Here is a 72089-nt window from a genome sequence, read left to right on the forward strand (position 1 = left end):
ACAATAAAAATTATACCTTACTTGATAATTAACAATTCCTCATATTCATTCATCACATAATCAACTATTCATATCATCTCATCCATCTAACTTGTTGATAGGGGGAACACAGTGTTAGCTAAACCCTATCCCTTTGATGTTTGTTTTTTATGATGACAACACATTGATAATAAAACCTCATGTATGTGTATTGTGTTATGTGTTGTATGTGTTAATGCTTACTGTGAAATATGCACATATTGTGTTTTTCATATTTGTTGACATATTATGTTGATTGTTGCATACTATTGTGTTTGTGAAATGATCATACTGTGTATGCACAATATATGTTTTGGTGATATAAAAACAAATGCACAAAAGCATATTTGAATGACTAAATCGATTATAGTGGTGTGATAATCAATTAAGGTCATCAAACAGCTTGAGTTTTAAACTGAGGCAAAACAACTAGTTTTCAATCAATTACATTAGTTGGTGAATCAATTAAAATTCGTGTGTTTGCACATATCTTTTTGAAATGACCTGTGATGTGTTTTGAGAAATAAAAGTTTTCAAAAATCTTCTAAGTGTTAAAGATTAATCGATTACATGGTTTATGTATTCAATTAAGTTCGTTATGATTTGAAAACATACTTATGCTTGTCATAACTGCTATAACGGTCATATTTTTAAATATGTTTGACCAAGCATTTAATGAGAATCAATTGCATTAATTTTATATTCAATTAGGAGCTTAATTGGTTGTAATTTTGTTACATGTGTTTAACATAACCGATTACATTAATATGTAAATCGATTTGATTTGCGTCAGAACTGATATAAATTATGTATTTCTGCATTGTTTGATTTTTTGCAGAACAATTGATAATTACACTTTCATATTTGATTGATTTTCCTCTAAGAAGTTTTACAGATTGATCAAAGGCTCCAAGAATCAAGAATGAGAAGTGGTTTACAAATCTTGAAGCATTCTTGAGAAGCACACATGACTGAACTAAAAAGGTTGAGCGGTTATGCACAACTGAAGGTGCATTTTGTTTAATCAGGTGAAGAAGACTTGTAATCTTTGATTTGTTGATCCCTGTACGTGTGGCATCAAAAAGAAGAGTGGTGTACTCTTGAGTTTGAGAGTGGATATCTCAAAGGGGTTGTTGCGGCAAGAGCGGGGTAGTTTTGTGTTGGCAAGTTTTGTTGTTGTATATTTGATTGAGAGTTTGAGGTGTTTACATTTGAGAGTTGCTCTGTAAAGCATGGGTTGTAATACTCTGATCATTATAATGAATTACTCTCCGATCTAAGGTTGATTGGGAGGGTGATTGGATGTAGGCACTGAGGCCGAACCTGTATAAAAATAAGTTTGATTTTCTTCTCCCTATCTCTTTACATTTGCGCATACATTATATAATTGTTTTACACGCATACTGTTTTCATAACACACCATTGCTTAAGACACAAGAAAGGTTTCAAGAACCATACCATTTGCGAAAAAGATTTGAAAAGTTCTATTTTTTATAAAACATCAATTCACCCCCCTCCTTCTTCTTGGTGTTGAAAAACAAAGCTCATCAATTCTAACAATTGGTATCAGAGCTGGTTTTCAAGAATTTTAACATTTTGGTATAATCGATTGTTGGATCCTGAAATTACTTTTGTTTCTCAAACCTTTGGTGAAGGTGCATCCACAAATAGACCACCTCTATTTGCTGGCAAAAGTTATGCTTTTTGGAAAAATAAAAATGCAAATATTTCTTGAGTCAGTAGACAAAGGTGTTTGGGATGCTACTCTCAATGGACCTTTCGAACCCACTCATGTGATTAATGGAAAAATTGTTTATAAGGGGAGCCTAGTGTTAGCTAAACCCAATCCCTTTTATGTTTTTTTTGATGATGACAACACATTGATAATAAAAACACATGTATGTGCATTGTGTTATGTGTTGTATGTGTTAATTCTTACTGTGAAATATGTGATGGACAAATTTATGAACACCAAATTATGATGTCACAAACTTGTTTTTCAATCGGCAAGTATGACCGAATCGTTCAAGTAATAAACTTGGTAAGACCAAGTATCGTTCTTCCCAAAGGACTCACGGCCTAGTTTAGTTGTGTGGGTTACTGATTAGTTAAGACTTAAAGCCAAAATATTTGGATTTTTATATATGCAAAAGACGAAAATTAAATATGTATGCATGAAGTTTTTTATCAATGGCAAAAAGCAAAAGATAAACACTTTCAATGAAATAGATGTATGAATATGTTGTTGGGGGTCAATTTCATCTTATCCACTCTCATATATTTTAGGAATTCAACATTCAAATCATCATTGTTAATGCCACTCTCTAAAGTACCTTTCTAGAAGGCTTCTCCCTAATCACGAGTTCATACAATTCCTAGCATTCCTAATGATCAGTTCATAAGTGCAGGAGCTTAACGACAACCAATATCATATTGGGAGAAATTCCCCGGATCTAGACTTCCCCGTACATGCCCGTATCGACAAAACCAATAATCATGCATCGAATGAGTTAAACAATGCAAGCATTAAGCAAAGAGGAAAAACCCTAACTAATGATGAAAGAAAGCATAAGTCTTAATTAAAAGATGTAAAAACAGATTCCATATATGAGAGCTTCAAAAGATTACATTGATTCCCCAACAAACATACAGAGTTTAGTTCACCATATTCATGGTGAACCTAGATGAATTACAATGAAAGAATGAAAGATAAAACCCTAAAAAGGTGAAGAGGAAGCCTCAGCATCCAAGATCCTCCTTCAAAGGGGTGGAAGAGAGAGTGTTTGCTTCGTTCCAGCCAAAGATACCTAACCCTAGGAAACCCTAAAGCTTAAATACCATTCGTAAATTACAAAAACTTAGGTCCAAGCCCATTAAAGTGCCGCTCAGCGGTAAAATACCGCTCAGCGGTAAGTGCATGTCTTGCTTTCTCCCCTCAGCGGCCATTTTGCCCCTCAGCGGATCTCCCGTGAGTGCCTGGGTGCCGCTCAGCGGTAAACTGCCGCTGAGCGGTGACTTCGGCTTCTCCTTTTGCACTTTTTGATGTCTTTTCTGATTTCATCTCTCTCCTTCTTCACTTCTTTCACCAAATTCACCTTAAAACCTGCACAATAACACTGAAATCAAGCATAAACCTGTCCAACTCTCTTATTTCTAAAAATATGAAGAAAAGCATGATTTCAAGCTAGTTTCTAAGTATAAAGGTTGCTTTTAGTATCAATTTTAAGCATGAAAATAACAGTTTTTCAACTGTTATCAATATGCACATATTGTGTTTGTCATATTTGTTGACATATTGTGTTGATTGTTGCATACTATTGTTGAATTACTTGTCTTGAAAGAAAGAGTTTTTGAATGTGTTGAACCATTGTATCGATTGGTGAAGACTGAGATACATATTGTTTGCTTGAGGACAAGCAAAGTTTTAAGTTTGGGGTTGTGATAACAGTTGAAAAACTGTTATTTTTATACTTAATTTTGACATCAAAAACACCCTTTATGACTTAGAATCTAGCTTGAAATCATGCTTTTGCTTAAGTTGTGGAAATAAGAGAGTTGGATGGGTTTTATGCTTGGTTTTCCTTGTTTTGGCAGGAATTTAGAAGATTTGGATGAAAGAAGTTGAAGTAATAAAAGGCTGAAAGAAGGCCCGTAGGAAGCCTGGTTTCCCTTTTCTGAGGCCCTAGGCACTGGTTGTCACGTAGCCATGCTTGGTTACCCTCTTTAGGAGCCCTCAACGTCAAAAGTCTCGCAAGGGCGCCTGATTGACCCTATTTTGGGCACTGAGATCCACTCACCTCGTAAGCACGCTTGGACGCCCTTTCCAAGGGCGCTGAGCACCAGTTGGTTATCACGTAGGATGCCTGGTTGCCCTCAGCCAGGGCGCTAAGGGCCAGTCTCTTCGCAGTCACGCCTGGTTGACCTTAGTTGGGGCTTTGAGTGCCAACGACGTTGGCCCATTGTTAAGACCTTGGCAAGTGTACCGAATCGTATCAAGTAATAATAATTGGTAAGACCAAGTATCATTTTCCAAGAGACTCACGACACTAAACAGTCATGTGATTACTTAACTAATTAAGACTTTTAAGAACAATATAGGGTTTTCAATGCAAAAACAATAAATTAAATATGAATGCACTTTTGATCAATTGAAGAAAAACACAAAGGTGAATGAATGATATTGTAATTATGAGATGAGTATGTTGTTGGGGTTTAGATTTCACCTAGTTTACTCTCAATATAAGAATTCATCTTCTTCTGTCAATTGTTAACGTCACTTTCTAAACTACTTAAAACCCGACCCCTCAGCGAAGAATGTATATTCTTAATTACTAAACCACAATCCCTTGCATCCCTAATAATTAATTATGCATTATGATTAGAAGCTTAAGACGACAAACCTTGTATCCCCATCCCCGGGCAATATTGCTTTTGGGAGAAATTCTCCAGATCGTGGTTTCTAGGTATTTTCCAATAACAAAGAAGACCATAAAATCATGTCATGAATGATCAAAACATAACAAGCATAGAGAAAAGGAGAAAATCCCTAACAATCTATGAAATAAGCATATATCAATTAAACCAATTCAAATACATGAGAGTTCACAAGGTTACATCATGCCCCAACAACTAATTGAATTTAGTTCTCCCTTGTCATGGAGAAACTAGATGAACAATGGAATGAGAATGAAAGATAAACACTAAAAACCGAAGAGGAGAGCTTTTGCATCCACTTCTACCTCTAGAGAGTTGGAAAAGTCTGAATTTGTGTCACTTATATCAAAAGATACTCTCTCTAGGACGTCCAAGTCCTTATATACAGCTGAATTGGATCATGGGCCAACATCGTCAGCGCTCAGCGCCCCTACATAGGACGCTCGGGCGAGCTTACGAAAGAATGGCGCTCAGCACCCAAGAAGGGCGCCCAGGCGTGAAACAGTTAAGGCTAGCGCTCAGCGTCCCTTAAAGGACGCTCAAGCGTGAATGCGAGACTCCTGCGTTAAGGGCCCAGAAAAGGGCGCCCAAGCGTCTTGCGACCTTCAACAACCTTCTCTTCTGGTGCTCTTTCTGTCCTTTCTGGGTTCCAACTTCTTAACATTTTAACTCCTATTTCAATTCATCCCAATTTCCTACAAAATCAAGAGAATTCAGTGATAAAATTCTCAAGTATAACCTCAACTCTCTTATTTTCCAAAATAAGCTAAAAACAAGAGAATAAGCAAGTTTCTAAATCAAAAAGGCTTCATTTATTATCAAAATTTAATCCCAAATAATGACGAAATCAATCGTTATCACCCATGATTCAATTTTGATCCATTTAAAGGCTTCTACACACTAAGATTCACATCTTTGGATGGCTGAAGCAAGGAAACATTATTTTCGACCCTCTGGGGGGAGATTGGGCATGCGGGAGCTTTCCTTCTCACTCTCTAGGGATTTCATTCTTTCATTCTTCCATTGTAAGCCAAGGTTCTCCATGACAATAGAGAATTAAACTCATTTGTTGTTGGGGATGACGCAACCTCTAAACTTTCATGTATTTGAATATGATTTAGACATTTTATGCTTCTTTCATTGAATGTTAGTGATCTTCTCTTATTCTTAATGTTTGTTATGTTTTTGCCATTCATGACTTGATGTTTGATTTATTTGAGTATTGGGAAATATCTTATGAATCATGATCTAGAGGATTTCACCAAAAGGAAATATTGCCTAGGGATAGGGATAGGAAGTTTGGTTGTCTTAAGCTTCTTTTCTTAATGTGGAATTGATTATTAGTGATTCAAGGAAATGAGGTCTAATAATTAAGACTAGGCTTTTTACGTCGAGGGATCGGGTTCTAAGTAATTTCGTAAGTGACATTAACATTCCAATGAAGAAGATGAATTCTAATATGCATGAAAATGAAGTAGGTGAAATCTAACCCCAACAACATCATTATCTCATATTATAAACTTCATCCATTCATTCTTGTGTCAAGCCTCAATTGATCAATTTGCATTCATATTTACTTTTGTTGCATTTGCATTTAAACACCAACAAAATAGCTTTTAAGTCTTAATTAATTAAGGTATTACATAACTGTTAATTAACACGAGTCTCTTGGGAAACGGTACTTGGTCTTATCATTATATATTACTTGATACGATTTGGTACACTTGCCAATGAGTTGACACTTGTGCTTATTCTGCACTCCCTCCTCTAGCTTCCTTCCCTCTTGGAAGACCTTTTGACCTTGAGAAACCTTACACAGTCACCAAACCTTCACTGAACCTTACATCAAACACTTGGTGTGCACCATCAAATTCACTCATCCTTTCATTCCGCTGCTCGATTTTGCTGTGCATGACTGCTCTGGCATGAAGTGTGGAGCTTCTTCCATCACCACACTTATATCTCTTACACATAACAGGTTTATTACAAATCAAACTAGTTAAAACATTGATATTTTTGTCAATTCCTATAGATAAACACTTGTTTACTACAACAACCCAATACACTTATTGGTATAATTCGGGTTATAACACAATCGCAAGCAAAGCCCACAAAGACCTTAGGGATCCATGCCAATTGTGTATAGGTGGTAGTTGGAGACAAGGTACAAAATTTGGAAAGAGCTTGTAAGTGTTGTGAATGAGGGAAAAACACCAAACGCGGAGGTTCACAAACAAATAGATGTTAAAAACTAGGTTTAATGTATTCGGAAGTCCCTATTTCTGCGGATTCGTATCAATTGGGTCCTCGTATTCTGAAAGTTCTCAATTGGGTCCCTATTTTGGTAAATTTAAGTCAATAATGCCCTTGTCGTTAATTGTTGTGGACGGCGTTAACTTTCTTGTGATGTGGCATGCTGAGGTGTCCTTTAATTATGACGTGGCACAGGTTAACCAACCAGAACATACCACCTCACGCCTCCTGCCACGTCATCTATATCTTCTCCACAGAAACCTTAATTTCCAAACCCTAGCTACTGTGCGCCGCCACTGCCATCTCGTCGGCAGTTGTCCCCTCAACCTTCGCCGTGAACCTCCATGGTCGTTGCAATTCCTCTGTCACTCTCCTCCTTCGTCAATTACAAGCAACCTACAGAAGATCAAACCACAGAACCCAGAATCACGCATCTACTTCTCGTGCGAGAATCTACTCCATCATCTTCTCCATGGTAGCCACGCGAATCACACATCAACTCCATTGAAGCCGCCACCACGAAATCGCCACCGAACCTGCATACCAGAAATCGCCACCAAGCGCCGCTGTGAAAGTGCCAATCGCGAGTTTTTTCGTTCGCCAGACCTGCAAATCCAAAACCACAGCAGAAACCCAAATTGAAAATCCAATGCCACAACCATGGTTTCTCAATTGCGGCTCTAGCGAACCTGAAACGCAAATCAGAATTTGTGGCACGACACTGCTTCAGCACCATTAACTCACACCTTCCATAGAAAACATAGAGACCCAAATTAGAGAAAATGCAACAGCAATTGAGCGCGAGGTCGTCGTTCAGAGTCGCTTCTTCCTCATCATTTTCAGGCAAGCACATCCATGGAAATTCGCCTTCGTGGAGCAAGCAGGTGCGAACAGAACCCAAAAAAAAAATCCCCAAACTCAATACCTTAACATTCTCAGTCTGAACCCTAACCCCAATATCGCAACAATGAAACTTCAAAACGCATTTGTAGAAAAGAAGCACAACAACCATCCCAGTTCGCAAAAATCAGATACCAATAACCCCTAAAACCCAATCAAAATCAGAAAAGGAAGAGGGGAAGGAAGCTTCCTCCTTGCCCCGCGAATCAGAACGGAGGGATGAAGAAGAAACACGCCCTTGTCGCGTCCCGTCGCGCCTTCGCCGGGCTCTCGTCGCCTCTACCGTCAACCACCGACTACGCTCTTCCAGCGTATTTTAAAATTTAAAATTATATAAATATCCACGTAATAACCTTATACTGTGCCACGTCGTAATTAAAGGACACCTCAGCATGCCACATCACAAGAAAGTTAACGCCCTCCACAGCAATTAACGACAAGGGCATTATTGACTCAATTTTACCAAAATAGGGACCCAATTGAGAACTTTCAGAATACGAGGACCCAATTGATACGAATCCGCAGAAATAGGGACTTCCGAATACATTAAACCTAAAAAATATAAGTGAATCTGCACAATCTAAAATTTGTGAAGACTTGCATTGATGTTTTCTAAAAAAGTGTTGAAGGGTTCATGTTTATCCTAACTTGCAATGCCTAAATAGAAAGGAAGAATTGCATTTATTCCTTTAGCCAACCTTTAATTACAAATATGTTATAAATCTTTTTAGATTTTATTCTTGTTTGAAGACAAACAAATTCTAAAGTTAGGGTGTTTTATAAGTTAATTTTGAGATCAATTTGGCACTTATCTTATTTTGATTCACTCAAATACTTGTAAAAATCACCCCAATTTAACTTGTTTTGCATATTTTGATTATTACACATAGTCAAAGGGAAAAAATAAAGGAAATAGAGGAAATCCAAGCAATTTTGGGAAACCTCTATAGAGCTATACTTTTACTACTAAAGCCACATCTTAGCAAGGTTTTAGAAAAATAGTTGCTCCTCTGTTTTAAAAGACTTTTAGACAAACTTTAGGAAGAGACTTTTAGATAGTTTCTAAACATTTTTCTTTGTAAATGACACTTGTAACTTTTACTTCATATATTTTTAATATTGTTAGCTTACTTAAATATTACAAGTGTGAATTTATGTTTATATTTTTAATATTTAAAAAATATAACATTAAAATAAATATTTTTTATTAAATTAAAATGTAAAGTTAAAATTAATTTATATATTTAGGTGTAGTTATTTGATGTATGTATTTAGAAAAATAAATAATTTAACATGTATAATAAGTTATAATTATTAATTTGGTCCTATTTTTGAAAAAAACCCCGTTACTTCATTTAAAAAAAATAGAATTCAATTAAGTCAAAATTTTAAATATAAAAATTAAATTAAATATAACACACTTCTATTAAAATATTACAAAATAACACCTCATATTACTATGTTAACATTAATATAAGAGAATTATGTAATTAAATTATTTTAAAAAATTAAAAAAAATATTAATTAAATTTTTCAAATGAATTAGAGAGAAAAAAATTAACCTAAAATAAAAGTTTAATATTTATTTTATTCTCTGTTTTGGTGAGTTTTGACTACAGTGATCCTCTATTTTTTGTAGTGTGGTCCAATTTTGTTATTATTGAATAAATTATTAATTTTTGTATTGTATCAATTAATTTTTCAAATAAATGTCAATTAATAAAATTAAACTGAAGATCAAATAATAAATTTTTAATTTTTGTACTGTATCACTTAATTTTCGAAATAAATATCAATTAATGAAATTAAACTATTATTTAATGCAAACTGGCATGTAGCAAAACGACCGTTTTCTCTCATATACTAAGCTTTAACTTTTCTTTTTATTGATTCGAGATCCAAGAAAAATAAAAATAAAACATTCCAACTCACAGATTCTTTTCTCTTTCACACACCACAAGAAAAACCACCACACCCTTATAAATGGCATCACATCACTCTTTGTATGAGCAAACTGCCATCATCGTTCTTCTTCTCCCCATCCCCAAACAAACATGCTTCTCTCACCCTTCCTCACTCTCACTTTCCTTCTTTTCTTCTCTTCTTCTCTCCCTGCGATCTTTTCAACGCCGACATGTTCCAACCTAGTGCCGTTAAGAAATCGCACCGACAGAATCTCCATAACCGACTTCGGAGGCGTTGGCGACGGCCGCACTCTGAACACGAAAGCCTTCCGAGAGGCTGTGTACCGCATTGAGCACCTGAGAAGGCCCGGCGGCACGGTGCTGTACGTGCCTCGAGGTGTGTACTTGACGGAGAGCTTCAACCTCACTAGCCACATGACGCTTTTTCTCGCTGCTGGTGCCGTTATCAAAGCGACACAGGTGAGGTTAACTCTTCAATTTGGATTATCTGTTTGCTCTTTAGTCTTCCCCAGGTCAGGTTAATTCTTGAATTTGGATTCTCTCCCCTATTTTCAGTTTTGTTTTTTTATCTTTAAAAATGTACTAATTTTAATATTTTTAATATTTTAAAAATCATTTTAATATATTAAAATAAATGTATTTTGAAAAAACTAACACAGATTGAAACCTTATACGTTTGAATTGAGTTACTACATTTAATTTTCTTGTCTTTTTTTTTGCGTAAAATGACATTTTCAAATTTCTTACGCAATTTTACATGGAAAATCAGATTAACTTAGTTTTAAATTTCTCATAAATTAAATCATAGTATTTTTAACCACTTGTTAATAAATTTTCATAAGTTTGAGTATCGTAGATTTTATATATTTTTAATTAAACGCCTGTTCTTAATTAGGGTGATGTGACCGTTTGCTTTTGCTGTCTTTAATAAAATATTATAAATTTTTTTAATAAAAAATGAAAATTTGATTATCTTTATAAATAATTTTATTTTATTATAAATCAAATACTAAAATGAAATCAATACAATCTTATCAAAATGTGACATGCTTTTGTGATAAAAGATAATTAGATTTTTATAACTTTACTTTTACAATCTAATTTCATAATTAATATTTTAATTGAGATAGCAAAACCAGACGATCACATCACCCCAAATTGACAACAGAGATTAAAAATATTTAAAAAGTTTGAATACTCAATAAAACGAAATTTTTTAACAAGAATTTGGTTAAAACTACTTAATTTATGAGTAACTTAAACTTTAATTGAATTATTATTTTTTATTTTTTATGTAAAATCATATGAATGATGACTATGCAAAATAACATCATACCGTTTCACTAAAAAAATTAAAAAATTAGTTATTTTAATTAAAATTAATTAAAATTATTCAAATTTAGAGATTTATTATTTAATTACGTTTCTTCTTTCCTTAATTTTATTACATTTGCATGAGGAATTTTGAGAGAATATGTGATTTATTGTGTGGACTAGTTTTTTTTTTAATTTGGGTTTTGTCTACTAAATTAGGATTATGAGAATTAGATAATGTAAAGTAATTTTGTAAGGAATTGTTGAGGATATATTATTTTTAGAAACGTTCGAATGTATTGTTTTTCTTTGATTGAAATTTATTAGATATTCTAAAATTTAGTAGACTTTTGTGAACATATTTTTTTATTTAAATTTTTCTAAAATGTAGTAGGTTTCATAGTTTTTTTTTAAAGATTCTTTTGTAATTTTCGAATTTTACCTATACAAATTTATTTGGAAAAGGTACTTTGTTCTTAGCATTGCTCAACTTTATAATATCATTTAGTTATATTATACAAATATATTTTAAAATTATTGATTATTTGGTAATATGTTTCCTTTTTGTTTAGATTAATTATGTCTAATTTGCTACTATGTTTTCTTTTTGTAAATTATTAAATCATTAATGTGTATTTTTTTTTTTTCTGAAGACTGATTTAATAAATAATTCTTTTAGAAATTCTGACTATAAACACAATAACGGTCTGCTTGGTTAAAATTTAATTTTAAGAAATAACATCATTAGTGCTTTAATTTGTTTAAAAGTTAATAATAAATGTGGTATTAATTATTTCTAAAGCAACTAAACTCGTCCATGTATTAAAACTGTTTGTCTGTGGAGGAGAACGACGCAGTCTAATAAAACAACAATTAATTATTTGATAATATAACTCATTTACGAATTAATTTATTATTTAAACCAGAAGAAATCTCGCATTTTTAATTATATCATCTTATTTTAATTATTTAAAGGTTAAAATTTATATTTATTTTATTTTATTTCTTTAAAAATAAATATACTGTTATTATTATTATTATCATTATTATTTATATTTTATATGTAATTTAGTAATATAGATCATAGATTTGCATGAAAGAGAGGAAAAGAATGTAATTATATTATGTAGTAATGTGTTTGATTATTTTAAGTAGTTGACAACATTTACTATTTTTAAAATTAAAAATATTAAAATTTTAAAATATAATTAAAGATAAAATATAAATATAAATATAAATATAAATATAAAAAACAATATTCCATTACATACGGTTATAAATTAGATGGAATCCCTCAATCGTTTTAAACTTTTCTTCAACGTGCGCTGTTTTCCATATTGCAATTCGTGTGTAAATTTCAGTTGTCTTTTTTTGCTTGGTTGTCTCCCATTTCAGAAAGAGATGCCAGTTATGAACAGATCAGATAACGCTAACCTAGAGACAAATTTAGTCTTGTATAAAAAATTTAAATCAAACCTAAATTCCAAATTAGGATCCGCTATATTACAATAAAAATCTTATTGTTATTATTATATTTATGAAATCTTGATATATTATCTTATTGAGATTAACTATGTCGGTGTATATGTTGGAAGCAGATAAAAACACATTTACACTACTGAAAAGAAGAAAACGATTACACTATTATTTATTAGATATAAATAGTGCGAACAATTTGTGGTACATTATGATACTTGTAGATCAAAACGTGGAGTCTCTAGAGCCCACTTATCACTACAATCAAAGTGATAAAGATCTATATAGTTCTGCAAGCCATCAAATGCCAGCATATTTCACGGAAGCCCCAAAAATTGAATGGTAGAATGTGATACACCATAGAAGTCACTTCCCATTCATGAGAAAAAAAAGATCAGATCAAGGGTTTGAGATTATCTTCTTGTCTGAAATATGTAAGTATGAAAATATAAGAGTATTTAGATAGAAAATAGGTTGCCTAAAACTAGGAATTCACATGAATATAAATTATGGTGGGCCTAATGCTGAATGGATGAAAAATATTGATGGGTCCCTTGTCTGCATAGATGCATGTGCATGATATTTAAAGCATTTACAAGTGACAATGGTTTTGTTGGACAGCTGGTTCTTTCGCATTAGTCATTACTGTTGTTGTCTGTTCTGGATTATTTAGTGAACAATTCAAGCATGATTTATTTGTTTAAAAACTAAAATGTGAAATAAGAGGTATCATGTAAATTGATGTATGTTCTTCGGTCATTACAAGGCTAAATGGAAAGGACCATGTTATCAGATATATGAGAATAATACTTTTTTGCTGACAGGCATAGTTTGCTATACAGTCCCCCTCCCTCTTTATTAGCTAGGAATGTTTTTGTGATTATTATGAAACTTTAATGTTGCATAATATAAATTTTATATTTATTGTTATATTTCTATTTTTACTTTTTTTTAGTTAATTTGTTATTATTTCTTATTTGTATTTTAGATTTAGTTTATATTTCTTTTATTATAAATAGAGTATTATTATATGTGTACATTCAATATAAAGGAAATTAATCTCATACATAGTTTTTACTATATTTAACATAGTGTAAGGTTTTTTTGGAGAAAAAGATTTTTGTTGTCTCTACCACTACATTCGCCACTGTCAGTGGTGACACTGTCTATTGCTGCTGGCGACACTGTCGTCTATCGCCGTTGTCAGTGCTACGTCGTTTAATGTTGTCATAGTCAGAGTTCTAGTTTTGATTAGTGACAACATGGTTTTGATCGTCTTGGTCGTTCGTCCTAAAAATTTTGTCTTTCAACACCTGTGTCTGAGTATTGTTGCTTTTATCCACCGATGTTCCCTATGGGGGAGTCGGTTTCTAGGAGCTTTGATGAATAAAGCACTCCATTCTCTTGAAGAGATAATCTTTCACCTTCACTGTCTATCATCGGTGCACCATCATTTCTATCATTCGTCGTGATAGGCGATATGTTTTCATGTGATCCAATCTAGTTTGATGTCATCCATTATAGGCCACCACCCGATAATGGTAATTTAGTCCCTGCTCTTCGTCGTTGTCTGTTATTGTAGTTCTCATCAGTTACTAAGGGCAATCTAGTCCATGTTGTTTGTTATCTGTCATTATCGGTCATCGTCCACTATTGGTGGTAATCTCCTTTGTCAAAGTCATCTTAGTTGAAGTTTCATGGTTGTCCACCAATGTCCAATATTATTCTCCATAATTTTTAGGATTTCTTCCCCTATTCGTCTATGGCTTCTTTCGTTGCAGTCTCATCTGACCTCCTTTCTATCACCATTGTGTTTGTTAATTGTTCGTCGACCTCTGTTTGCTTATCAACAGAGATTTGCAAAAAAAGATTTATATAGAGCAACTTTTCAGATATGTGGCCTTCGCAAATCATTAATAATTTTGTGTCACCCGAGTGCAAAAGCAGGTATTTTCACTAATATTTTCACTAATTTATTGATTATATTAGTAACAAGCTTGGTACATACAATCTGTATGTACTAGCTTGAGGGGAATTGTTAGTTATATTATCTTTATTTTATATTTTATTTTTAGTTAATTTATTATTATTTTTATTTGTATTTTAGGCTTAGCCCATATGTTTTCTATTATAAATATAACATCCTACGTGTATATTCAACACAGAAGATATTAATCTCATATATAGTTTTCATTTCTTAATAAATATAAACTTGAATGGAAAGAATGTGTCCTGAATTAAGTAGTGGAATGGTAATTAATACTGTAATCGTTGAGAATTAGGAGAGAGAGAAGAGAAAATTAGTAGTAAAAGGAGAAATTGTTTTGTATAATTTGAGATTTAGCATTTGCTACGTGTAAAAGGAGAAATTGTTTTTGAAGGGTTTCCAAACATGCTAAAAGTACCTGACTGATGGTATCAGTTCCAAAGCTTTGTGACTGTTTCAACATTCACTATTAATGCATGGTGTAAATCTATGTAGCTGAACTGTAGCTATCAAGCTCATTTGGCATGTGTATGTAGTAAGGTAATAAATTCATCTGTTTTGCTTCTAGAAAATGATTGGAGTGAATACTTAAAGTCGAGTGGAAATCAAAACTCATCTATTATTCTTTCTAACATGATTTATTGTTTTCTTGATAGGAAAGGAAACATGATAGATAGGAAATCTCTCCTTTTTCTTCCCTAGCACACTCTTTAATGCTCTTCCTCTTTTAGGAAACGGGGCATTGGCCTTTAATTGCACCCTTACCATCTTATGGAAGAGGGAGGGAGCTCCCTGGAGCAAGGTATATCAGTTTTCTCCATGGAGATGGACTTACTGATGTGGTGATCACAGGTGAGTATCAAATCTTTAATATTTTCTGCAAAAGTAAATTAAGGGGGAATGCTCCCTTTCTTGTGCACTTTATAGACAAACTAACATTAAGTGAGCCTTACCCAATCTTTTCATAGGTGAGAATGGGACAATTGATGGGCAAGGAGATGTGTGGTGGAACATGTGGAGGAAGAAAACACTTAAATATACAAGACCACACCTTGTTGAATTTATAAATTCTCAAGATATTCTTATCTCAGATGTCATTTTCAAGAATTCTCCCTTCTGGAATATACATCCAGTTTATTGCAAGTATGATTGAGCTTACAGAAGGAATTTCTTTTTATAGTATTTTCATTTTGTTCATTACAAGTTGCTTGAAACAGAGACTAGAAAGGAAATCAAGAGGTATAGATGTTTTCATGGACTATAATCTCAAACTCTGTTCCTTCTTTGCAGCAATGTTGTGGTTCGATATGTCACAATCTTGGCTCCTCCTGACTCTCCTAACACTGATGGAATTGATCCAGGTAAGTTCCCTCTAAATAACCCACATCTTATGCAAATAGTGAAGTAAAAACTTGTAATAAATAGTCAAATCCTAACGCAACCGATTTTACTCGTTGGTATTGAACTCTTCCTTTACCAGAGAATTCTACCTCGTCTCTTGTTAAACTATTAGATGGAAGGGAAGTATTGAAATTACTAATGTGGTTTATCCTGTTCAGATATATGATTTTATACGTTTTCATGGTGCATGAAATAACAATTCAGCAGCATCAAGTGTCATGTTGTGATTGCCATGAGGTGTTTTATATAATCTGCATAATTTATTTATGCAGATTCAAGTTCAAATGTCTGCATAGAGGACTCATACATATCCACAGGAGATGATCTTGTGGCAGTGAAGAGTGGATGGGATGAGTATGGCATTGCCTACGGTCGCCCTAGCTCCGGCATCACCATCCGGCGGCTGACCGGATCGTCGCCATTCGCCGGCATTGCAGTTGGCAGTGAAACCTCTGGTGGGGTGGAGAATGTGCTAGCTGAACACATCAACCTCTTCAACATGGGAGTAGGTATCCACATCAAGACCACCAAAGGCAGGGGTGGGTTTATCAAGAACATCACAGTGGCTCATGTGTATGTGGAGAATGCAAGGCAAGGAATTAAGATTTCAGGTGGGGTAGGAGGGCATCCAGATGACAAGTATAATCCTAATGCTCTCCCAGTTGTGAAGGGCATCACAATAAGGAATGTTTGGGGAGTGAAAGTTAAGCAAGCAGGTCTGATAAATGGACTCAAAAGTTCCCCTTTCACTGATGTTTGTTTGTCTGTTATAAACTTCCATGGTATGAAAGGACCAAGAGCTCCTCCCAATTGGCAGTGTTCTGATGTCTCTGGATCTGCTTATCAGGTTAACCCTTGGCCATGTTCTCAGTTGAGCAACCAAGAACATGGATCATGTGCCATTTAGAGATTTTCAATCTCTTATAGTTTTGTAATAATTGAGTGTTTCTTTCATTGAATTTTTATACCTATAATCCTATTGTATCACCATGTTTCCAACTAACTGTATGATATCACATGAAAGAATAATCCCTACCTAGTTCAATATTAATAATATTTACCCAAATTCCATGATGAGAATTTGACTTCTGGGTATCTAAACTATGCTTTGGTCTATCATTTTGAATTGATTTTCCAAAAATGAACTTTTCAATTATCTTAAAACTATTTGTTTGGTAAATTTTATATAAACTATTAAACTAAATTAATTAAATAATTAATAGATGTTTTTATTATTAATAATAAATTATGAATTTATCAATCTATTTTGCACTTGTTATTCACTCTGCTTGTTAAATTGAATTTATGGATTATGTACCTATCATCTGGTATTTTTAATATTTATTTCAAAATTTCATTTTAGTAACTTCAATATTAGAAAAATAATTGGTAATATATTAAAAAGATTAAATACATATTTACAATATTAACTTCAACTATTAATTTGAATTGAAAATTAAACTTTCAGGTTTCGTTATTACATAATTTTTCTCACAATTGAACAACTTTAAATATGTTATATAATCAACTTAATAATTTTGTTGAAATCATTAAAATGTTAATAATTATTTTTTAAATTAATTTATAAATTATTCGTAAAATACTTAATATGTCAATTTACAAATTTAGTTATATTTTGTTGTCCAGTCATATTATATGGTCAAGTCATCAATAACTTACTTTGAATTTATGAAATTTTAAAGCTTTATTAGAGTATAAGATAAAAACACATTTGATGGTTTAGAGTCCACCATTGTTCACTTTAGTAAAGATTTATTTGCAAAACAACCATAACAATAGAATATTTCCCTTCAATTATATTTGTTTTATGTTCACATTAGTAAAGATTTACTTACAAAACAACCACAACAATTATATATTTCCCTTCAATGATATTTGTTTTAGGAAGATTGTTGTTCTTTACTTTATGTTTGAATTAAGGTGCATGATCATGTGTCGTTTTATAGACAAAACAAATTCCCTTTTTCTTGAATATGAAGTTAGATATATTAGATAGAGAATATAAAAATATATTTTTCTTCCATGATCAAGTTATTTAATATCCATAAATAGATTGTGGTTTTGTATGGATTTTGATGTCTTTGTCTTCTATGATCTTCCAACAGTAATAATTTCTGATAATGAATATTTGTCTAAGACATCTTTAACAATGTATTTGAGAATTAGAAAATCTCAAATATTATTCACTTCCTTACAGGAGTACCACATATGCAAAGTGCCTTACTGACATGAATCCAATTTTCAATTGTCAAAAGTTTTGTAAAATGAAAACTAATTTTTGAAATGTTAAAAAAAAGTTTTACAAAAATAGTTTGTACTGCAAAAACACAGTTAAACTTCTATTGTGTAGAGTCGTTGTTGATTTCTATGCCTATTTAAGTCTTTAAAATTGGTGTAAGAACTTATTTGGAGTGTATTGCACAAGCTTCTAAAACTCCTAGAACACACATGAACTTTTAGGAGATTTTCGAGATACTCAGAGCTAGCCAAAAAACTTTTAAAGACCAAAAATTAAAACTTATGAGTTCTATTAGTATTAGCAAGTAACATTTCTTACTCATTCTTCATCATCCACCACACCACAAGTGTTACAAACAACCTATTATTCTATCAAAACTCATAAATATCATAACAATATCAAACTTAGTAGATCATAGTATGATACATCATCATACATCTTTTCCACACCTCTATAACAGATGCAAACTTATTTACATACATACATATATTTGTATATGACTACCATATAGCGTCATTATAATCACTCACACAGATTCAGTTACGTCGTGACAATCAGAATAGGTTCAGGAACTTGCGAATCTTCTTGGCGAACGAATTCTCCTCGCGGTGCTGGTGGTGGTGCTGATTCTCGCCGCGGTGATGGTGTTCGCGAAAGGAATCGACGCGCTCCTCGGTCGCCAGAACCCGCGGCTCGGAGTCGGCGTGGACCGTGACCCAGCGCGGATGGATCCGGCGAGCGGCGGCGTTATCAAGGACGATCGCGTCGTTGCCGTAAGGGATCTGGAGGCGGTGGCCGTGGTGGAAGCGGCGGCGGCCGGAGCGGAGTGATATCGGCAGCGCCGAAGCTCGGAAATGGTTGAAGTGGCGGTTGATCGGACGGAAGCGGAGAAATGTAAGGGGAACGGGATCGATGGTCTCAACGGTGAAGGCAACGGTGCCGTGCTCGGTTTTAGGTTGGGGAAGGTTGACAGGTTCGGAGTGAGGTTGGGTTTCGGAAAATGGGTTTTGGAGATCGCGGGCAAGTGTGAGGGTGAGGAGGAAGAGAAAGGAGAAGAAAACGGAAAGGGAAGGAGCTATTGTTGCCATGGTGAAGGACGTGTTTGGCTGTAAATGTGAAACGGCAGAGATAAAAGGGGTTGGGGAAGGAGAATTTTCTTGCTTATGTCGTAAGAATCACGTTGCAGCACCACTTGACTTTCTTCCAGGTAAATTCATCGTCACTGTAATACTTTATTTTATTTTTATATATTTTTAGTTGGTTTTATGGGTGTTGATGTAGATAGGTCCATAAAATAATGAGCCGTATGAGAGAAGGTTATGTAGTTTAATATATTTTTTACTATTAATTAATCATTTTTAACAAATAAAAAACAGTATTAATTTAGGAAGCGTGGGTTGCTGACCTCTAAAAATATGTATTTTATAAGCAATGAAATATTTGAAAACGAAGTAAAAGATAAATAATTGTAGGTGAATAATAACTCAATTGAAATTACTAAGGTTATCATCGAGTGTAATAGTTAATTAGCATTGACTTCCTCAATTTAATTACTGATCACAAATTATTTTTTTACACTAAAAAAGTTGGTTAAAAAATTACATTGTAAGTGTAATAGAGATTTCTAATATTATAATTTTAACAAATAAAAATTCATTTTCATCTTGAGATAATTATACCATCATATTCGTACGAGCTTCTAAATATTGAGTTGGAATTATTTAAGGCTTTCATGTGCATTGTCATGTTCTCACAAAACCCCCAAATATCGTATTAAGATTATTCAAGGGTTTTATACAAAGTAGTCTCACCTATATATCATTCTTATAAAATTTGGACATTTCTCATTCCACCTTCAACCATTTTTTTTCCTTTACCTTTAAATTTTTTAAAATTTCAAACTTATCCTTTATAAAAAAATAATTTAAAATAACTTGTAGCAACTAAATTCAACACTCAAAAACCTCAACAACAACAACTATTAATCACGATCATCATCATCGCGAATCACAGCCCAGGAAATAAAAACTTACATACCAAAAACCCAATCGCAAATTCTAATCGCGAGTCTATCCATCATTGCATAAGATCGAACCACTCGCAACAATCATAGCGAATCTTAGAGTCCAAAACTCAGGCTATCGTGATGCAACCGTGAGAGCAAGCACATTCGCGAGCCTCATCCATTCTCCATTGTGAGCAACTCGCACTTCATCGGACGCACATCAGCAAGCAAAGCACACCGAAAGCGAAACCATGAAACCTAATTATGTTCTCTAATTCGCACATTCAAATCACAAACTCTATGAAAACCCAAATACCTTCACATTCTTCGCGAACTTGCAAAGAGAAAGTTCATAAACATAAAAAGCCCCAAATCGCAACAACCAGAATCGCAAAATCACCGTCAACAAACACCCTAGTGCAACCTTCAACCTGTAAATAAAATACTTGCAGAGGAAAACGAATCAGAAATCTCGTTCCCAATTTGGTTTTCAAAAACCCTAATTTCGTCATTCCTAAATTGAATTTTTAGACATATTAAGGTTGAAGATAATGACGTGGTAGAATGTGGTGACAACTCAACATAATGTGTCACCTCAATTAATTTTAACCATGTTAATCCAATTTAATGACAAGGACCCAATTGCACTAGTTTTTCATATTTAAGGACCCAATTAAGACAAAAAAAAAAGACCTTGAGAAAATCCAACATAAATAGAGACTATCAGAATGATTAAACCATTTCAAAAATTATTTTGTAAAAAAATTTGAAATTCGATAAAAAAATTTTCGAAGGCTTTAATGGATTTTAAAACTTGTTGTTGGATTTTTTGAATGTTTCAACAAATTTTAAAATTTGTTAAAAGATTTTTCAAAAATTTCAACAAAGAAATTCGTTGAAATTTTTTTGAAGGTTTCAATAGATTTTGTAATTCATTGAAGACCTAAACAAATTTCGAAATTTGTCTAGATTTTTAGTGAATTTGAAAATCCGTTTAAGTTTTTAACAAATTTTAAAACTGTCAAGATCTTTAACGTATTTTAAATTTGTTGAAAGCTGCAAATTGGATATAAGTTTCATGCATGCATATGTTTTCCATGAAGAGAAACGTAACTTCTTTTTGTTTGTAATTTCATGGCCTAATACAATAAAAATATCTTCCAAAACATTTAATCCAAAATATTTTGTTTTAATTTATATTACAAAATGTATAATTTAGATAGTATTTTTGAATCTGAATATAATTCAAAATAAACATTTCAAAAAATGTTTTAAATATATAATTCAAAATGTGCTTCTCAATAAGAAAATATATACCGAATTGCATAATTCAAAATTCGTTAAAAGAAAGTGCAAGAAGAGAGGTAATTTGGGACTAGTGTATTTTATGGTAGTACAGGAAGGAGAAGGAAGTGTCGAGAAAACATTACAATAAGATACGATACGTCAGTTAAATGTATACTTTTCTTTATTTACAAAAATCACATGTAGAGTAATCAATTGCAACTTTCCACATTGTAGGTTTAATATATCATTTGGTCTCTACTTTTAAGGATTTGGTTCAAAGTAATCATACCTTTTAAAACATATTTGTTCAAAAATATTCAATCCGGTCCTTTCCACTCATGTCGTTAAAAACATAACGGTGCAAATGTCACTGTGGCATCTTATAAGCACATGGCACACATTAATAGGTGGACTTAAATGATTTTTTAATTTAAAAAAAGTCTCTGTCACATCATCATCACCATCTCCAAACAAACCTTAATTTCTCTCTAAAAAACCCTAGCCACCGCACCATCTAGCGTCGTCACCGCCATCCTTGCCGACAATCATCCTCTCTAACACATCACACACCACCACCAAAGCAACGACTAAGGTTTCTTGGAAATGGTGATGATGACATGGCATTTACACTGTTATGTTTTTAACAGCGTGAACGAAAAAGACTGGATTGAATATTTTTTAACGAAATATGAGATCTTATTGAACTTTTTAAAAAAATAAGATTACTTTAAACCAAACCCCTAAAAGTAGAGACCAAATGATATATTAAACCTTATTTGTATTATATCTATTTCGATCTAGATGACTTTTCTTCAAACATGTAACTTCTTCAAACAAGAGACTCTTCTCATAATTTATACAATTTTACAAGTAAAAGTATTGCCCTTCTCCTTCTCCAAGCATATACTATCTTTCTGTCTCGACGCAAATACAATGTCTTCGTAGAACATAAAACCTTGGTAACTTTCAAACCTACCATCGACTTCATTACCTCCTCAACTTCAAATTTTATCCATTTTATCCACCACAGACAACATAATGATAAAAATAGCTCTAAAATAATAAGTTTAAGACGCAAATGGAAAACGGCAAGAAATAGTACGTAACTACCAATAAGTTATAGGCATTTGTTGAGCATCAAATTGGATCACCCATTTAGCAACAGAGTTCCTTATAATTCAATGAAGTTCAGCAATTTTTGTGCCTAATGCAATAAATCACTTTTTTGGGTGCTCTGTAATCAAACATGATGCTGTTGAATAATACTTCATACATTCCGGTAAGTAGCCCACAATGCAACTAAAAGCAGACTGATTGTTGATAATATATTAATGTATTAATATTACAATAGTTATAATGAGTTACAATATGAGAAATTCATTGTATCAAAACATTGAGATGATATAAACAGGAGACCACCTACCTGTTTCGAAAATTTTCTATCTTTGACCATTATGAATTTTGAAGAACGCATTACACAAAATTGGAGCAGCTGCTACAAAACTTCCAAGGCCTTCGCTATGATAGGCAGAAGCTGGAACATGGAGATGATAAAGGTTTTTGCTATGGCGGGAGGGACTAAATAGAGCTGAGTTTTACCTGAAGACTAGTCACGAGAGAAAATACTGAAATGCCTCCCAAAATAGAATGTATTATTTATTCTTATTCCATATTACATTTTCCATCTCTAAGATACGGGGAAATTGACAAGATAACATTTAGATAAAGACAGTAAACTAACTTTACAAGAGGCAAAAACTAAACAAGAAATGAAGATGGATCTACTTACCAAGTTGATGAAGTTAAAAAGCCTTTCCTCTATTGTAACTATTACTATTTAGGCTATCCCCAAAAGCACCGAAACCACGCCATGTGCTATTCTGGCTTCACTTCCTATCACCAAAACCACCAGATTGAGCCCATCCAAAACCACCAGATCGATTTGAGCTACCAAATCCACCAGATCGATCTGAGCTACCAAATCCACCAGATCGATCAAAGCTACCACCCAAACCCCCTCCTGATAGACTTGAACCAGGGCTGCCAAAATGGCTAGACTTTGGTCCTCCAAACCTTCCTGTTTCACTGGAATTTCCATGGCTAGATCGGCCAAACCCGGAGTTACTATAACTGCCAGAACTGGAATTTCCATAGCTAGATCGGCCAAATCCAGGACTGCGACCAAAACCTGTACCTCCAGATTGACGATCCCTCATACCTCCTGAAGAACCAAATCGACCACCACTCCATCCACCAAACATGTCTGCTGATCCACTCTGAACATTAATCTTTGCTAGCTGATAAACAAGAATATTGGAATAAGATATGAGCAGTTAATCATTATACAACATAAATGTAACCTATAATATAAAATCGTATGAAGGGTTAAAGAATTTCAAGGGCAAGATAAATAATTATAGCCGAAGGATTTGGCCTTTCACGTTTTGAAGATCAAATATGTGCACAGGTAGAATACATGGTAACACGACAGTTAAAAAAAAAACAAAAAAAACATCCAAGCACTATCAGTCTCACAATAACTCAATTTTCTATTCATCCGATTTAGTTAAAATGAAAATCCGTAAAAAAAAAATTCCTGCCACTCCGTTATTAGTTACTAAGAATATGCCGACAAAAACTTTTAAAGATGTACATAAAGCGAGGACAGTTATTTCCACTACCAAAATTGACACAACAGATTCACCTTCCTCTTACTCATTATTCAATAAACAAAGAACTGTAGGCTTTCTCATCAGATATTTCCCATGAACTCAGTTTTAGATCAGAATTCATGTTGTCACATTTACTTTCGCTTAACATTTTACCCTTCATGAACCAAGAACATAAAACTAACAGGTTAAAAACAAGCTTTAACTTATATTTCAATATTAGTTTCTAATTAAACCAAAGCTAGAGCCACGGATGTATATCCATAATTGAGAATGAAATTTGATAGAATTTAGTGATTAGGAAATGTGAGTCAGCATTCCAGTATCAAATACCAAAACTTAATGTCTTATCCATTTGCCATCACCCTTTAATGATTTGAGGTATTTTAGTCTGAATTTGCAGCTTTCTCCCCTCCCTGCTCGATCTCATCAAAGGTCAAATAGACCCTCTTGATAGTTGAACATGGATTCACATTTACATATATTGATAGGAAATGGATAGTTTATGAAAGAAAGAGAAACGGGAATAAAACGGGGGAGAAGCGTTAGGTAGTTATAACTGTATTAGTTTTTGGGCAGGAAATAAAGCTCCTATAAAAGAGCTATTGTATTATGATATTGGACACCTTTTGAATTGTATTCGTGTATAGACCGGATTATTCCTATCTTGTGGAGAGAGAAACCTGGCTCTCATGGTGGTTGTGGCTGTGCAGTTATACAAAAATATACAGTTCATACTCTTTTTCTGTTTGTTTTGTGTGTGATAGTGCGAATTAGATAGGTTTCCAATTCAGGACAGTGACCATTAATTGGGGAGAATTAAAGATGGTTTACAAACAGGGGGAAAAAGTGGTAACAATAAACGGGGACCCCACCTTGGCACGAAAAATAGTGGCACCGAAAGCATTGATGAAAACGAAAGCAGTGAAGGTGGCGACTTTGGTTTGGACTTTGGGAAAGGCAGAGATAAACCCGGTGGAGGTGGTGACTTTGGTTTGGACTTTGGGAAAGGCAGAGATAAACCCAGAGACCGCAGAAAATAGTCCAGACTTAACAGGGGTCCAAACAGAGAAGTTGCAGCAGTTGTTGTCGGTTTTGGGAGAAGTTTTTAATGAGCCAGGGACCTACCTCCAGTCCAAAATATAATCCACCGAATCATGTTCACAATAGATGGATATAATCAAGCCTCTTCAAGGAAATCGATGAGGATCAATGGAACCCCAAAAGCTCCTGTCATGAATTTTACTGCCGAGACATCACTTGGGGTGGTTACTATAAGAGCATTGAACATGGTGAACAGATTTTTCAACAACTACCTAAAGCTTGTGGACATGGATGCAGCAGTGTTCTTTCACGCCAATGTGGCCACGAAATGGTCAATTTTAAGGATTGAAATATTTCAAAACGTGGCAGTATTCACAGCAGCTGCATTACTTATTCTACTTCCCAGGGAATTTGTATCATCGGGTCTTGTGGGATTGTCTCTTTCTTATGCGTTGACATTGAAAGAATCCCAAGTATTCTGGAGTAGGATGTATAGCATGTTGTCTGACCATATCATCTCTGCTGAAAGAATCAAGCAATTCATTCACATTCCATCAGAGCCTCCTGCCCTTGTGGAGGATCACAGACCTTCATCTTCATGGCCTTCCAAGGGTAGGATCGATCTTCGAGCCCTAGAGATTAGATATCGTCCAAATGCTCAATTAGTTCTCAAGGGTATAAACTGTACGTTTCTAGAAGGGAGTAGAGTGGGAGTTGTTGGGAGGACTGGAAGTGGCAAAAATACACTTATCAGTGCTTTGTTTTGCTTAGTTGAACCTTCAAGAGGTGATATTCTAATAGATGGGATAACATATGCTTGATGGGGTTAAGGGATTTGAGAACGAAACTAAGCATCACCCCTCAAGAACCAACTCTTTTCAAGGGCAGCATTAGGACCAACGTGGACCCACTGGGCTTCTATGAAGATGATGAAATATAGAAGGTTATAGAGAAATGTCGGCTAAAGGACACAGTCTGGCAAGCTACCAGGTCTCTTGGACTCTTCTGGGAGGGACGAAGGGGGAAATTGGAGTTTGGGACAGTGCCAACTGTTTTACCTTGGTAGAGTACTACTTAAGAGAAACAGAATACTTGTCCTAGATGAAATTACTGCGTCTATTGACTCTGCAACAGATGCCATTTTACAACAAGTGATAAGACAAGAATTTGCACAATGCACAGTCATAACTGTGGCTCACAAAGTTCCAACTATAATAGATAGTAAGGCAGCAACATGAGAGGAGCAACATGAGAGGATGTGCTAACTATCTAGGAACAATTCCCAGACTTCAACCTTGAGGACAAGGTTGCACATCAGGCTGTGGGTAATGATAGGAAATGGATAGTTTATGAAAGAAAGAGAAAAGGGAAAGGAAATGGATAGTTTATGAAAGAAAGAGAAAAGGGAATAAAGCGGGTGTTAGGGAGTTAATTGTATATAGGAGAAGAGGTAAAGGCAATGAGCCTAACTGCCAAGGCAGTTAGGAAATGGGGAAATGGGTTTCTGTTAATTCTGTTAATAGTTGGTATAAAAGGGGGGAAGCGAGTGTATGTCAGTAGTTTTGGAGTCTTATTGATTGTGCAAGAACTCTTGTAGTTCTTTGGGGAGAGGTTAAGCTCTCTGAGTATCTTGTATTCACCATTCTTCTTGATTCTTTGGCAATAAAAGGAGGCTGTATAATTCAGAGAACATGTCCTGTGTGGTGTTTCTAGCGTTATTCTTAGGTTCTTGATTAAAAGAACCTATCATTTGGTCCGACCTGCCGGATCCGATAGGAGGAGAACCAGTGATGGGTAGCGAGACGGAGGGAAGACTGGATAACTTGGAGATCACAGTGGAGGGAATTAAAGAGGAGACCGCGGCAATCAGACGCGATTTGCAACAAATGATGAGATTGATGAGTGGGGGTGCAAACCATCAAGGGGGTGGTTCTGAGGGAAGCAGCAGTTCAGTGAATGATAATCAGGGGAGAGGTGATACTGGGGGAATATCGCACAATTGGAGGAAGAAAGTGGAATTGCCATCCTTTGAAGGCAGAGACCCATACATCTGGATTAATCGAGCCGAAAGATTTTTCAAAATCCAGAAAGTGGCTGAGGAGGACAAAGTGGAACTCGCTTACATTAGCATGGAGGGGAGCGCGAGTTATTGGTTCAAGTATTGGCGGGAGAAAACCAAGAACCGGACATGGATGGGTTTGAAGATGGGGTTGATTAATCGCTTCGGTGGTGGGTCCAGGGGGACGGTCTACGAACAAATGGCCACTATGAGACAGGAGGGAACGCTTGAAGAGTTTGTAAGGAGTTTCGAGATGTTACTGGGTCAGACCCAGGGCCTGTCGGAGGAGTTGATTCTGGGTTTCTTCTTGGCGGGGTTGCGGGAAGACATTAAGGGCCAGGTCAGAATCCAGGGTCCCCCAGACTTGATGGTTGCGATTAGGGTGGCGAGAGACGTGGAGGACGCCATAAACCGTGGAGGCGGAGGAGCGTGGAATGGGATCAAGGCGACTCACGCGGGTACGCGAACCTCGGCGTCGATCGTAAGGGCTGAGGGAGATCGCAGTTTCGCGACAAGGATCGACGGGACAGACGGAGTGGGCCCGGCCAGAAGAGACGGTTCGGCAGTGGCGAATAGCACCAATGCGAAGGGTAATAACACGACCGGAGGAGAAAACAAGAATCGGATGGTTAGAAACTTGCCCTACCCAGAGTTTCTAAAGAGGCAGGAAGAGGGGAGATGTTTCCGATGCGGAGGTCCGTTTGCACCGGGTCACCGATGTGCGGAAAGGGGGTTACGAGTACTGTTACTCGCGGAAGATGAGGAAGGGAGTTGGATGGAGGAAAGCGCTAACCTGGAGGTGAAACCCATGGAGCTCTCAGCATGTTCAGCGGAGGGTCTGACACCTCCCAAGACCATGAAGTTGACCGGGCTGATAGGAGGAAGACGCGTGGTAGTCTTGATTGACAGCGGAGCCAGCCTAACTTCATTAGCAGAAAACTGGTGGAGGAACTGGGACTTCCGATGGTAGAAACACCCTCCTACGCCGTGAGTCTGGGTGACGGGTGTAAGAGATGGACGAGCGGAAGGTGTGAGAAGGTGGAATTGAAGCTGGGAAAGGTGACGGTGGAGGAAGCCATGCATGTGTTTGAACTAGGAGGAGTCGATTTGATATTGGGTATTGCGTGGTTGGCAAAATTGGGGGAAGTGGTTGTTAACTGGAGGGAGATGTCCATGCAATATGTAGTGGATGGCGAGAAGATGAAGATTATCGGCGATCCAGCCCTGGCTCGACAGCTGGTAGAGCCAGGCGCACTAGCAAGGATCACAGATGCTGAGTCATGGTTCTTGGTTTGGGAAATGTGCATAGTGGAACCCAGGGTAGACGGTGACGGGATGGATGATTTGACGGAGCAGCAGCAGGCAGAAATCAGAGCAGTTCTGCATGCCCATTACAAGGTGTTTCAGGAGGGAGGTGGATTACCACCTTCACGTGATGCGCAGCACCGAATAGTGCTTAAGGAGGGCACAAACCCTATAAACGTAAGACCTTATAGGTATCCTTTTTCATGAAAGAAGAGCTGGAGAAACAGGTAGCGGATATGCTGCGAGCGGGCATCATTCGGCCGAGTCAGAGTCCGTTTTCCAGCCCGGTAATTTTGGTGAAAAAAAAAGATGGAAGCTGGAGGTTCTGAGTAGACTACCGGGCATTGAACAAAGCCACTGTACCGGATAAGTTCCCTATTCCGGTGATTGAAGAACTATTGGATGAGCTTAAGGGTGCCAGGTTCTTCTCTAAGTTGGACCTAAAGGCGGGGTATCATCAGATACGGATGGGGGAAGAGGATATCCACAAGACGGCTTTCAGAACTCACCAGGGCTTGTTTGAATTTTTGGTGATGCCTTTCGGGTTAATGAATGCGCCAGCGACATTCCAAAGTGCCATGAACAGATTAATGGCGCCCTACTTGAGGAAATGGGTGCTCGTTTTTTTTTATGACATCTTGGTATACAGCTCCTCATGGGAAGAACATCTCCACCATTTAAATTTGGTGCTGCAGCTACTGGAACAACATGTTTGGGTGGCCAATCCAAAAAAATGTGAGTTTGGGAAACGGAGAATTCAATACTTGGGACATCAGATCTCGGAGCAAGGAGTAGAGATGGATCGAGATAAGGTGAAGGCAGTGCTGGAATGGGAAGAGCCCCGGAATCTGAAAGCATTGAGGGGATTTCTGGGCTTAACGGGGTATTATAGGAGGTTTGTGCAAGGATATGGGGAGTTAGCGAGACCCCTCACGGAATTGTTGAAAAAGGGGAAGTTTGAGTGGTCGGAGAGAGCCAGGACAGCCATGGAAACTCTGAAAGTTGCGATGACGTCTGCACCGGTACTGACGTTGCCCGATTTTACACAAGAATTTCACGTGGAGTGTGATGCTTCTGGGAGTGGTGTGGGAGTTGTGTTGATGCAAAATAAGAAGCCCATTGCTTTCTTTAGCAGGGCGCTGTCTGAGGGGTCGCGTACTAAATCCATATACGAGAAGGAGCTGATGGCGTTGGTCATGGCCATCCAACATTGGAGGCCCTATCTTCTGGGGAGGAGGTTTGTGGTTTTTACTGATCAGCGCAGCCTCAAATATTTGCTGGAACAGAGAATAACAACGCACAGTCAACAAAATTGGATAGCCAAGTTGATGGGGTATGATTTTGAGATAGTTTATAAGTTGGGAAGCTCGAACAAGGTAGCAGATGCTTTATCCCGGAGAGAAGAAGGTGGTATGGAGGAAGGAGAACTACGAGTCATCTCCAGGCCTTATTGGCATGATTTCCAAGAGGTTTTGAAAGAAGTGGAAGAAGATGTTGCGCTTCGGAAGATAATGGAGGACCTTAAGGGGGATCCAACTAGCCACGACGCATATACGTTGGAGAATGACCGCCTTCACTATAAAGGAAGGTTGGTTTTGTTCGCTAAATCAAATTGGATTCCAAAGCTTCTAGCAGAGTTTCATGTGACGAGTACAGGGGGCCATTCTGGAGTGTTTCGCACCTACCGAAAAATTGCACAATCATTATATTGGCCAGGGATGAAGAAAACAGTGACAGAGTTCGTCGCGGGTTGTGTGATTTGTCAGCAGCATAAGTACTTAGCTGCCTCCCCTCAGGGTCTTTTGCAACCACTACCGATTCCACAAGCCATTTGGGAAGAGATAAGTCTAGATTTCATTGTAAAGCTACCCAAATCACACGGGTTTGATGCAATCTTGGTAGTAGTTGACAGGATGAGTAAGTACAGTCACTTTATAGCGTTGAAACACCCGTATTCAGCCCGTACGGTTGCAGAAAGGTTTGTCCAACAAATAGTTAGATTACACGGAATTCCTATGTCAGTAGTCAGCGATAGAGACCCCTTGTTTTTGAGCGTGTTCTGGAAAGAACTCTTCCAGATGCAGGGTACCCAACTTAGTATGAGCACGGCATACCATCCTGAGACGGATGGCCAAACGGAAGTTGTGAATAGAATTTTGGAAGGGTATTTGAGGTGTTTTTGCTCAGAACAGCCGAAGAGTTGGAAGTTAATGCTCCCTTGGGCTGAATACTGGTATAATACCAGTTACCAAAGTGCCGCAAGATGCTCCCCTTTTGAAATCGTTTATGGAAGAGCTCCACCAGCTTTGAGCCGTTTTATCCCAGGTGAGACAGTGGTGGAGTCGGTGGTTCAGGATTTGATGACAAGGGACGAGGCTTTGAAACAGCTCAAGGTGCATTTAAGGCAAGCGTAGGAAGCGATGATTAATCAGGCGAATAAGAAAAGGAAAGAAGCAGACATTCAGATAGGAGATTGGGTCTACTTGAAGATTAGACCCCATAGACAGTCTTCCATGCCAACTCGGTTGCATCCGAAGCTATCGGCACGGTATTATGGTCCTTTTGAGGTGTTACAGCAAGTGGGGAAGGTAGCTTTTCGTTTGCAATTACCAGAGGCAGCCAGAATACACTCCGTATTCCACGTTTCCCAACTGAAGAAAGCGGTGGGGGAGAAGCGAGTTGAAAAGGAACTTCCAGCGGAGCTACAAGCAGATGGGCCCATGTTTTGGCCAGCGAAGGTATTGGACAAAAGGATTCGACGGCTGGGGACAGAGGAAATACCTGAGGTATTGATAGAATGGCAAGAAGGGGGACAAGAGAGTGCAACATGGGAAGATCAGGCGACTATACAAGAGCAATATCCAGAGTTCAACCTTGGGGACAAGGTTGTTGGAGGAGAGGGGAGTAATGTTAGGGAGTTAATTGTATATAGGAGAAGAGGTAAAGGCAATGAGCCTAACTGCCAAGGCAGTTAGGAAATGGGGAAATGGGTTTCTGTTAATTCTGTTAGTAGTTGGTATAAAAGGGGGGAAACGAGTGTATGTCAGTAGTTTTGGAGTCTTATTGATTGTGCAAGAACTCTTGTAGTTCTTTGGGGAGAGGTTAAGCTCTCTGAGTATCTTGTATTCACCATTCTTCTTGATTCTTTGGCAATAAAAGGAGGCTGTATAATTCAGAGAACTTGTCCTGTGTGGTGTTTCTAGCATTATTCTTAGGTTCTTGATTAAAAGAACCTATCAGCGGGGGAGAAGCGTTAGGTAGTTATAACTGTATTAGTTTTTGGGCGGGAAATAAAGCTCCTATAAAAGAGCTATTGTATTCTGATATTGGACACCTTTTGAATTGTATTCGTGTATAGACAGGATTATTCCTATCCTGTGGAGAGAGAAACTTGGCTCTCTTGGTGGGTGTGGCTGTGCAGTTATACAAAAATATACAGTTCATACTCTTTTTCTGTTTGTTTTGTGTGTGATAGTGCGAATTAGATAGGTTTCCAATTCAGAAACCTATCATATATATTATAATTTATAATCCTTTGGGTGCATCAAGATAACATCCCGTATAAGCTACCATAGATTAACGGGTAGCACTCCACACTTGCTGTGTGCAGGGACAGTAGTTTGCTTGCTGAACATAGTTTTGCACCAACTCGAGCTTTAGTACTTAAGACCCAGTGATAGTGGAAAACCTAGGTACGTTAAAGACAGTCTTTCACAACTCAGTCACAAACTAGGAAGATATCACCACAAAGCTCCCTAACTTAGAGAGGTACCACATTCCAATGACCTTTTTGGTGAACTGGATTGGATCTATGGAAAGAGAATAGGCTACCCTTCTTGGTGCCGCAAGGACTAGAATAATATAAACAAAGAAAGCTACAATATGGAAAAGAAGAAGCAAATCACCTCAGTAAATTTGCATCCAACATCACGCTCAATAGTCCTTACAGTCCTGAATTGATCTTCTGAGTAAATAAGAATGGCAGCTCCTTTCTTCCCAGCACGGCCTGTTCGTCCAGATCTGTGAACAAATATCTCTGATGAACTGGGAAGATCATAATGTATCACCTGTATGAGAAAACCAAGTCAAAATGTATAAATAGATTGAATAACAGTGTATGTAAATGTGTTGGCATATACACATATATTACAGTAAGGCATAAAAGATAAGAGTGAATAAGATACACAGACAAGCAATCAATAGTGAAAAAGAAAAAGTAATACAATACAGACAGGTAATAGTGAAGACAAACATTTAGAAAGGAAACATCACACAGTAATTTCCCCTCAAACTCAAAATTTAGGGAATCAAACAATTATAATATGATAAACATGATCATGTCCCCCCTCCCCCAATTTATTCAACAACAATAAAGGAAGAACTACCACATAGAATGTATGAGCTTTTCTTGAACCTTAATCAACTACCAAAAACCAAGGATAATACAACAATTTCAAACATAATGTTTAGTAAAATAAAACTTACAAGATCTACATTTGGAACGTCAAGGCCCCGTGATGCAACATCGGTTGCCACTAAAACATTGAAATGGTTGTTTCTGAAACCAGCAAGAGTTCTTTCCCTCTGAGTTTGTGAAATATCTCCATGCAAAGCCTCACATTTAAGGCTTTTAGCCATTACATATGATAATCTATCAGCATCACGTTTGGTTTGAGTGAAAACAATACACTTTCCTCCATTGGCATGTTCCTACCAAAGTATATACAATTAGGAAAGGCATACAGAAGCCTGCCTAAGAACCAAACATACTGAGTTGCAATCATTTTAGTAAAATATATAAAATTGTAAAACAGATTCTTATAATAAAATATCAATGATATCACTAATTACAGCTGATACAAACTTAGGGAGAAAAGATTGAATCTGAAGTCATACTGTTATCAGGGGTGCAAGAATCCCTGCTTTAGTGCGCACATCAGACGCAATAGAGTACAGTGAAATTCCATCTGCCAACTTCTGATCAGAATCTCCAACCTACAGCACCAATAAGTTCCCAAGTAGAGAATTACAAATCAGCAATAAGGATTCTGCAAGTTAATCTCAAACGTTCTTATTTCTTCTTCCTCCTTACAAAGTAAAAGTAAAATTCATGAAAAAAATGTGCAAAACTGAACAAAGATCTCATGCTGTGGTATGAATTCCAAAATTCTATATAATACCTTCTACAATCATATTTAAGGTTTCAACTTATATAGAACCACTGTTTAATTTATATAAACATGTCATAGAAAAATAGTTATACAGGCACAAATATAGAAAGCTACAATTTCTTCTGAAGGTTGAGAACACATCTACTTGCACCTGCTTATACACATAATATTTATGGCATCTATATGCATAAAATTTCTTGCTCAAAAATTACCCTAGTTAATCTACAACTTTTACTACAGGCCTGACTCTGCACTTCAATTTTAGGGATACAGAACAGTCTACAGTCCAACTTGTGGAGACCAGTACATGTATTTATCCCAGTTGCATTGAAAAAACTATTGTTTAATGTGTTGGGTATATCCACAATAAATAGCCATGCTAGAATGATTGTTCATATGGGATATAAACAGCCTTAGTTCCCTCAAAAATTGACTTGTTTCGATTTTCCAAAATAATTTTAGGGCCTTTCTGTTCTGCAAATTCCTAGGATAGAGAGATTCTTAGTTCTGTAACTCAAAGGCTATTAATGGCAGCTAGCCCTTAAAGATTATATCCTGTCTTTGTATTTCATCACTATCACAATTAGACACGACAAGTTGTAGCTCTTTTCATGAGTTTTCTGCATACGATAATTTTACCTTGAATCCTATGTCGGATAGTCTAATACATATAGACCATTTGATAATAACAAACAGTGTAGGTGTTATGAAATTGTATTATATAAACCTTCTAACGTGTTTTGTTCCCGCTAAAGAATTTACAAGATTTCTCACAACCTACAAGAAATCTTGTAAATTCTTCACACTATGATGTTTTCCCAAGTGAGTTTAAAATGTACAATCTCTAAGAGTGTTTTTCTTTATGCTTGAAAGTTCTTAAGCAGATTAAGAAGGTGTAACCAAAGATGTTTGTGTAGTCGTTGTAATCATTTAATTGATTAGTGAAACCTCTTAAACAATGTATTTAAGACAGAACTGGACATTTAATTGATTAGTTAAACCTCTTAAACAATGTATTTAAGACAGAAATGAACATAGTCCGTGAGTTGGGATGAACTAGTATAAAATATTTTGTGCACTTGATTTATGTTTACTAGATAGTCTAGTCTAGAACTGTGTGAAAAGAGTCTAAGGCTCTATTCAACCCTCCCTCTTCTACAGCCAGTTGTTCTATCAGAAATCACTCCAACCCTAGTTTTGTGCGAGAAGATTTTTACGTATTGAAATTTATTTCCTCATAGATCATAAAATCCTCAGCTTTAGAAGATTCCATTGATTAAATTTGTAGGTATCTTCTAATTTCTCCTCAAAACTCTCTTTGGCCCATGTCATACTAGATTAGGCATAATTCCAACAGACATGAAATTTGAAAAATTCGTTAGCCTGACTTTGCATAATTTCAACAGAAATGACATTTAAAAACTTGATTAACATTTCTTACTGGTGCCTAAAATAGATGTGTATACTTACGAGATCAATGGTAAGGGGGTTGTTTAGGTAATTGCGGGTAATACTCTTTATCCAAGATGGCATTGTTGCTGAGAACATAAGAGTCTGACGATTTGGAGACAAATTCTCCAAGATGTTCTCCACAGCTTCTTGAAACCCTACTTGAAGCATCTGATCAGCTTCATCAAGAACAACAAATTTCACATCCTTTAAATTCAGTGCCCTCCTATTGAGAAGATCAATAATTCGACCAGGTGTGCCTACTACAATATCTACACCATAATTAAGCTGCCTCATTTGTTGTTGGATGGGCATACCCCCATAAAGACAGATCGTGTCCAGGTTAGGTGCAGCCTCATTGAATTCCTTCTCAACCTGCCGTGCAAGTTCTCTAGTAGGAGCCAAAACCATAGCCAAAGGATCTTTTCCTCGCCTGCAATGATCAAAGACAAAACTTTGTTTATTTGAAGAAACGAATAAGATTAGACACAGGACCATTACCTAATCCTCCTTCCAGCAGAAAAACAAGGCTACAGATTCAAGTAGAAGTAAAATGTAAGTGTAACTAATATAAAGTACCCATGCTTAGCATTTAGCTGAATAATCCTGTCTAAGATGGGTATCCCAAATGCAAGAGTTTTCCCAGTTCCTGTCCTAGCTCGACCAATCATATCACGTCCCTGCATTGCAGGTTCCAGCACAGCTCTCTACAACAACAATAAATAATTGAGCACCTCAAGATCAAATATAATAAATTTTGTCAACATGTATTTAAATATAAAATATATTATCCGAACTCAAATCAGTTCCTTGCACCACAGGTTTCTAATAATAATACATGAGCTCACGCCCTATGAACACACACATTTGTCTTCTGTTTCAACCAAACTATGTAAAATTCAAACAAATTACCTGAATGTAAGTCAAATTATTTCTCCATGTATAATGGCAAAAGTAATAATAATAATTATTATAAATTTGAGTGTTCATTGTACAACAAGTGTATGTTCAAGAGTCATTTGACATACCATAACAAATTAAATATATTTGTCTCTATATCAAATTCATATATCCAGAAATAAAATGTCTTCATCTAAATAATTTATTACATAATGTCCTCCTCGATATCAAAAGTTTTATCTCTCTAAATTTTATTAGATCTAATAAATAACTCATTATTAGATAGTTTCGTAGCATAAAATGCAAGTGCCAACAACTCCATGAATGACTGTTCCTTTTATCAACACATGACCATGAGTCTTCTGTTTTAATAGAAGATTCACTATTTATAATAATAAAAAAATAATAACTTCTGTTACGTGCTTAATTTCACCCCTATTTAGTAAATGATATTTTGTTTTACATTTTTTTTAAATATTCAAATTTTAAAATGTCCTTACAATATACGAAAAACTTCTAGTTGCTACAATACAACTAAACTAGTAAACTGATTTCGTAAAATTTTCAGACAACCGGTTTGAAGTTATTTACCATTTCCCTTCACCTAACTACAAACCAAATACGAACCTCACAACATTAATTAACGAAGCAAAAAACCTAAAACCCGAAAAAAAACAAATTGTAAAGAAAACTGAAAACAACAGTAATCGACGTTTACCTGGATAGGAAACAGCTTTGCGATCCCTTTCTTGGCCAAGGCATCCACGATCTCCGTCGAGATCCCGAGCTTCGCGATCTCGAGTCCTTCGTCGCAGTTCGTGCCGGAACCTACCTCTTCGTTGGAGTAGTCGCGTTCCACGGCGAGCTGCGCCGTGCAAGAAACCGGCGACGAGCGGAAGTTCAACGGTCCGGATATCGCATGCAAGGATCTGATTCCAACTCCGTCGTTGGAGCCACCGTGCCGGACAGCTGCGAGCCCGCTGTGGCGCGGAAGCGATTCGACGGTGGCGAGAGTGGCGAAGAAGCGGCGCGAGATTACAGAGGAGGATCTTCTGAGGATCAAAGTCGCCATGTTGATGACACTGACTGGTGAAGATATTGAGGTTTAGGGTTTTGTTCTTCCGATTGAGAAAGGTTTTGAGAATGCGACTGTGATAAACCCTGAAAGTTTTTGAGAAAAAGGGTTTTATGTTTCAGGGTTTTAGGGTGGAAATCCTGTGCGGACGAGTCTACACAGCTTATGCTTCACCAGAACACTACAGAAAAACCTCAATATTAAATTTAATATTAGTATATAACAGATAATTACTTTGTAAGAAAAAGATTACAAAGGAAGAAAGATTCACAGATGTTAAAAATTATTAGTCTATGGATAAATGAATAATTTGATTTATGTTAATTTAACTTTTAAAAGAATAAAATGTTTATATTAATATACAAATAAATCTTGTCATTATATTTTATTGTTAAACTTTTTAGGATTATTTATTGATAAAAAGTTTAAATGTTAAATACTTATTTTATATAATTTAAAAAAAATATTTCATTTTAAAGTAAATATTTAAAAATATAACAATTTTCTTTATCTAATAAGGGAAAGTTATGCAGAACAAACAACATTTACATGTTTGTTAGATGAGAATGGGACTTTCGTAATTCGTAATAGATTATAATATAATTCGTAATTCGTAATTCGTAATTCGTAATAGATTATAATATAATCTTCGTGTTCTGATTTTAAAGACAAAATAAATTATATATAATTTAACTGAAACATAGTTTTTAAAAACATTATAAAAAAATATTTAACGTAAGTTATTTCACAGTAAGTTAAGAATGATGATAAAAGAAACAGTAAGTTAAGAATACTCTAGTATTAACGAATTTGAATTTGTTTTATATTTAGAGATTAAACATCAAATTATGAACAAATTTACTGTACAGTACTATATTTTATTACCGCAACGGTATGGATTTATTATGTTTTATACCATTTTCTTTATTTAGGTTTTTAGATATGAGAAAAGTTGGTAAGAATGATACTAATATTTGGAATAATCGAAAGTGTAATATATATAATATTTTCCCAAATAACATCAAGTAATGACATATGTGAAAACTAAAATAAATAATAACAATTAATTACATAAATAAAATCTTAAAGAAAGATTTATTTTAGTTTTTTTAATTTTAGATATTAACATAACCCGGAGATATTAATACAATTCTAAAGGATAAATTGGTTTGTCCTTTTTATGTGTTATTTCTAAAGAATACAAACATGAAAATTAATTCATATTTTAAAATATATTTTGAAAAGAATGTATTACTGTGATTAGATTTATGTAAATGATATATTAAATCATTTTAGATTAGGTTTTTCCTTGTATCCATTAATCGTACTGCACCCATAGGAAATAAAAGGTAAGAATAAGGGGGTTCATTCACGTGGATAAACGTGGTACCGGTTATTTCATAGGTAAAGTAAAAATAAATCAACTTATTCTTAATTAATTTTTTTATAAGTTAGAATTTGTGTAATTTGAGTTTATTCACCTAAATATAATTTATTTTATACATTTAGTACAATGCATTTAGGATCTACTTGTTTTAAACGATGAATTTGTATAAAGAGATGGAAGGAATCAAATAAGAAAAAAAAACATGAAATTTGACGAATAAAAAATAATTAAAAATAAAAAAGAGACTAATATTTTATTATTAATTTTCTTCTCATAATAGGAAAATCATATAAAAAAATTAAAACATAATAAAATATTGACAGCAAAATTAATTATGTGATCAGAGAACTGATTTTCTATTACATAATTCCTGGCGGTTTATGTCTAACTAGTATTTAGTACTCCGCAGTTCTATAATTTTTGAGACAATACACATGGATATTTGGTACCTCTTTCAAAAATTCCATTATGGTTTCTGATATTTTTTAACAATACTGAATTATTATAGTTGATTAAAATCGAATTAAATATGTTTTTAATTTTTAAATTGTGATATAAAATTAGAATTTGATTTCTCTTAAATTAAGATATATTTTAATTCTCAAATTTTAAAAATAAATAAATATAATTTTTCTAATTCATAATTACGTTAACATGTAAAACACATTTTTGGATGACGTTTGAGTTATCCGTTTTGGTATATCTTAACTCAAAATTTCATTTTAAAACACCGTCAAACAAATTAACATTAATTCTAAAGTTTAATTACTATAATTTAAAAAATAACGAATTTCAATTTTATATGAAAATTTAAAAACTATAAACATATTTAATCTATTAAAATTCAAAACTGAAGTAAAATTATTTAAACAAATTTTGTAGCTTTAGTAGAAAACCAATTTGAAACGACTACACCAAACCTCATAATGGCCAGAGTTTGTATTAGGAGAATTTTTTCTTCTTCCAAGAAATAATTCACCAAACAAATTGGGTTTATTATCTTCAACAAAATAAGAAAGTTGAACAGAAACATCAACATATCTTAATGTTGTTAGGGTTCTTATGTTTCAATTAAACATAGCAATTTTTTGTATGGTATCAAACATGTTGGTTTTTTTAATTAACCATGTTTTTTTTCCGTTATTTTAAAAAAAACACCCTTTGAGCTTTTATATAGAAAAACACCTGATTTTTCCATGCTCAAAGTCTTTGATTGTTTACACACACCATACTTGACATCACAAATTTGAGACTCGATCCTGCAAAGGAATTTTCTTGGAATATGAAATTGGTACAAAAGGCTATGTTGTTTTGGATGTAAAATAATTTTCTTGTATTATGATACAACTCATCTCTTAATGTATTCAAAACAAAGGAAGACACATTAGTAAAATATCTTTTTAATAACTTTTTTACAATAATTTATGTGGTGTTTTGTTATTGGTCCATTTTAAATACATGGACCAATAAAATAGTGACACATAGTCTGTTGTCAAAAATTGTTAAAAAAGTTGTTAAAATATCATGGTCCAAAAAATTATCATGTCGCCCTTTAATTTGAATTAGGTTACTCTGATATTAGTGTTTTTAAATCATTACTTATCTCAAAAAGTTTACATTTAGTTTAAATCTAACATCAAATAGAATCGATTCACTCAATTAATATATCTCAAAAATAATAATACTCATACAATATTACGCTTACTATAAAAAAATAAGATTCAACAACACATCAACCAATATCAATATTCAGCAACAGATAATTATTTTGATCAGATTAGTAGGAATTAAGTCAAATTTCTTTAGTTGCAATGGTTATTCTCAAAGCTAACTTTTTAAAAACCTAAGTGATTTAATTATGACCTATAACAATGTATTTAAACGTAACATAATTTTAGTATGTGATATAAACAAGTTTAGAGAACCAATTTTGTCAAATAATTCCACCGATATTAATGACAAAATTATAAGAAAATGTTATAAAACAAATAGAAACTGATTCTCCTTACAAATCTAATCCGTTAGAAATACTTAAATCCTCAACTATTAACTACTATGAGGTGTAATCACATTTAAAAATAAATGATACATGAAGAAAGAAAGTTAGATTTTATTTAAAAATAAATAAAAAATAAAATAAGATGGGAGAGAGGAGAGTTGGGGTGTGGAGGGGTTGAGAAAATCGCATCTTATATCAAACACCTTGTTAATGTTATATATACCCTAAATTCTAACTCGTAAACTCCTCTAAACAATACCACACAAAATAAATAAAATTAACAAAATTAACAAAACCATAAGAAATTAAAAATAAATTAAAAGGAAATTCAAGTAACAATTATATATATATATATCAAAAACAAAAAAGTTAAAATAAAGATTAAATAAAAAAATTATAAAACAAATTAAAAACCATAAATCCTAAAAAATAAAACACAATAAATAAAAGTCATTAAAAATAAATTAAATTAAAATCAAAGAAAAAAATTAAAATAACAATTAGAAAAAACTAATGGTTACCGGATTCGGAAATTTAAATACCAATTAGAAAAAAAAAGTTAAAATAACAATTAAGATAGAATCTAATTTTGAAATTTGGTAAATTTTTTAATTATATTTTGAAAATTGATTAAAAAACTTACTGAATTTCTAAATTTGATAATCAACTAAAATTCAATATTTTTTAATTGAGTTTTAAAATTTAATACACTCCTAAATGGAATTTTAAAATTAAATATTCAATTCTAAATCTCTAAATCCATACCTTTAAATCTCTAAATTCTTTCATACCTACGTTTAAAAATTAAACATTTGGACTAAACTAAATATTTACAAATGAATTTGAACTAAACTAAACATTTATAAATTAAATATTGTAAAAAATGTGTATCTTGTGACATGATATGCTTAAGGGTTGAAGGTAGCATGTGAAAAAAGCTACGGTGGTGAGAGATGAAGTGATAAGGGATGCGAGGGAGAGGAAGAAGAATTCTTGGTTGGTGCTATGCTAAGGTTAAGAGGAAGTGTGAGTGAATAAAAGTAGTGTGTGGAGTAAATATAAGGAGAAATAAATTTTTATTTTACCCTATTCAGAAGGTTAGTTTAAGAATTTAAAAAGGTTTAGAGGTGCACAAAGAAAACTTGGAGATGTAGAAAGAAACCTACAAGTTATACATGTAAAAGGCTCAATTTCTCTTTCCCATTTTCGTCACCCACCTTCACACCCATCACTCCCCCTCCCTCTTCTCCTTCTCTTTCCCATTTCCATCACCCACCCTCACACACATCCCCCCTCCTCTTCTCCTTCTTTTTTCCATTTCCATTACCCTCACACCCACTACCGAGGAGTCTTGCAAAAAATGTGATGGAGAGATTTTCTCAGTCCTACATAATGACAAATGGCTATCATGACATCGATGGCAATTTTGAGGGTTTAAGTTGTGATGAACTTGAAGAGGATGCAGATGCAGACCTAATAAGAAAGATCAAAGGAGGTTGAGGAGAAGGTTATTCTTCTTTCAAAGAAACTGGAACGAGAACTTTTTTCCTGATGGTGGTTATGATGTGTCAGTACTGATTTAGACAATCAGACATCTACTAGAGGAGAAAATAAGTTTGGCTCTGGAAGTTTCAACCCATTTAAGGTCTCAAATTTCTTACAGAGTATTCGTCAGAGAAAAACTTAGCCATGTCAAAACAGAACTTGATTATCGAACTCAAAGACTAGAAAAAGAAAAGAATGAGATGCAATCGGTACTGGAGAAGGAATTGGATAAGAGGTCAAATGACTGGTCATTTAAACTTGAGAAATACCAATTAGAGAGCAAAGACTCCCTGAGCCAGATAGAGAGCTTGCGGAGCATAATGTGTAACTTCAACGGACATGAATAAGTTGAAAAACTTAGGCTAGAATATTCTCACTTTTATTTATGAATAAGTTTCTTATTTAACAAATATTCCTTTATAATTTAAAATATTGTTCATATTACCTAATTTAAAACTATATTTTAAATTATATAATCTTATTTAATATTTTATAATTACATCAAATTATAAAAATTAAAATGTTATTTTAAATCATATAATTTGGAACCTAAATTATAGATTTCTTTAATTGTATAATTTAGAATTACATTTCAAATTGTTTTAAATAGAAATTATAAGATTATGATAGAAAGATGAGTATATTGTGACATATTTATAGACTTTTCTAAACCTTACTATAATATATATAAAAAAAAGAGATATTTTTATCACAATATAATTTTTACCATTTAATTATCATTATAAGTGTGTGAATAATTCCCTGATTAATGGGGTAGCAGCAGATTTGGTGAATATATTATATTATTTGACTTGATATTGTATTTATGGGTTATTATGTCAACATATTATATTATTATTAGTTGGGTGTTTATTGGTAACACGGTCGTACATAAATCTCCAAACTCGGAGTTCACGAATTATATATTTTAGAATATAATACAAATTTATCATGACGGTTATACGTTGTTGATATTATTCATATGATGGGAATGAATTAAAAGAAATATGGAGTGAGCCAAATAATAACCTAATTAAATATAAGTTTTTGTTTTCTTTGTTAACAATACATTATATTCTTTAGTTTTAGTTATTCACTCATAAAAGTAGCAAAGAAAATTTTAATTCATCCCATTTTATAACAATTCGACAGTGAGTTAGCTAATTCGCAAGTTAGTAACTAAAAAAAAAGTAAAAACTCAAACATTATGTAAAAGCTAAGATTTAAACATGATAAAAGAATCATATAATTACTATTAATACACACCATTAACCAATAAATCTTAGTAAAAAAGCATGTTGTCAGATTGAATTATGTTGATTCTTTTCTTATTGATCAGTGTAGGTTGCGTAAAACAAGACAAACTAAGTTGGTAAGTTTTACTATAAATACATTAGAAAATTAAAATAAAAAATAAAATGAATTATTTTATAAGATTAAATTCATATAATGTTGTTAAATTCTTATTTTAAACTTAGGTAGATATTGATTTTAGCTTATTAAAAAGGTTTTTGTTACTATTTTTTCTTTCCTAAAAACAATTTTAAAGAAACCCAGACAAATCACAAAAATACTAATTGGATAGGTATATTTAAACTATTTTTCCATAAAAACTATAATAACCTGGAAATTAATTAGAAAACTTAATGAGGTATTAAGTTAATGAAACCAGAAATTGTTCCTTTAAAAGCCATTTTTAGACACATTCTAATGCATTTAACCCAACTCCATTTTCTCTCTAGAACTCAGTCTTATTCTCTCTGCCTTCTCTCTATCATTCTCTCACATTCAGCCATTGCATGTTTGATTAGGTGGTGCTCAAGTGACAGCGACGCAAAGAGCTTTGCAACCATCCGATTAGATTCTCGTTCTTCAGCAGGTAAGTCGTTTTCCTTTCTCCTCCGTGATTTTGGAACCTAGGGCATGCATCTCTGCTGGTTGCATGTAGCTAGAAATATTCCCTTCCATTTCCTCTATTCATCCTAGCTCTAAGAACTGTTTCCATCACCATTTTGGTGGTTGTAGGGCACTGTTTAGGTCCTTGCTGTGAGATACTATTAGGGATTTCCAACGGGCTGTGCTGTTCAGTCAAGTCACTCCAACGTAAGGGGAGCTGGATCTTGCTTTTTGTTCTATAAATTAGGGTGTGCACGAGATAAATTGCTGTTTGAAGTGGGAAAATAACGTATGTATGGATTGTTATGTATGGGTGTTGTTTGTATTGGAATTGGAAATTTTGTATGTGAACTCGATTGCTCAAATGCCTATCTAATAGTGAAACTGTGGAATTGGGATGGATAAGGTTTTAGGCTGATATTGAATGGTTGAATGAAGTGAAGTCTGTTAAATAGGTGATTAGAACAATACTTAAGTGAATTAGGGTGTTTAGGGTCTTATTAGAGGAACTGAAGTGGTCAAATTGAGAATTGGGTATTACAGATTATTCTGGTCAGTTTAAGTGGCTTAAGCAAGTAAATTGGGGCCTAATTGCACCCTAAAATGGTCAAAATCAGACTCAAGGTGGTAGAATTAGATTTGGGCCCCTAGGTTAAGAGATTTTCAGTTTTCAAGTATAAATCAATGCATAAAGACTTTAAAAAGATGTTAGGAAGGGTTAAAATCAGTTAGACATGTTTAAGTCAATATATACTTCGAGTTGGGGGTGTTAGAAGTTCACCAAAAAGGTTAGAATGAGTTTTGAGTGGTTAAGTTGTGCAAATCTGCAGAATTTCATTATGCAGATTTTGCAGACTCGTAGAGCGAAGCCTTTCGCTCAGCGAGTTGCCCTGGCGAGGTGCTCTCTGTTAGGGCATTCACATAGCGACTCTGTGCACGATGTGAATTATAACATAGGGTTGCTCTCTGTTTGGTGAGTCGCGTAGCGAATGTAGTCACTTTGCGACTGTTGCTAGCCTGGGAAATTAGCCAAATAAATAGAATAGCGAAGAATGGCGCATAACGAGAGTTCTAGGGGGTTGGTCTCTGTTTAGGCTCTCGCATAGTAACCTGGGTGTGTTATGCAAGAGGTTGAAAGTTTGATGCATGCTGCGAGTTAATTCGCATGGCGAATTAGGGGGGTGCCCTGTGCGAGACCATCCTGTCTCGCCTTGCGAATAGGATGCGCTGTGCGAACCCTTTGGGTCTAGTATTCTCTTTTGCTCTTGCTTTGGGTGAACCAAATGTGTGGAATGATTGAAATGCATAGCATGATGGTAGTAATGTTATTGAACATATTGTGTGTGATGGTATGAAACATGTTTGGTGGTTGAATGTATCAAGTTTGGTTGATGGGCGTAATTCCATGGATCTCTAAGGAGGTTACATGGTGGTGCCCTATAGTATTGGATGTAATTCCATGATCTTCAAGGAGAAGATTCATGATGGTGCCCTTAGTGTTTAGAATGATTTGCATGATAGCTCAGTCTTGGAGGTTATCTTGGAACTACAATGGTCGATCATTCTCAAGTAGAGAGGGTTGAACCATGTCGTGAGTAGTAGCAGGAGGTCCTAGTCTTGGAGGCTTCCAGTATGGCCCAAGGTGAGTGATAACGGATTAACCTCGTGAGTGTGGTAGGGTGAAACCCATTAGCAATGAATTTGCAAAGCAGTAGAGGCCACCACGAGTGCACGACCCGCCATAGCTCGACAATCATTCTAAGTCCGGACGAGTCAAGTTTAAGTGCAACATGTCTGTTGATGCAGTGTAGTGTATCTGTCTTACTTGCATGTTGCCTTTGATTGTTATAACAATTTTTATATCTAGCTCACCCTTGCTCGTATGTTTGTGTTTTGTTTGGGTATGCTTTTCTTTTGCAATGATCATCCACTTGGATGTGAGTAGAGGCGGATGAGGTGCCTCTAGAGCAAGCTTTGGAGGACGATAGTGCTGCTACTTATTTTGGTTAGGACACTTGGTTGTCCTTATTATTTTGAAATACTCTAATGCGTTTAAAGTTTTAAATTAGGCTTAATACCCTATTTTGTCCCCAGTTTTGCTCGAAAATATCAAATTAGTCTATCCTTTAAAAAGTGCGTCAATTACGTCCTTACTTAATAAAATTTATATCAATGAAATCTCTTCCGTTAAATCCATACAAACGGTGTTAATTATTTTTCTCTCTCTTTTACTTTTTCTACTTTTTCTGGTTTTTCTGCTTTTTCTGTGTAACGCAGCAGCTTTTTTCTCTCTTCCACTGCATCAAATTAATTGCCAACTTTTTAATATCACATCACGTCACTCTTCCTATTTAGTACTACCTAGCCAAACATTTTTCTTCTTCTTCTTATATACAAAGTGGGACCCATACTTTTAATTTCACCCAGATAAGAAACACTTCTCCATATCCATATGTATGAACTTTATCTCTTACTTTCTAATAATTTCACTATGCTTATTAACTTTATCTCAACCAGAGAGTTCTGCTTTGAAACTAACCCACCCAAAAATAAACTAGGAGATGTGAGGACACTGTACCTTTTTATTAAACCCCTTTTCTCTCTTCTTAATTCCATGGTCCCACCACCACTTCATTACCAATTCCTATATACATATATATAAGAAACCAAAATCAAACAAGACAAGGAATCCTCTCTGACTCCTTTCTACCTGTACCAAAATTTTCCACTATATGTTTTTCTTTTCACCCATTCCCATAACGGGTCCTACTCAGCCCCTTTATTTCTCAGTTTCACTTACACCTTGCATGTTCCTTTTTTTTTTCTTCCTTTGCTTCTTCAAACCTCACACAAACTCAAACTCTCCCTGCAACTCCTCACGTAACCCATCAAGACTCTCACTACCCTTTCTATTTAATTAATCTCACACATAAACCGAGACCAATACTTTACAAACCACTCAAACTCCAACATTCTTCACGTATCTACAACTCAACATAAACCTTTAGATATTTCTTCTTCATCACTTAAGATTCACGCACACATGTCCTTACCACTTCCAAAATTATTCTTTACTTTCCTTCCCTATATAATAATCAAGTACACTACTCTCTCCTATTAAACTTTCACTTGACATCCTTACTTCACTCTATCCACTATTCTCATTTACAACCATTTTGAACACCCCAAAGCAAAGCTCAAAACAAGAAACACCCAACCCACTCTGCAAGTCTCTCCTCCCTCCATAATATTCACATAAAACTATCACACCTCGTTTTAACCTTACACCTATTCTACAAGACCCAAGACCACTCTATATCCATTCTTCCTCATCTATAGAACCCAAGATCACAATACCTAGGACCGTAATATACTACACTGTCTGCAAGCGAAAACAAAATGAGACTCTTATCCACTCACTCCCTTATTTCTCTACAGTTCTCTTATTGAAACGAGAATGACACCACAAAACCAAACCCTACCCTAGGATATCTCACAAGTTTACACACGCACACTCTCACTATAGGTCTACATGCAACTAGGGTTCCACTCTTTGTTCCCAAAGCTTCTCTATGTTCCCTTGACTCCTAGCAGCGTTGGACAACCTCTCCTCTCTCGTGGCAACAGTAGAATCTCTCCTGACGTTTAGGTTTCACGGTTCATTCCATTCTCCTCGCTACACTCAAGTCATGGTACAAAGCAAAGACTCTCACACTCTCTACGGCCAAAACGAGAATTAGGGTTGCCTCCCTTTGCTCCTACGCCCTTAATACTTATATCATTCCCTGTTTTGACCTAAAACAAATTATGCAAATACCCACATTAATCCTAATCTCATCTAGCCCAGACTCCATCTTCAAATATAACCCACTTCCCTAAAATAGCCCTAATGTTTAAGGGTACAAAAAGCAGCGCTTTAATGATAGCAAAGATGTCCCACGTTCCTTAGTATGGTCCTAAGAAAAGAAGGAAGCCTTCCTTCGTATCACACGAAGAATTCAGCCACAACAATTTTCCCACTTTTCGGTTTGGCTTAAGAAGCATAACGTCACGTACTTTGCATGGCACAGGAGCACCATCTACTTTTAGTGATACCCCTTCCTGGCACCCATCAAAACATTCACAAGGAGTAGAGAAAGACTTTTCTTTCTACTGTCCTTCGAGAAAACGGCATAAAACCCAAAACAAGCATTCTCTCTCTCACGTTCAAAGGGGTCAACACCCAAAAAGAATTACACACCCCTCTCCCCTTGAAAAGAAATCAGTTCCCTCTCGCACTCACAAATACACATCCTAAGCAAAACCGAGGAGAACTTACATCTCTATGCATGCAAGGATTCATCACACCACACTAACAAAAGTCACTACTCCACCTAACCATTCCCATAGTAACTTACCAAGCCTTCTTTCAATTAATGAGAAAGAAAAAGAAAGTTTCTTCGTTTTGACTTAGTCTAACACTTTATTTTTCTTTTTATTCACAATTTCTCCACCTGCAACATGTACGGGTGAGAGAGGATTGAAAATTTTCATTGAAACTTTGATTGAGTATGAGACCCATGGTGTAAGAAATAATGGGGTTTAATAAAAAGACTGACAGAGGTGCGGGGAATTTGGATGTTAGTGTGCAGAGATGAGAACTTATTTTGTATCACTTTACCCAGAGTTGCAGCGGAAAAAGTACTGACAATATGTTTTCACAGAAAAGCAGAAGAGAGAGAAAAGAATTTTAACGCCGTTGGTGAGTATTTAACGGAAGGGACTTGATTGAGGCAGATTTTACCAAGTGGGAATGCAATTGACACTTTTTTAAAAGGAGGAACCTAATTGACACTACTCATCAAACCTAGGGAAAAAATAAGCTATTAAGCTTTTAAATTATGACTTATTTTGGGATGATTATAACTTTAATACTTTACTTACAGTCTACTTCTAACTGTTCTCTTATATTAAAATGTGAACTTACTATATTATATATTTCTATATAATCTGGGATGTTACATTTATGGTATCAGAGCAGTTTCTATCGTTAGAAAATCCTATAGGGTATGTGTGTGTCTTTCTTATGCTTGTGTACTCTTAGTCATGTTTAAGTTGGTTGTTCTTGTTTATTTGAGTTGGACTAATGGCCTTTTTCTTCTCTGTGTGAACAGAAGATGACACCTAGGCTTCCTCCTCCTCCTCCCCCTCAGGCCGAGCCATCTGAATCTAACCAGATGTTAGAGACTGTGCTTCAGGCGTTGCAACAACAGAATGCTGCACTGGTTCAACAAAACACAATAGCCTTGCAGAATCTAGAAGCTGCAAGAGTGTCTGCTGAGAACGCCAGAGCATCGATTGTTACCACCTAGAGGCAATTCATGGATATGATGGCTAGTGGTAGGACCGCTGCAGGCGCGTCTTCATCTGTAGGTCCGGTCTTGGAATGGAGCTTGGAAACCTTTCTGCAGCACCATCCAGCCAGGTTTGATGGGAAGTGTAGCCCGGATGAAGCTGATCATTGGTTCCGGGACATGGAGAGAATTTACCATGCTAAGAGGTGCCTAGATGAGAACAAACTGGCATATACTGAATACTTGCTAACTGGGGAAGCAAGTCACTGGTGGAGCAGCATGAAAATGATCCTTGATGGGAGTGAAGCTCCTATTACTTGGGAGTTGTTCAAGGAGAAGTTCTACACTGAGTACTTCCCTGACAGTGTGAGGTATGATAAGGAGATTGAATTTCTCTAGCTAGTGCAAGGAAGTATGCCCGTGGCAAAGTATGTAGAAAGGTTCAAGCACTTGCTCCGATTCTACACCATGACTATGGATGAAGAGTGGCAGTGCAGGAAGTTTGAGAATGGTCTAAGGAGAAACATCAAGTTGTTGGTGGAAGGACTGCGTATCAAGGAGTTCCCTACCTTGGTGGAGATGGCCCGCGTGATGGAGAAGACCAAGATGGAAGCTGAAGGGCAACAGAGTCAGCCTGTTAGAAGTGGAGGACCATCTGGGTCCCGTGGTGGATTTAGTTCCAAGAGGGCTCCTTACCCTAGACCATCACCATCTTCTGGGTCTAAGGGTTCATCCTCCCAACCGTCGGTCCATTCAGGACAGTCTAGCCACTCAAGAGGGTTGCGATGCTATAAATGTGGAGGGCCACATCTATAGTCTGTGTGTCCTCAGATGAGCGGTTACCGGAGGTGTAACATCTGTCATGATGAGGGTCACTTTGCTAGAGAATGTCCTACAGTCAGAAGGATTGGACCACCGACACACCATGTTGGGAGATCTATTAAGAGGGGTGGTGCCAAACCACAGACTACTAGGCGAGTTTACGCTTTGACTGGAGTAGAGGCAGTTAACTCAGGTAACCTCATCGTCAGCTGTTGTTTGTTGTTTGGTATGCCTTGTGTGGTGTTGTTTGATTCGGGGGCGACACATTCATTTATGTCTGAGACTTATGCGGAGAAATTGGGTTTGGTAGTCGGGGAGCTTCAGTGTAATCTGGTGGTTTCTACACTAGCATCTAGGTTGGTCAGGACGTCTACAGTATGTTCTAGATGTCCTATTGAGGTTGAGGGGCGTAAATTCAGAGTGAACCTTATCTACTTGCCTCTACAAGGGCTAGAGGTAATCTTGGGAATGGATTGGCTATCTGCCAATCGCATTCTTATCGACTGTGGTAACAAGGATTTGATATTTCCTAGCGAAGATGAAGATATGTCCTTGTCGATAGGCGTGTTGAGGCAAGACATAATGGAAGGCGCCAATTGTTTCTTGGTGATGTCGCATATGGAAGCAACGTCGGATCATTCGTCTCACGAGAATTATAGTGTAGACCTTTTAGTCGTGAATGACTTCGTGGATGTTTTTCCTGAAGAAGTTCCTGGTTTACCTCCTCCGCGAGAAGTGGAGCTCTCCATTGATCTGGTCTCAGGAGCAGAGCCAGTATCTATAGTCCCTTATCAGATGGCTCCAGCTGAGTTGACTGAGTTAAAGAAGCAGATAAAGAGCTGTTAGAGAAACAATTTATCCGGTCAAGTGCTTCGCCGTGGGGTGCGCTAGTGTTGCTAGTAAAGAAGAAGGATGATAGATCAAGGTTGTGTGTCGACTAACGACAACTGAATAAGCTGACTATTAAGAATAAGTATCCGTTGTCGAGGATAGATGATTTGATGGATCAGTTGTATGGAGTTACGGTGTTTTCTAAGATTGATCTGAGGTCGGGTTATCATCAGATCTTGGTGAAAGCAGATGATGTGCAGAAGACGGCGTTCAGGTCTAGATATGGCCACTATGAGTATGTAGTTATGCATTTTGGTGTGACTAATGCTCCAACCATTTTCATGGACTATATGAATCAAATTTTTAGACCGTTCTTGGATAGGTTCATTGTTGTCTTTATAGATGACATACTTGTCTATTCTAAGACTCAGGAAGAACATGAAAATCACCTTAGGGTAGCACTTGGAGTACTGAGAGAGAAAAAATTGTATGTCAAACTGTCTAAGTGTGAGTTTTGGATGGAAGAAGTTCCTTTTCTTGGGCATGTGATTTCAATCGGAGGAATTTCTGGTTTATCCTGCTAAGGTGCAAGCAGTACTTCAGTGGGAGAAACCTAAGACTGTGACTGAAGTCAGGAGTTTTGTGGGTTTGGCGGGCTATTATCGCCATTTTATTAAGAGTTTTGCTCGGATTGTGGCGTCGTTGACGCAACTGACTAGGAAGGATCAACCTTTTGTTTGGACAGACCGTTGTGAGACTAACTTCCAAGAGCTAAAGAAAAGGTTCACTAGTGCACCAATTTTGGTGATCCTTGACACATGTAAACCTTTTGAGGTTTTCTGTGATGCCTCTCATCAAGGATTAGGGTGTGTGCTGATGTAGGAGAAGAAGGTAGTGGCGCATGCATCAAGACAACTCAAGGCTCATGAGAATAATTACCCCACTCATGACTTAGAGTTGACAGTTGTAGTCTTTGCTTTGAAGATTTGGAGACACTACCTGTATGCGCGCGCAGTTTCAAGTGTTCAGTGATCATAAGAGCCTAAAGTATCTCTTTGATCAGAAGGAGGTTAATATGAAGCAAAGAAGATGGATGAAGTTTCTTAAAGATTTTGATTTTGATCTCCTCTATCACCCTGGGAAAGCTAATGTGGTGGCAGATGCATTGAGTAGGAAGTCAGTGCATGTCTCCATGTTGATGGTCAGAGAGTTAGAGTTGGTGGAAAGCTTCAGAGATTTGAGATTGCGAGTGGACTTTGAAGCTGACAGCATCAGATATAGTAAATTGGTGGTGTCTAGTAGTTTATTAGAGCGTATTAAAGAAGGGTAGTTATTAGACACCGAGCTTCAGAAGTCAGTAGCTTTAATTGGTAATGAACAAGGAAAGGACTTCAATACAGGGACAGATGGTCTCTTACGGTTCAGAGGTAGGACGTGTGTCCCTAATGATGGAGAATTAAAGAGATTAATACTTGAGGAAGGACACCAAAGTCGTTTTAGCATGCATTCAGGCATGACTAAGATGTACCAAGACCTCAAGAAGTCTTTCTGGTGGTTTGGTTTGAAGAGAGATGTAGCTCAGTTTGTTGCCTCTTGTCTAACCTTTCAGAAGGCTAAGATAGAGCATCAGAGACCTGAAGGTTTGTTACAGTAGCTTGAGATACCTGAGTGGAAATGGGATAGCATAGCCATGGATTTTGTTACCCATTTGCCACGCACAGTTAGAGGTCATGATGCAATTTGGGTGATTGTGGATAGGTTGACCAAGAGTGCTCATTTCTTGGCAATTAATTTGGGGATGTCGATGTCGAAGTTGGCGCAGTTGTACATCAAGGAGATTGTGAGACTGCATGGAGTACCTTCTAGCATTGTATCAGATAAAGATTCGCGGTTCACATCTCGCTTTTGGCAAACACTTCAGAGTGAGATGGGCAGTAGGCTACAGGTGAGTTCAGCGTATCATGCCTAGACTGATGGGCAATAAGAAAGGACGATCCAATCACTTGAGGACTTATTGAGGACATGTATTTTGGATCACTTGGGAGTCTGGATGAGGTGTTGTCGTTGGTGGAGTTCACCTGCAACAATAGCTATCAGGCCAGTATTGGTATGACTCCATTTGAAGCCCTGTATGGAAGACGCTGCAGAACACCTTTGTGTTGGTTTCAGGAGGGAGAATATGTGTTAACCGGGCCCGAGTTAATATAGCAAACTACAGAGAATATGAAGCTGATTCAAGAGAGGATGTGGGCATCTCAGAGTCGACAGAAGTCCTATGCCGAAGAGAGACGTACACCCTTGGAATTTGAAGTTGGGGATCATGTCTTCCTCCGAGTAGCTCCTACTACTGGTGTGGGAAGAGCTATTCGTGCTAGGAAGTTGTCTCCTAGATATCTTGGTCCTTATCAGATCCTGAGACGTATAGGATCAATTGCCTATGAGATAGTCATGCCACCCCGACTTGCAAACCTTCATCCAGTGTTCCATGTCTCACAGCTTAGAAAGTATGTGCCTGATCCGTCTCATGTGCTAGAGGCTGAGAATGTTCAAGTTAGAGAAGATCTATCGGTGGAGGTGCAACCTGTCAGAATTGAGGAGAGCCAAAACAACAACTTAGAGGCAAAACCATCAATCTAGTCAAGGTTGTCTGGGATAGTAGGACTGATGACTCTACTTGGGAGTTAGAGGGAGTAATGAGGAAGTCCTATCCTCACTTGTTTTCTGGTAAGTCTAATTTTCGAGGTCGAAATTTTTTTATGTTTGGGAGAATGTAATAACCTAGAAATTAATTAGAAAACTTAATGGGGTATCAAGTTAATGAAACCAAAAATTATTCCTTTAAAAGCAATTTTCAGACACATTTTGGTGCATTTAACCCAACTCCATTCCTCTCTAGAACTCAGTCTTCTTCTTTCTATCATTCCCTCACATTCAACCATTGCATGTTTGATTAGGTGGTGCTCAAGTGACCGCGACATAGAGAGCTTCGCAACCATCCGATTAGATTCTCGTTCTTCAGCGGTTAAGTCGTCTTTCTTTCTCCTCCATGATTTTGGAACCTAGGGGATGCATCTATGTTAGTTGCATGTAGCTAGAAATATTCCCTTCCATTTCCTCTGTTCTTCCTAGCTCTAAGAGCTGTTTCCATCACCATTTTGGTAGTTGTAGGGCATTGTTTAGGTCCTTGTTGTGAGGTACTCTTAGGGCTTTCCAGCGGGCTGTGCTGTTCAGTCAAGTCACTCCAAGGTAAGGGGAGCTGGATCTTGCTTTCTGTTTTGTAAATTAGGGTGTGCATGAGATAAATTGTTGTTTGAAGTGGGGAAATAACGTATGTATGGATTGTTATGAATGAGTGTCGTTTGTACTGGAATTGGAAATTTTGTATTTGAACTCGATTGCTCAAATGCCTATCTAATAGTGAAACTGTGGAATTGTACGTATGAATTGGGATGGATAAGGTTTGAGGCTAATATTGAATGGTTGAATGAAGTGAAGTCTCTTAAATAGGTGATTATAGTACTTAAGTGAATTAGGGTGTTTAGGGTCTTATTAGAGGAACTAAAGTGGTCAAATTGAGAATTGGGTATTACAGATTATTCTGGTCAGTTTAGGTGGCTTAGGCAAGTAAATTGGGGCCTAATTGGACCCCTAAAATGGTCAAAATCAGACTCAAGGTGGTAGAATTAGATTTGGGCCCCTAGGTTAAGAGATTTTCAGTTTTCAAGTATAAATCAATGCATAAAGACTTTAAAAAGATGTTAGGAAGGGTTAAAATCAGTTAGACATGTTTAAGTCAATATATACTTCGAGTTGGGGGTGTTAGAAGTTCACCAAAAAGGTTAGAATGAATTTTGAGTGGTTAAGTTGTGCAAATCTGCAGAATTTCATTATGCAGATTTTGCAGACTCGTAGAGCGAAGCCTTTCGCTCAGCGAGTCGCCCTGGCGAGGTGTTCTCTGTTAGGGCATTCACATAGCGACTCTGTGCGCGATGCGAATTATAACAGAGGGTTGCTCTCTGTTTGGTGAGTCGCGTAGCGAATGTAGTTGCTTTGCGACTGTTGCTAGCCTGGGAAATTAGCCAAATAAATAGAATAGCAAAGAATGGCGCGTAGCGAGAGTTCTAGGGGGTTGGTCTCTGTCTAGGCTCGCGCATAGCGACCTGGGTGCATTATGCGAGAGGTTGAAAGTCTGATGCATGTTGCGAGTTAATTCGCATGGCGAATTAGGGGGGTGCGCTGTGCGAGACCATCTTGTCTCGCGTTGCGAATAGGGTGCGTTGTGCGAACCTTTTGGGTCCAGTCTTCTCTTTTGCTCTTGCTTTGGGTGAACCAAGTGTGTGGAATGATTGAAATGCATAGCATGATGGTAGTAATGTTATTGAACTGATAGTATGTGATGGTATGAAACATGTTTGGTGGTTGAATGTATCAAGTATGGTTGATGGACGTAATTCCATGGATCTCTAAGGAGGTTACATGGTGGTGCTTATAGTATTGGACATAATTTCATGATCTTCAAGGAGAAGATTCATGGTAGTGCCCTTAGTTTTTAGATTGATTTGCATGGTAGCTCAGTCTTGGGGGTTATCCTGGAACTACAATGATCGATCATTCTCAAGTAGAGAGGATTGAACTATGTCGTGAGTAGTAGCAGGAGGTCCTAGTCTTGGGTGCTTCCAATATGGCCCAAGGTGAGTGATAACGGACTAACCTCGTGAGTGTGGTAGGGTGAAATCCATTGGCAATGGCTTTGCAAAGCAGTAGAGGCCACAACGAGTGCACGACCCGCCATAGCTCGGGAATCATTCTAGGTCCGGACGAGTCAAGTTTAAGTGCAACATGTCATGTTTGTGTAGTGTAGTGTATCTGTCTTACTTACATGTTGCATGTGACTGCTATAACATGATTTTTATATCTAGCTCACCCTTGCTTGTGTGTTTGTGTTTTGTTTGGGTATGTTTTTCTTTTGCAATGATCATCCACTTGGATGTGAGCAAAGGCGGATGAGGTGCCTCTAGAGCAGGCTTTGGAGGACGACGGTGTTGCTGCTTAGTTTAGTTAGAACACTTGGTTGTCCTTATTATTTTGAAATACTCTAATGTGTTTGAAGTTTTAAATTATGACTTATTTTGGAATGACTGTAACTTTAATACTTTACTTACAGTCTACTTCTAACTGTTCTCTTATATTAAAATGTGAACTTACTATATTATATTTCTATATAATATGGGATGTTACAAAAAGTTATAGAAGAAACAAAATAAAAAAATTAGTATTAGTTTTTTTCATAAATTAATCTTATACATTAACTAATTCATAAAAAAAATACATCATACAATTTATCTAAATTTTCATTTTTTAATATATACATATATAATTTTTAACTTAAAAAATTATTTTATTTTTCTTCTATAAATCCTTACAAAAACAAGTCATCCAAACCTAATCATCACCCCCATTTTGCTTACTCCTTTACCAAACGTAGATTTTTTTTTTCATTTCTAAAACAAATGATGAAGTGTTTTTACTCTCTACTTTTTTAAGTTTGCAAGGGAAAAATAAAAGAGGGAAGAGAATAATGTGTGCAAACTTGGAGAGTGTAAAACCCTAGAAAAAGACCAACAAAAAGTTGCTCCTATGTGTTATCCTTTGTTGTGCACTCAATGGACCATATTTTTATGGGAAAAAAAGGCACCAAAACATTTGTAAACAAAAACATGTTGAAAGAACATGCGCATGCCAACCAAATATGATTAAAACTTTATGCACATATAGTTTCTCTTATCGTTACCTATGATTCCCTAATTTGATTTTGAACTAACTAACAAAACATATCAACCCACTTAAAAAGATGTTTTTTTACAACAAAATAACTAATAATCAAACCCTAATTTACATAGAAAGTTGTCTAACTAATAATTAAGGTGATCCCATTTCCATGAATATATATATATATATATATATATATATATATATATATATATATATATAAAAGAAAAAACAAGACCTATAAACTAGGATTATTGTAGGTTAGGACAAACATGATTTCTATGCATTTGAATTTCAAACACTTCAATAATTTTATTCTCTGTGCCACCACCATGATATTTCTCCCATTCACAATAACATGAGGTTGGTAAAGGGAAGCTCCATTAATTATGCAATTTTCAATGTACAAACACACCTATATAGGGTGCTACCTAAACTTGATCCATGCAATGCATTGTTCTATTGCACACACACAACTTTATTCATTAGTTTTTGCCTTTTGCCAAAAGAAAAATAAATTTATTATTATTGTTGTTGTTATTTTCTATTCTTGAAGTGAAGAGAAAGTGTATTTTTCTTAAGAAAAGAGACATTGTACCTAAAGTACTTGTGTTGAGTGGCAGATGGCAGAAATGGGCCATAATATCCACCATCCAAAACAAAACAAAGAATTTACAGAGTGGGACCCTTCCAACTATTATGCTTTGTCTTCAAGCATAGATCATGCCAAGCTCAGGTTACAGCCATGGTGGCATTCACCAGTTTTAGCAGGTAATAATGATGGAGAAACAATTCTGGTAAAAATAAAGAAAAAGGGTAATTTTAATGTATTATTATTGTCCATTTTGGACATTATTATCTAATTATGCATAATGTCTGAGTTAAATTATGTTCAATGATGTGTGAACAAAAGTATAAATACTTTACATTGACAATTAAACAAATAAATTAAACTTAAACATGCCGTTAATACTTGTAAAATGTAATTAAAATGAGTGAATTTAATTTGAATCTAAAATTTCTTTTTTTTTTGTTCTTCTAATATTTTAAATAAATGTCTATTCATATTATGAACTATTTTAATATAGTTTTCATTCCTTTCAAATTCGAAACCATAATTTTAACCCTAATATTCAAAATAAATAAATAGCATTTATTTCTATAGAATATATGTTTTTTTTCTCAATCTCTCTCTCTCTCTCTCTCTCTCTCTATATATATATATATATATATATATATATATATATATATATTGATGAATTAATTCTCAAATTTTAAAACTATTACATTAAACCAAACTAAATTAGTTTATTCAACTAAGAGGAAAAATATATTTAATGAACATTGAGATGAAAAAAAAAGTGATTGCTTTATTTGTTTGACTTTACTTGGTGAAAAGTGAGAGGGTAATTAGAGATGCATGGAGTGTGTTCATTATTATTGTTGTTGTATAGGACACAGTGTCCTTTATTCATGTGCAAGCTGGTGAATAAGAAGGAAATAGGGTCCAAAGGGGCCATATGAATCAACCTCAAAAGAAAATATTAAAATCTGTGAAGTTTATGGGATGACCTAGGTTGATTTCATGTATACTTATATCCACATTATTACACTTCCTGCCTTTGTCCTTGTTGGTTGCTACTCCCAACTCTATGGATCAAGATATGAGATCAACTTTAAAATATTAAAATATTAAAATATTAAAACAATTATTTCATGTCATTTTTTTTATTGTATAATGTTATGATCTTTGATAATGGTAATATTCAAATTCTTGCCTATTTAACAAATTTAAAACATTGGAACATAAATATAATTTTTGTTGTCAAAAATAGAGGATTTCGAGTATCACTATAAAAATCATTAAATAATAATCAACACAAAAAAATATTAATTATTATATTAACTAAGTTAACCTTTATTTTATAAATTAAAAAATTATTAATATCTAAAACAATTTTTATTATAATAAAAATATATAACCAGTTTGTGAATCTATTAACTATCAAAATTTTAGCTATTTAAATATAATAATAATAGTAGTTAAAATCTTGATAACTAATATTAAAGACCAATTATTAGACTCTCATTCACAAATTAATCTTTATATTTTATTAATGATATTAGAAGTTATTTAGATATTAATTATTTTTAGTCTATAAAATAAGCATCTAAACAAATAAATACTTATTATTTAATGATTTTTTTAAGTATATATATAACATCTAATCATTAGGTTAACTCATAATTATTTGATATTCATCACTCATTCATTTTAGAATTAATACAGAAAAATCTTTAGGTTATAAGAAAGAAATATACATAATACTCATACATATGGCTTGTTAAAGACCAATTCTTATACATAACTACAGCCAGAAAATTTTCAGAATATTAATTTACATACTATCAATAACCCCACAACATAAAATCCTTTGCTGATTCACCATAACTTATTTCTAATAATGTGTTAAGCTATTATCTTCACATTTAAAAAGCATATAGCGTGCATATAATAAATTATACTAATGTAAAACAAGAAATATATTGAGTTTAAACTCAAATATATATTAACTTCCACCTTGTTACAAATCTCTATCAATTTGTATACAACATCACACCAATATATGTCTCTATTAAACTTAAAAGTCTCTTATAATTGAATAAACTATAACTAGATTTATAATTTTGTGATTTTGAAATATGAATGAATAATATATAAAACACGATAGGATATTTACAATTTAGGATAGTTGATCATACATACTATTATAGAGTAAAGTCAAGTTGACTCGAGCTCAAGTTGAGTCATGTCGGTCTCGACTAAGTTAGGCGAAGTTGACAAAAACTTTAGTTGAGTTAAGTTGGTCTGAGCCTAAATCGAGTTAAGTTGGCTAAGCCCGTGTCGAAATGAGTCATCCCAAACCTAAGTGAAGTCAAGTTGGTTCAAGCCCAAGTTTTGAGTTAAGTCTTTCAAACTTAGGTTGAGCCAAGTCAGGGCAAACACACATTTAGTCAAGTTTGGATGGGTCAACATTCAATCAAGTCAAACCGACCCATGTTTAGTTGGGATGGGGCCAATTTGGTTCTAGTCCAATCAAGACCACGTCAGGCATAATCCGATCAAAACCAAGGCAAGCTGAGATGGTCTTAACCTAGGTCAAGTTGAGTCAATATCATCTTTAACCAAGTTGGAATATGTTCATGTCTTTGTCAAGTTCGGTCTAGTTTTAGCTAAAACGAGGAATAAGTTAGGTTGAGCCCAAACAAGATTAAGACAATTTGAGTCAAGTTTGGCCAAGTTGAATTTAACTTGATATGTCGGGTCAATACGTAAGATTAGAGTGATTTCAAACTAAGTTCAATGAATTTCCTTTTAAGTCAAATAAAGTCTATCGAATCCAAGTCTAATTGAATGAACTTAAACTCAAGTTGATCCAAATTATGAAATCAAAATATAATTTTAAGAATGAAAAATTTCAAAATTCTTATTTTTTAGGTAAAATTCTTTAATTTTAAATAATTCAATTACTAATAAAATTTTAGAATTTTATATTCTTTTAAAATTCTTTATCCAAACAAAATATTTTGTCACACAAATTTCAAATTCTCTAATGAATTTTAATTTATATCCTCTTAAATGTTATCAAACACATTATTATAGAATAAGATAATCCAAAATTTGCAATTCGTAATGGTATGAAATACAAAAAGGAGTTGATTTGATTTATGAAATGTTAAAATAATGTTTGGTGAGTGAAAATTGTATTCCACATTAGAATTTTGAAACCTCCATATATATTGGACTTTTATGTTATTATTTAATTCTTCTTATTATGTGTTTAATACTTTATATATAAATACGTTCATAAATTTTATAAAATTAGTGTGTTTTTATAAAAGATATTCTTTGTTTTTGATCGCTCTAGAAGTGTGAATAATTGTTTTTTAAGTTTTCATAAACACATGCAAATTTTAGTTTAATTTATATCAAGTATTTTTGTGTACTTTTTATTTTTCCAAATTTTGAAAAGTTTATATCTTTTAACATGTCATTGGGGTAAGTAAATAACATCACTAATTTTTCATTCTAGCCATTTTTTAATTGTTGCTAATGTAGTAACTTTTAAACTAAAGTAAAAAAGCACATAGGGAATGAAAAAGAGAAAAGTGTTAAGAAAATTATTTGGAAAAGATCAGTGTATAGGAATCAAAATAAAAAGTCATAGTATCACATTAAAAGACATCAATTTTAAAAAAGTGATTGCCTTAGTTAATGTTTTGTTTAAAATTACGTTAGTTTATATTTCAACGTGATTTTAGATCACTCATGTTAATGATTTTTTTCTTTACACTTTATTATTAAATGAGCCTTGATTCGTCTGTAGCAGTAAACTATTTGATTACATTGGATCTGGTTTTGAAAAAAAAGTGATTTTGATAACTAAACACCAAACTTAAGAGATTAAAAAGTATTTTAGAAAATTATTGTTGTTTTCTAATTTTAATATATAGAGACTGCAATATGTATTTTTTTTTTTAATTTGAGGAACTAGAATTTTTATTTTAAAACTTGTGAAGCTAAAACCAAATTTATCGTACGTTTCAAAGAAAAATGTAATTAACTTATAATAAATTTTGAAAATTGAGAAAGTAAAACTACATGTAGTGTTTATTTTATTAAAGTAAGTCGGAAATCTAATTTACCTTTACTCAACAATAAAATACACGTCACTTTTTATTTTATTTTACACATCCCCCATTTCAGAAGCAAAATCCCACAAAATCTATCCATTTATACTCCAATATAATCGATTTTTACCTTTTTATAGTTAACATCTAATTATTAATTATGATGCTAATCATGTGCAAGATCCAACCATTTGATTCCTCATGCACTTTAATTTATAGAGGGCAATTATGACTTCCATAATAGAAAACTAAACAACTGTGAGCAAGTTAAAAGCATATATATATATATATATATATATATATATATATATAAGGGGTAGTTTGTTTAGACAGAAAACAAGTGCTTTCAAAAAAAGTGATTTTTATAAAAGTAGAAATTGTTTTATGTTTATTTTGTTTATGTATCTACTTATTTAGATAAACTGTTTAAATAACTTATCAGAATAAGCAAGTTTTAATTTCTGCTTACTTTAATAAATAGATAAAAAATGGTAATAAGCACTTTTGTTTTAATAAAAATAGGTGCTTTTTGTTATAGATAAGTGAAAACAAACATATCATAATGTGTCGACCTTTTGCATTAACTAACTCATTTGATTTTGGGACAAAGACAACAGTGGTTTGTTATGATTGAACCCCTTTCAATTTCTTCTCAATGTTCTTCCTTTTGCTTTTCGACGAAAAAGTTGTAGTGTGCTTCCAGACACACACCTTCAGCAGAAACAAAAAACGCTTAAATTTGATGTAAAAGTTGTATTCTAGACCATGACTGGTACTTAAAGATGTCCATGGATGGTTCATGTCACTAGAGCTGCATGAAAGAAGATTCCAAATCTGAATCAGCTGCCATGTTGGACCCTCTCATTCACAAATCAGAGAGAGGAAAATTATGTGAAATGAAAAAGCAAAGGAAACTGCTGAATCTGGTTTCAAAAACCGACACAAAGTGGAACACTAAACATTAATTGGGTGATGAATCTGTCTGTGGTTAATGGTTATCCATATACAATTTTTTTTCCACTCCAACAACACTTGCTTTTGCTTTTGCTTTTTAAAAGCTAAAGATGACACCAAAGCAGTGTGTGTAAGTGTGTGCTGTGAATGTGAAGAAGAAAAAGTGTTAAGGGAAAGAAAGAGAACAACATTGGATGCTGCTAGTGTTGTTTGTTTTAGCTTTCTATGCTCTTCATTAGACAATTAATCTTATCATTCTGTGTTGTTTGTGTATAACCAGATAAACCTTTTAAGGTCTATGAAATGTTGTAATTTCTGTTTCCCTCTCATAGTGTATTTGGTTTCTTTCATTCATATTCTACTCCTCTAAGCCACTTCTCTCTCACAAAATGGCTACCCTTTCTTCGTTCAGTTTTGTACCCTTTTGCATGCTCTTGTTCCTTGTTTGTCTCACTAGTCCTGCTTGTGTTTCTTCACTTCAACTTTCCTTGAGAAGGCAAGCTTCAATCCTTGTTTCCATGAAGCAAGATTTTGGAGCTGCTAACTCTTCTCTCAGAAGCTGGGACATGTCAAACTACTTGTCCCTTTGCAGTTGGTATGGCATTCAGTGTGACCATGACAACAGGTCTGTGGTGTCAATTGACATATCAGATTTGAATGTTTCAGGGTCAGTTTCACCTGTCATCACAGGACTCTTGAGCCTTGTGAGTGTGTCACTCCAGGGAAATGGCTTCTCTGGGGAGTTTCCAAGTGACATTCACAAGCTACCAAGGCTGAGATTCCTCAACATGTCTGCAAACGTGTTCAGTGGGAATTTGAGTTGGAAATTCTCCCAGCTAAAGGAGCTCCAAGTGGTGGATGCTTATGACAATGCTTTCAATGGGTCACTTCCTCTGGGTGTCACTGATCTCCCAAAGATCAAGCACTTGAACTTTGGAGGGAACTACTTCTCTGGGGAAATCCCTCCAAGCTATGGAAACATGTGGCAGCTCAAGTATCTGTCCCTTGCAGGGAATGATTTGAGAGGATTCATACCAAGTGAGCTTGGGAATCTCACCAACTTGACTCATCTTTTCTTGGGATACTATAATCAGTTTGATGGTGGAATCCCTCCAGAGTTTGGTAAGCTCACCAATTTGGTTCATCTAGACATTGCAAACTGTAGCTTGACAGGTCCGATTCCTGTTGAGTTGGGAAACCTGAAGAAGTTAGACACTCTCTTCTTGCAAACAAATCAGCTGAGTGGTTCGATCCCTCCCCAGCTGGGAAACTTGACTGGATTAAAAGCTCTTGATCTATCATTCAACATGCTCACAGGAGGCATCCCTGATGAGTTCTCAGCCCTTCAAGAGCTTACCCTCTTGAACTTGTTCATAAACAAGCTGCATGGAGAAATTCCTCACTTCATTTCTGAGCTACCAAACTTGGAGACTCTCAAGCTTTGGCAGAACAACTTCACTGGAGTGATTCCTTCTAATCTTGGCCAGAATGGCCGGTTGGTTGAGCTTGATTTGTCAACAAATAAGCTCACTGGTTTGGTGCCAAAATCTCTGTGCCTTGGAAAGAGGCTGAAAATTTTGATCCTGCTCAAGAACTTTCTGTTTGGATCTTTGCCTGAGGATCTTGGTCAATGCCACACACTCCAAAGAGTCCGTTTGGGTCAGAACTACTTAACCGGGCCATTGCCACATGGGTTTCTCTATTTGCCTGAACTTTTACTTGTGGAGCTTCAGAACAATTATCTTAGTGGTGGCTTACCACAATCAACAAGCAGCACACCCTCCAAACTAGCACAGTTGAACCTATCTAACAACCGCTTCTCAGGGTTTCTTCCAGCCTCAATTTCAAATTTTCCAAACTTGCAAATTCTTCTGCTTAGTGAAAACAGACTCTGTGGAGAAATTCCACCAGTTATAGGGAGGTTGAAAAGCATCCTCAAGTTTGATATAAGTGTCAACAACTTTTCAGGTACTATTCCACCCGAGCTAGGTAATTGTGTCTTACTCACCTATTTAGATTTCAGCCAAAACCAGCTATCAGGTCCCATTCCTGTTCAAATTGCTCAAATCCACATATTAAACTATCTCAATGTCTCATGGAACCACCTAAACCAAAGCCTTCCCAAGGAACTTAGGACCATGAAGGGCTTAACTACAGCAGATTTCTCTCACAACAACTTCTCAGGTTCAATACCGGAGGGGGGGCAATTCTCAATCTTTAATTCTACATCCTTTGTGGGTAATCCTCATCTATGTGGTTATGACTCCAAGCCATGCAACCTTTCTTCAACATCTACTCTGGAGTCTCAAGAAAAAAAGAGTGCAAAACATGGGGTGCCTGGGAAGTTCAAGTTCCTTTTTGCATTGGCATTGTTGGGGTGCTCATTGGTGTTTGTAACCTTGGCCATAATCAAAAGTAGAAAAGACTAGGAGGCACTCCAATTCATGGAAGTTAACAGCATTCCAGAAGCTGGAGTATGGGAGTGAGGACATCATAAGTTGCATAAAGGAAAGCAATGTCATAGGAAGAGGAGGATCTGGGGTTGTGTACAGAGGAACCATGCCAAATGGAGAGGAAGTGGCAGTGAAGAAGCTCTTAGGAATCAACAAAGGATCTTCTCATGACAATGGCCTCTCTGCAGAGATAAGAACATTAGGGAGAATCAGACATAGGTACATTGTGAGGTTGTTAGCATTTTGCTCAAACAGAGAGACCAATTTGCTTGTCTATGATTACATGCCAAATGGAAGCTTGGGGGAAGTGTTGCATGGGAAAAGAGGTGAGTTTCTCAAGTGGGACACTAGGCTCAAAATAGCTATAGAAGCTGCAAAAGGACTTTGTTATCTGCACCATGATTGTTCCCCTTTGATAATCCATAGAGATGTCAAGTCAAACAACATACTCCTCAACTCTGATTTTGAGGCTCATGTTGCTGATTTTGGGCTTGCCAAGTTCATGCAAGATAATGGTGCATCAGAGTGCATGTCTTCCATTGCTGGTTCCTATGGCTATATTGCTCCAGGTACTTTAAATATTCAACTACATATAATTGGAGAATCATGATTGGTAACTTCAGGTTATATCTTCTGGCTCAGTTCAATTTTCTAGCATCACTAACTTCAAGTTGAAGACATTATTACCTAACACCTAATAAAAACTATTGCATACTATAGTGTCAGCACACATGGTCCGAACAATTTTTACCTGAAGGTGAAAAGTTTGAGCTCTTCTTTTAAACTGAAAATCTTTAGTCTTAAATCTACTTTTGGTTCTCATTAACATGTCATTTTAATTAATAAAAAATATATATAATTACTTGTTTAGTCCTCAAATTACAGTACCATACTGACAGATAAATATGTGACCTTGTAAGAGCTTTTCCCTCCAAAATATTTGGAGGACATAGCTGTTCAGTAAGTATGTTTGGCCAAATGAAATGAGTGAAAATGCTAGCATGCAACAAGAAGAATGATTATAGAGGCTCTTTTTTTCAAGGATAAAATAAAAATTTTCATGTGTTAAATGCACTTGTGATTGATTTTTTTGGGTACAGAAATGGTTTTTCCCCTCCGTAGCCACTGTAGCATGTACTTGGTCTTTTTTATGGGACCACAATGTCCAACACCATGTACGTGGATTCCTAGACTGACCAGTAAAGGCTCCACTAACACAGAGGAAATTCTTTTCACTTTTATTTTTCACGCTAACTGGGTGTGTGCTTGCTTTTTTGCATGCCTTGAAACTACAAACCCTTAATCCAGAACAAATCACAGCCCTCCCTTTTTGACCATCTTCATATCAGTGACAGTCACTGAATGCACATTAACCAAATGCATATATTTTACCCCCCACAAAGTTTCAGATCGAGATCTATGATTCACTTTCTCAAAACCCCAGATGAAAAAGAAACCTGAAGAATTTAGGCACAAGACACAAGTTGGTTATCTTTTAGAAATTTCACTTGTTACTTTGGAAAATCAAAACGAAGCTTTTCCCTTTATCTGTAAAATAATGTTGGACTAGTCTTCCTTTAACTTACCCACTTTTTCCTCAATGTTAAATTAATAATTTCATCCTTTTACCTTATACCATTCTATTGCAACATTTAATTCCTAAAACCAGTGACATGGATAATGACCATCTAACATTATTTTATACATGTTTGTGTGAAAATTTAACATCATCATATATGTGTGTGATATCAAGTCTAGTAGGGCTACTTTACTGTTGAAATATTGCATTTTTTTAGTGGTTTTTATTTGTTACAGAATATGCATACACATTGAAAGTGGATGAGAAAAGTGATGTTTACAGCTTTGGAGTGGTGCTGCTAGAGCTCATAACAGGGAGAAGACCAGTGGGAAACTTTGGGGAAGATGGATTAGACATTGTTCAATGGATCATGATGCAAACAAATGGGAACAAAGAGATGGTGATGAAGATCCTTGATGAGAGGCTACATCACATTCCTTTGACTGAAGCAAAGCAGGTGTTTTTTTGTGGCAAAGTTGTGTGTTCATGAACACAGTGTGGAAAGACCAACCATGAGAGAAGTGGTTGAAATGCTTGCACAAGCAAAACAACCAAATACATTTCAGATGCAGTGATCTAGAACAGTAAAAGAGAACAACTTCCAAAGAAAAGAATGACTTCTTCCTTGATACATATATCCTTTGTATTGGTTTCCAAACTAGTTTGTTAAATGAAATTTTAATGTTATTTTTCTTTTCCCTTTTACTTTACTGGCATCTCTTCAATGGGTGCAAGAGAGTCACTATAGTTTATATGGTTATGCATGGGAAAGCTAGAATTAATGTTAAACTGTCCATAGCTTGTTAAAAGTTTGTATAATACATAGGGATTTTGTTGGAATGAGTAAACATTTATATTTTTACTTAATTACAGTTATTTGTTGATATATATTGATATATATATATATATATATATATATATATATATATATATATATATGAATAAAGGAATTAAAAATAATGCCTGACAGATTACAGTGCGAATCTCTTTCATGTCAGAGAGTTTCTTTGGAAAGAAATATTTTTTAATTATAACTATTCTAGTGGTGATTTTTTTTTATGCCACTATTTTACAATGGGACATATTTTTCTCAAAGAAAAGATCTTTTATACAAAAGAAAAAAATCTTAAAACTTTTAGAATGTTTTACCAATTTTGTATCATGTTCGTTGAGTCACTAAAATAAATTATCGGCTAATGATTTTTTTTTGGGTTAAATATGTTTTTAGTCCCTAAACTATTGGCCGTTTCTGGTTTTCATCCCTCTTTTAAAATAAGATACAATCTGGTCCTCATTCTTTTCAAAACGTTCGTTTTAGTGCTCGAAACTTTGGTTTTAGTCCTCATTTTGTTGACTAAATGAGAACCAAATTTTAACGGTGTTAGTTTTCGAGGACTAAAACGAACGTTTCGAAAAGAATGAGGACCAAATTGTACGAAAGAGGGACGAAAACTAGAAACGACCAATAGTTTAGGGACTAAAAACATATTTAACCATTTTTTTTAACAAAAATACTAAAAAGATTTTACATTAAACTAAAAATCATAAATTTTTATAAATAAATAATGTTTTTTTAATTAAATATAAAAATGCAAATATTTTGTAGATAGCTACTAAACTTTAAGTGTACGTACGTTGTGTTCTGTTTTCCAGCCAAAATCACCTGCTCTCAAGGCAATGAATGAAAATATGAGACATGAGCGATGTGAAGTTTCATAAGCAAATTGGATTATAAGGTATTTGGATTGGGAAATAGATGTAGATGGACTTAAAGTGATGGAAAGAAGATTATAGTATTGTTAGGATTAAAGGATTTGAAAAGATAACGAAAAGATTTGAAAGGTAAGTTTCTCATACTTATAAATAAAAAAATGTTTTAATTGATAAAAATAAATAATTACCAATTTTCTCTTATTTAAAATTTGATTTATATGTTTTTTATATTTCAATTAATTTAAATTAAATGATATAAAATACGTCTGTCAAATTTTATATAATAAATTACTACATTATTTAAATTTAATGAATTATATCCAACTAAAATTAATATAACCTAATTAAACAATATATAAGTATTATATATAACTAATAAATAATTATCACACAAGTATTTACTAAAATCACATATATAAGTAATAAATAATTACCATACAAACCTCCATGATTAACACCGTAACTATTTATTAACTAAAAAATAATAATATATAATTAATAAATATTTTATTAAGAATTAAGTGATATTTATCAACATACAAAATTAAATTAAGTAACAATTTTCATTATATTTAACCTCTTAAAAAGTAATAAACAATAAACCACCGGAACTACCACTTCTTCATATAAGATTACCAAGAACCACAGTTTTGGATGTCTTCCACCATGATAATGGTTAAAAATAATGTTATCTGTGATTTAATTTTGACACTAAATACATCTTTTTCTGTTTAGAAACTTGTTTGGAATCATGTTTTTCTGTTAAGTTGTGTGAATAAGAGAGTTGAGGTTGAATTTGATGGTTTTATGACTAATTTTCCTTGTTTTGGCAAGAAATGAGATAATATGGAAAACAGAGATGAAGTGTCATGGAGATGGAGCTCAGAAAGGCCTGAAAAAGCACTAGAAGGGAGGAGTGCTCGAAGCTTGGACGCCCTTTCTGGAGGCTTAAGCGCAAAAGAGTGTCGCTCACTGCCTGGACGCCCCTTTTGGGGCGCTTGAGCGTCAGAAGCACGAAGCTTGGGTGCCCCTTTGGAGGCTTAAGCGCATAAGAGTGTCGCTCACTGCCCGTGCACCCCTTTTGGAGCGCTTGAGCACTAGAAGCACGAAGCTTGGGTGCCCCTTTGGAGGCTTAAGTGGGGTGCTTGTGTAACACCCCAAATAATTTAAAGGGTATTACTCATAGTAAAGACTAAATTAATTTGATATCTGATATAAACAATCAAACTTTATTTCAATTCTTCTAAAATACAATTCCAAACTTGCAAACTTTAAACAATATAGTCTTCACCACTTAACATAAATTCGAAATTAAACTTATAAGTCTTACACAACATATTTTTCCAATGCAAATTTATTCTTTTTACAAAAATCCCTGAAAGTTTTTCCCCGCATCTCTCTCATCATCTCTAAGCTTTTTCAACCGCATCTGCAACATTATCTGCTCACATATAACATGAGTTATATGATCATAGCACAAACAAATAAGGGTAAGCCAACCATATCATACAATCATTAAACTTACTTATAATATAAATGTTTCAATCATGTATTTCTGCAATTTATAAATACCATTATCCCGATGTCATTAATTCATTCATTTTTTTTCTTAACTTCTTCAAAATCATCTTTCTCATTTTCATAAACCTTACAAGTATACCATGCTTACTCACAAAACCTTATGGTTAGACCGCTCTCTGCTTACTTCCTTAAGCCTTACCTGTATACTATGTCTTACTTTCTGAAGTCTTATAGTCAGACCTCTCTTTGCCTGCTTCTATAAAACTTACGAATCATATGTTTATGTCAAAGCCTTATGGTCAATACCACTTTCTGCCTGCTTTCATAAAACTTACGAATCATATGTTTATGTCAAAGCCTTATGGTCAGACCACTTTCTGCCTGCTTTCATAAAACTTACGAATCATATGTTGATGTCAAAGCCTTATGGTCAGACCACTTCTGCCTGCTTTCATAAAACTTACGAATCATATGTTTATGTCAAAGCCTTATGGCCAGACCACTTTCTGCCTGCTTTCATAAACCTCGGGTGTTACTTTGCTCATATCAAGCTCTCATGGTATAAACCGAACATACTACTCCCAGTAGTAAAAATCATTGCATAAGTAATGATTTCTTATATCCACTCCAACATTTCATAAAATCAACAATTCATATCCTCTTATCCACCTAACTCAATCATGTTCATTCTTTAATCATGAATTGACAATAACCCGTTTTGGTGTCAATAAATTAAACATATTGCCTGATATCATACTTCATATTATAAACTCATTTTTCCCACAACGAGTATAACTCAACATATTTTCACCAATCAAAGGTCATAGATCAGCCAAGATACATCAACATATCTTAGGAACTACATACTAAAGTTTGGGCTCAATGTAATGGTAAATGAAATATATATGAAGTTTTTACATGATAACTTAAGAACAAAAAATATAGTGTTCATCATACTTTTCAAAATTTCGAAATTTATTTCTCAACACATAGACTTCTAATTACGAATCTGAACGGTCAAATTATAGTAATATATCTTAGGAATCATATATCAAATTTTCAGGTTGATCTAACGGTCAAATAGAACAGAATTTATATTTTACCGAGAGGACTCAGTAACACAATAACAGGGGTAATTAATTTACTCAAACATGTAGAACTTATTTCTCCAAGTACAGACTCTTAATTAATGATCCGAACGGTCAAAGTGAAGAAATAGGTCTTAGGATTCATATATTAAAATTTTAGCTAAATCCAACGGTAAAAACAATTAAAAGGAATGTTTTACCACAGTAACTCGAAAATAAGAAAAATTATAATCATGAAAACTAAATTTACACAAGTGAATAGATAACTACCATAACCAAAATTTTAACATGTTCATAACTCATATTCATGATCATAATATGTATAAATATCATATGTAAGAAAGGATTAGCTCCCCTACCATCAAAATAATCTTAATATAAAAATTCAGGGAAAACAAGAAGTTGAATCTAGCAGAGCCGGTTAGACAACTTCCCATTATTCCAGAAAGATACAATAAAAAAAATAGATAACACAATAAAATTTCTGGGGAAACAAGAAGTTGAATCTGGCAGAGCCGGTTAGACAACTTCTTATCCTTCCAAAAATACAATATAAATAAATAAGAAATAAAAGGTCTGGGGAAATAAGAAGTTGAATCTGGCAGAGCCGGTTAGACAACTTCTCATCCTTCCAAAAATATAATATAAAGAGATAAGAAACAATAAAAGGTCTGGGAAACAAGAAGTTGAATCTGGCAGAGCCGGTTAGACAACTTCTCATCCTTCCAAAATTGCAAAAGGAATAACTAAATGTTCTAAGTAATAATAACGTACAATTAGCATAACAGAATCAATATCACGTTTTACAACCATCAAACTTGGGTCTCATCATAGAAGCATGTTCTCATTCAAAATTCAAGATCATCCAGAAACAAAATACTCCATATTCAAGATTTAGGATTAGACAAAAAGCAAAGTATTGTATACTCAAGATTCAAGAGTGACTTCCCTTACCTGATTCTCGCTCCTTTCTGAATGAAGAGCACTTCTTCAGAAGCTCTCGCTACCTTCTCTACAACTCATATTCTATTCCTAATATCTCCTTATTTTTGACAAAAGTTTTACTCAATTTCACTCTCCTCCCCTAAAACTTCATTTCTCACCCCTTTTTATAGTTGAAATTAGGGGTTACTGTAGTAGTACTGTAGCTGCACTACAATTACTGTAGCAGTACTGTAGCTGTACTACAATTACTGTAGCAGTACTATAGCTGTACTACTATTCACTGTAGCGGTACTGTAGCTTGTACTACGTTTTTCCTGTAGCAGTACTGTAGTAACACATGATTCACGAGGTATTTTTACTGTAGCACTGTACATATTTTACTGTAGCACTATACGTATTTTACTGTAGCATTTATACATAAAATTATTTTTTTATTTCAAAAATATCTAGTATCTTAATTACAACAAATTTCAAGGGTCTTACAGCTTGAGCGCCAGTGACACGAGCCTGGGCCTTGTTTCTGTTCTGTCTTCGCTCTATTGAAAAGACCTAGACGTCCTAGGTTTTGTATCTTTGGCAGGAGGAGCACAACAACACACTCTTCACCCCTTGGGGGTAGATTTAGGGATG

General features: G+C 35.1%; 3 protein-coding genes and 2 pseudogenes across 5 annotated transcripts; 3 read left to right on the forward strand and 2 right to left on the reverse strand.

The window, feature by feature from the left end:
• The first annotated feature begins 9546 nt into the window (after nt 1-9546).
• Nucleotides 9547-16782, forward strand: LOC124831707 (putative polygalacturonase). The gene is made up of 5 exons (XM_088102681.1): nt 9547-9989; nt 15039-15159; nt 15276-15450; nt 15598-15668; nt 15981-16782. Exons 1-5 carry the CDS (start codon nt 9660-9662, stop codon nt 16613-16615), a joined length of 1332 nt encoding a protein of 443 aa, XP_087958807.1. The 5' UTR covers nt 9547-9659; the 3' UTR covers nt 16616-16782.
• Nucleotides 16783-18224: 1442 nt separating this feature from the next.
• LOC124831711 (uncharacterized) lies at nt 18225-19182 on the reverse strand. The gene has a single exon (XM_047305787.2). The coding sequence runs from the start codon at nt 19054-19056 to the stop codon at nt 18523-18525; it is 534 nt and encodes a 177-aa protein (XP_047161743.1). The 5' UTR covers nt 19057-19182; the 3' UTR covers nt 18225-18522.
• A 3362-nt stretch (nt 19183-22544) lies between these two features.
• LOC148190662 (DEAD-box ATP-dependent RNA helicase 53, mitochondrial-like) lies at nt 22545-37032 on the reverse strand. 3 transcript variants are annotated; one of them, XR_015783139.1, is made up of 8 exons: nt 36576-37032; nt 35537-35664; nt 34979-35390; nt 33234-33332; nt 32823-33047; nt 32243-32404; nt 23050-23557; nt 22545-22859 (listed from the first exon to the last, which is right to left on the reverse strand). XR_015783139.1 is itself a non-coding variant. In XM_088102682.1 (7 exons), exons 1-7 carry the CDS (start codon nt 36927-36929, stop codon nt 23147-23149), a joined length of 1791 nt encoding a protein of 596 aa, XP_087958808.1. In that variant the 5' UTR covers nt 36930-37032; the 3' UTR covers nt 22545-23146. The 3 variants fall into 3 exon arrangements, 1 of the variants encoding a protein (XP_087958808.1); XR_015783138.1 differs by having other exon boundaries at nt 22545-22866; XM_088102682.1 differs by having other exon boundaries at nt 22545-23557.
• An 11883-nt stretch (nt 37033-48915) lies between these two features.
• On the forward strand, nt 48916-49908 carry LOC148190663 (uncharacterized; annotated as a pseudogene).
• An 11916-nt stretch (nt 49909-61824) lies between these two features.
• LOC124848868 (uncharacterized) lies at nt 61825-66897 on the forward strand (annotated as a pseudogene).
• The last annotated feature ends 5192 nt before the right edge of the window (nt 66898-72089 follow it).

This window comes from Vigna umbellata, unplaced genomic scaffold (genome assembly GCF_029865625.1).
Source record: "Vigna umbellata cultivar VRB3 unplaced genomic scaffold, Vumbellata_1.0 scaffold_376, whole genome shotgun sequence".
Lineage (NCBI taxonomy): Eukaryota > Viridiplantae > Streptophyta > Magnoliopsida > Fabales > Fabaceae > Vigna > Vigna umbellata.

Bases quoted from the DNA above. Each gene is read 5' to 3' on its own strand.
- LOC124831707 (XM_088102681.1), top strand. From the start codon at position 9,660: ATGCTTCTCTCACCCTTCCTCACTCTCACTTTCCTTCTTTTCTTCTCT. The intron at 15,160-15,275 runs GTGAGTATCAAA...ATCTTTTCATAG, and splicing joins TACTGATGTGGTGATCACAG to GTGAGAATGGGACAATTGAT. The intron at 15,669-15,980 runs GTAAGTTCCCTC...TTATTTATGCAG, and splicing joins CACTGATGGAATTGATCCAG to ATTCAAGTTCAAATGTCTGC.
- LOC124831711 (XM_047305787.2), bottom strand. From the start codon at position 19,056: ATGGCAACAATAGCTCCTTCCCTTTCCGTTTTCTTCTCCTTTCTCTTC.
- LOC148190662 (XM_088102682.1), bottom strand. From the start codon at position 36,929: ATGGCGACTTTGATCCTCAGAAGATCCTCCTCTGTAATCTCGCGCCGC. The intron at 35,665-36,575 runs GTAAACGTCGAT...TTGTTGTTGTAG, and splicing joins CAAAGCTGTTTCCTATCCAG to AGAGCTGTGCTGGAACCTGC. The intron at 35,391-35,536 runs GTACTTTATATT...TGATCATTGCAG, and splicing joins CAGCTAAATGCTAAGCATGG to GCGAGGAAAAGATCCTTTGG.